Raw genomic sequence first — 72089 nt, forward strand, 5'->3', positions numbered from 1 at the left:
CAGTATAATTATAAAAGCATAAAAACTTAAAAACTGACATTATTGTTCATCAAATAGTACTGTCTAACATACATTTAATTGCATAATACCGTAAAAAATGATAAGGTAGTACACACTTCCAAAGTGAAAGACTTAAAACCTTTACTCAAACTATTCTCTGTGAAACTTTCAACCATTCTTTTACCAAGTCAATTATTACATTCTGAGATCATCCATGCAAAGTTTGGTAATAAGGAAACAAAAAACCCAACATTACCAATACTTGAAATTCAAAATGGCTGTAATTCCTGTTAAAGTAGAACGCGTCTCTGGGACAATCTTCAGACTCTCTCAGTTTTACAATTCATTTGTAATTTATCACTTTATGGGGTTCATTTTAAAGCTCTTGGGGTAAGAAAAGGTTTCACCCTCTTAGTTTTTTGAAAATCGAAAAATTCGTTTTCCCATTAGACTTAACACAGGGATGGTGGCCATTTTGAATTTCCAATATTGGGAAATCGTAATATATTTGTCCCTCCAGTACCAAATTTTGCATGGTGGCCCCTGATTTTTATTCTTGATTTGGTAACAGAATGGTCAAACGTTTCATGTAGGGAAGTTTGAGTTAATTTTTAAGTCTTTCACTTTTGAAGAGCTTACCGCCTAACTCGACGGGAAAAATAAATTTCCAATTTTCAAGAAACTGAGACTGTGAAAATTAGTCTTACTCCAAAAACTCTGAATATTTTCCTTGCTCTTGAATTCAAGTGTTTATATATTGATTGATCTGTTTTTGTGATCACTTTTTCTACAAATTTCAGTGTTTGTCCCAGACATGTATGCAGTATGACAAGAAAGTGGCAAGATATCATACAGTGTGGCAAGATGTGTTTATTCAACTTGACATGTGCCATTTATCACAGAAAACTTCCATGCCTGAACAGACATAACAATCTACCATCACCTTGTAGCTAATTGGATATTCAAACAGCAGCACTGTTAGCATTGTATTCTCAAACTCGCAAGTACAGAATAGTCTGCCGTAAAAATCACCCTCCAAAGTTAGCATTGTATTCTCAAACTCACAAGTACAGAATAGTCTGCCGTAAAAAATCACCCTCCAAAGTTAGCATTGTATTCTCAAACTCACAAGTACAGAATAGTCTGCCGTAAAAATCACCCTCCAAAGTTAGCATTGTATTCTCAAACTCACAAGTACAGAATAGTCTGCCGTAAAAATCACCCTCCAAAGTTAGCATTGTATTCTCAAACTCAAAATACAGAAATAGTCTGCCGTAAAAAATCACCCTCCAAAGTTAGCATTGTATTCTCAAACTCACAAGTACAGAATAGTCTGCCGTAAAAATCACCCTCCAAAGTTAGCATTGTATTCTCAAACTCACAAGTACAGAATAGTCTGCCGTAAAAAAATCACCCTCTAAAGATTGCACTGTTTTCTCAAACTCACCAGTACAGAATAGTCTGCCGTAAAAATCACCCTCCAAAGTTAGCATTGTATTCTCAAACTCACCAGTACAGAATAGTCTGCCGTAAAAATCACCCTCCAAAGTTAGCATTGTATTCTCAAACTCACAAGTACAGAATAGTCTGCCGTAAAAAATCACCCTCCAAAGTAATGATCGACAGTAGCCTACTATACAGATCCATACCATCAAAGATTACCCGCAGTTCCTCATTTCCTGATAAGATTACTCTAAAACCAGTAACGCATTTATGGTTTTCAAAATATGTACAAGTTTCAATGGTGTACAGTCATGGAGTTCAAAGCAAGAACCTACATGATCAACAGACCTTGCAACAGCACCGAGTACAATGCAGCAATTTCTACATTTTTTATGAAAATTCTCCATTAGAAGTGTATTATGAATGTACCTCATGCATGTACATTTTGTAATCAGTAAGTATGTATCTCATAGCATGACAATTATGTAGCTTACCATTGAATTTACAGGTATTGTGTATGCAGTGTATCATAATTTGATAATAGTTTGCCAGAGTTGAGTTTCAGCAAGGTTGGTTAACTTTCTCCTAACAACAAATGTTGCTTCTTTCTTGGCATAACTCTTATTTCATAGGTTCATTAATTTGCCTTTCTACTGTTAACACAGTGTAGCTGGCATCATTACACAGATGTCATTTATTTGAAACACATGTGATCTATGCATACTTGACAAATGAAAAGAAATAAAATTATTACTTAGTGAATTGTTTAAATATGAAAGTGTAGTTTTCTGTAGTAGTGCTATAGTGTTATTAATATCTATGGATGGTCAATGCCATTCCAATAAATACTACTGGTAGTATCAGAGCTGTCATTTATTGGAAAATTACTATCTATTACTGGTTAGCTCAACTGTCAACATGTTTTTTAAGATTCACATTCTTGGTTGCACCTTCATCCATCACTTTTTGAGGAGGGCATGAAAGTAGAAACATTTTTGAATCTCAGAAGACTGCATGCATCAGAGATTGAAAAGTAAAATTATGCAAATCTTACAGCAATTACTGGTAATATTCCTGTGTCAACATTGCTTTATTGATAAATGAAGCCACAGACAGTCTGACTCTAAGATTTCTACATTTCTTTTTTCATCTACCGTTTGTGAAATTGTCATCTATCTTTAAGTTAGTTTTTACAACATTGAAAAGTTCATTTTTTCCATAGAGTTAAGACGGATTTTACACAGGTTTTTTAAGCTTTTACTGCTGAGATGCATACTGCCTAAAGTCTTGCATTCCCATAATCATGACTAGAAATGTAAAACAGTGTGTAATAAATTGGTTTTGATTGTCTTCCATGAATTTTCGAAATGTATACTTTTACATGTTTTGCCATAAAAAAAGAATTAAAAATTGTTCATCTGAATCATTTCTTCAGATCTTTTCCTTTCTTTGAATTTCAATCTTTAATGATTTCTTCTGTTTTTGAAATGTTTTGTATTTATTAATTGGCTTTCTGTGATGGCGCTATTTAATCTGATAGGTGCATAACAATGTCTTTCTTCTGTGATGGCACGATGACATGTACGCTCCAGAAACTCCACCGAACTCAGCAAACACATTTGGACGCTAAAGGACAACAATATCACGCACACTATCTCATGGAAGGTCCTAGCCAAAGCCAAGCCATATGACAGTACTAACAAGCCGTGCAACATTTGTTTAACAGAGAAATTTATTATCATCCTCCATCCACAATTTTCCACGCTCAATAAAAGAAATGAACTTGTGTCATCATGCCGTCACAGAAGAAAGACATTGTTATGCAACAACTAGTAACTCCCAAATACATCCAACGAAGTAAATCAGTCCTCTCCGTAAACATGAATATTCATAGCAACAGTAATATATTGTAATATAACAACTGTCAATCTCAACCAAAATTCCACCACCTGCGGAACCAGCGATGTTCAGCCCATGAAGATTCACTCCAGTCTAGCCTCTTGAGGAGTGAGTCTCGTGACTCACGAAACGTTGTAGAGATGAAATTGTAACATCAATTCTCCAGCAACCCTTATATATCTCGCTGTACTTTTGTATTGAGCACTTTGTATCGGATAAGTTGAACCACATACTTCGTGTGTTATATATATATATATATATATATATATAGTATATATATATATATATAAATATATATATATATATATATATATTATATAATATATATATATATATAACAGCCTGTAGAGTGACAACAGTTGCTAGATTCTCAGTGTGTATATATATATATATATATATATATATATATATATATATATATATATATATAATATTATATATTATAAATATATAATATATATATATATTATATATATATATATATATATATATCGAGGTATACAGATGTCCTTGTGAGAAATTAGTGCTCGATGCTATTGCAGAGCGTTATAAATAATAACACAAAATTACTTCAAATACAGAGTAATGATATCTGTTACTTAAGTTTCATGCATCCTGCAATCATCAGACAGAAGAAGTAGTGAAAGGATTCTTAGCTCGACAGTCTTATATATGTATGATCGGGGCGTACCATTCTATTTGTAGGTGGTGTTAAAATTTGATAAATAATATTTGTTTTGGTGGCGACATTTGTTCAACAGCGTAGATTTGTCAGCACTGATGTGTAGATAATGTGTTCTGATATACAAAGATTACATCGCTTGCTTATGTTAGAGTAGCTTGATGCTTTGTCAATAATTGACCACGAAATGTCAAAGGCCTGGTTCTTTTGTTTGAGGGACCAGACGTACTTGGAGAGCTCAGAAAACTGCCGATATTTTTCATTACGGAACGATTGCATGTGAATTCCTTAAACTTCTTGACAAATACTTCCCAAAGGGGTCTAAGCTTCATAAGATCTTCAATAGAAACACAATTACAGTGAGTTACAGTTGTATGGAGAATGTGCTTTAATGAAATTGTTGTCGTCTACTTATGCGTACGCAGTATTCTCTTGTTTTTGCCTGCAGTGAGGTAACAGCAACAGAATACTGCGTACCCATATTAGACGTCGCTCTACTCTGATTTTAATCAGATTGTAAGAAAAATGTGATTGTGAAATATTAGTGCACCTTGCTTTCTAATGCTGAATTCTCATAGAGAAAACAGAAAAGTATCAGGAACTTGTAATGCTTTTCATATGCACCACAGATTTCATAACTATTAGTACACTTTGCGAAACAGCCTTTCAATTTACAGCAAGATATTTCTAACATATATCTCTGATTTATTAAAGTACCGCTCCCAAAGGGTGCGCAGACAAATATTCAACATCCAGATATCTCTGATATATGTGTCTCATATATTAAAGAGTCTCACTTGAAGGGGGCTCTGAAAAATATGTCTTATTATTCAATTTACGCGCCTAAAGAGTGTGCCAAAAAATACAACTGAATGATGAAATTTGTGGCTCGCACAATGCATTTTAGGCAAGTATGAGCCGATGTCGAAAATTCAAAAACACACTGACCCCCCCCCCCACCCTGCCTTGCATTTCAAAAACATGGTGACCTCAACCACCAGTCCTAAACATATACTTCAGCAGAAGAATCACTGAATATATAACAGTATAATTATTATGTAAAATATCAAACGTGCACAGATTAATCAGATGAGAAAAAAGAGCACATTAAAACATAACTGCTGGTACATGTTGGAGCATTATTAATCATGTTGATGGAGATTTCAAGAACACTTCAGGCAGGCAATTATTTTGTGGATAAATAGTAAGGATTACATTTTAGTTTTAAAACGTCACTGTATTTTTGTCGACTGAATGAGTATCACATCAAAAAAACGTATCTTTGGCTTTGCCAGATTCTTTTTTGAGCGGACCTTTGCTTCCTGTCGTCTGCAACTCTGCTGTGGTGAATTGGGATGAGAACTTGTTGCTAATTGGCCCTAATACGTCACCTAATAGTCTTGTCAGTAGTAAATGTCATGATTGGTGGTCTCGGGATTTTTATTGACAGCCGTACTTCACATTCAGGGGGAGGAGTATATTCAACAAACACGTTGTCTGCGTGCAAAGCAGAGACTTCCACAATCAGAATGAGCAGTCAGTAATCAATTGAAGTTGGTTTGCGACAATTTCTTTAGACCATTTGTCAGAAATTACAAAAAAACTTAGGACATTTTGCAAAAAATGGGCCATTTGTCGAAGGCCAGTGAGTAACCCTGACACCCACTTTCATTAATTTACAGGAAATTGCCTTGGGATTAAAAGAAGAAATTCATTCCCTGAAAAATCACCTGTAGTTCACCGATTGCCGATGGTTTAGATAAAGAACGGCTTGGACAATTGATCACTCCTGTATACCTACTCAAGGTGAAAAATTGCTCAGCTTGCTTTATCACCAATACCACAATCCCTCCATCATACCAATATTTTTTGCCCAAATCATCTAAATATTTCCTTTTAATTTCATCCACCAATGTTAGACTTTTCTGGTCTTGAGGAAAAATGACCAAAGCAACTTTTCTCTTACTAATGGGCAACGTTCCACAAGTGGTAAAGTCCCACATTGGCAGCAACACATCTGCCTCAGACAAAACATGAAGGCTTTGTAATGGTGTCATATGCAGCAGTTTGTTGATGTACCAATTCTTGAATGTTGGCCATCTGATGGAAATTGCAAATCGTTTGTACCATCCTAACCTTTTCTGAATAACATCCCTATACTGTAACACATCAGCTAGCTAAGTTTCAGTAGCATATTTTGACATTTCTTGAACATCTGAATTAATAACACTCTCAACTATTTCATCAACAGGTCTATAGTGCTCCCATTCAAATGCTTGAAAATCTTAGAACCTGCATGAATGATTATCATTCAAACAATGTTGGGTTAGTTACAACAGAAAATAAAACTGGTCATCTATTTAAATTGTGCTTCAGAAGAAACAGCCCTTCTATAATGGACAGAGTAAGCCCAAACACAAGTCCATATTTTTGTCAAACTTTTATTAGCTTTGAACAGTAAAACAGTGCACCAATGTGAGAAAGGTCAAAACTAAATGTGGGCTGACTGTTATATGTCTGCCTCAGACAATGCTGTATGAAGACTTTCAGAACAATGGCTGGCTTTCATGCTGAACTGAATTATGTTTTTGATCTATAAGCTTTGACACCTTGGGTGGCTATCCATGAATCCTGGTGAATTTGCAGATATTTCTTGTACCATTGAAATACCAGATTACAGCTCCTAGCAGTGATAACTTGTAAGTTGTCCATGATTTCTGATTTATTATCAGCATTTTGGCAAACTACTATCTACCATGGATAATGTTTCAAGACAGAAAATGTACAGTGTTGTTAAATTGCACATGACTCGTGTTGGTAGACAACACTTTACACTATTGAGACTTGCATTTTGGATGTAACTCACTTGGTGCACAATGTAACAAGAACACATGAAAATAGAACTCTACAATGCATATATAATAGATTCTCTCTTTAAAGTCTATAGATTTTATCAACTCTCATGTAAATTTGTTCTTTGTGAACACTTTGTCTATCATAAGAAACTTGATTGGTTTTATCATGATTAGAAAATTCTCAGATTTTTAAACTTGACAGATTACACTGATGATTTTGGTGTAAATGTGTATCTCTAATGGAGTTCTCAACAAATAGAATGTAAACAATACTTTTATGTAGTACATTAGTGTGTGGCTGTGAAAGATTTTGGTAAAAACATGATTTAAAATTAACATAACAACTGTGGCTGTTTTCAGCCAAAGTTCAAAATGAGGTAAAGTATTCCAAACACTTATCAAAACTTGTGCAACACTAAACAGTAACGTCTATGACACTGAGTTCCTATATGACTTGCATTTTCCTTGACCCAAACTGCAAGTTTTATGATCATTTGCACAAGGCTGATGGGGAGGGGTGTTTCAATCCATAAAAATATGTACATTATACAATCTTGGTAATCTTCACCGTATTTGCACTTTTTTTCAAGCTTGCCTATTTGCTAGGTACTAGATGAACATGTTCAACTGAAGAATACTCCATCTTCAACATATGATGAGTCTTACATCATACACGAATATGAAAAATGACGTGGTTCTGGTTGTCACAAGGACGTACATGCAGACATACGCAACCTCGACCAGACCAACAGCTAGCTTTCCTATCTAAAATGTAACTATAACAAATGTAACTGAAAACTTGAAACTATGGATGCAAAGAAACAGAGCTTGCTGTATTGGCAGTATAAAAAACATAACATTGCAGAAACAATCATGACAACCAGAGGGTATAGGTCAAGGGTCAGAGTTCAACATAATGGTGCCGTTTAACAGAGTTAGTCAAGGATTACGACAGGATGCTTGGACTCATCAGTGTCATGTTGTTTTGATGCATCAAAGGTATAATATTCCTTGAGAGGGGCAAGTAGATGTTTTACCATGCGTAGACTCCAACATTCACAAAGTAAGCGTTCTTTTTTACTCTGACGTAAGTCTTGGACATCGGTGTAGTGCTTTGGGAAACCTAGCAACCTGTCAATCCACAGAAAAACAGATCTAAGAACAGAGAATCATGACTAACTCAGTTTAGAAGATAAACACAGTAGATCATAATTGCAGTTGCTCAGAATAAAATTCCCAATTTCTGTGTGTCCAGTTTGAGAAGTTCAAATTTGTCGAGAGGAGAATCAACTGTACATCTGATGATCATCATCAGCTTGACAACATTTACAAAACACAACAAACTGCCATGTTGTGTTGGGAAGCAAAGACTAGATGGGATGTTTCAATAATATCACTGGAACAACACAGTATTCATATTAACATTGTATTCATATGGCATAGATCTGCTCAGGATTGCGTTAACCACCTGTTAACTCTACCAGAAATTGGTTTCCCTGGCTCTCACTTTTCCAGTTGCAAGGGTCTATATTGAACGGATCCTTATGTGGCATGGAAACTCTTTGTTACGGCAGCAAGGTCGGCAGCAAGGTGAACGCATGGATTACTTTTTACCGATACAGTTCAGCAAACACCTTCACATTCTCTGTCAACACATTGACATGTCATATGGAACATACCATTCAGTATGAAGTACTTACCCTTCTATTTCTCCAGTCCACAACTCATCATATGTATCTCCAATCTTTACCGGCAAGTCCTTTTCTTGATGTTTTGCAGTTCTAGACTTCGGTATGATTGTCTCAATCTGAGATACTGTTACGTGCAGAGAAAACGAACAAAAGGGTGAACTCAGCAGTTAACGTTTAAAAAAAATTTATTACGAAAATAAAACTAATTGCTAAGTTAGGGATAGATACAAGCTTTAAAGTGTACAGACTACTTATCTCAGCTGGGACGGCAAAGCTCCAGTCTCAGAGTTGTAACAGTCAGTCGGATGAATGAACAGTCCTTTGGCTTGCAGGCTTGAATTTGCACAAAGTCCACAGTATAAATCCAGCGTTGGCAGTGAAGGTCTTGAAAAGTCTTGAGAATGACTACTGCTGGAGTTTAGTAACACACAAGAGACACGATCCCAAAAGTCTGACTGCAAGCCTGCTGTCCCAGTATTTATACTCATGTGTTTACATAAGCATACAAGAACAATCTAGAACTTTTATTGACATGCTAATTACTGTTCTAAAATTATCTCCCTTACACAACTAATCAACTTTCCAGAACATTCCAAACATGACTAATTGAATTCAAGGTTGTGAGGTCATCAAGGGCAGTGACCTTGAGAATGTTCTAGACTAATTGAACTCAGGTCATGATGAGTGTGGGGGAAATGACCTACATAACACACCCCCTCTTCAAAAAAGAAAATTTTTCAATGAAAAATCTTTCTTTTACAAATGTAATCTTAAAAGTGTGAACAACAATAAGTTCTAAATACGAGAGAGACAGTCTGCAATTAAATTGTCTCTGCCTTTGATATGTCTAATGTCAAGATTAAACTCCTGTAACATTAAACTCCATCTTAGCAATCTCTGATTTTTGCCTTTGAATTTCTGCAGAAAAACAAGAGGGTTGTGATCAATATAAACCACTATTGGCTGATTTGAAGAAGTAACATAAACTTCAAAATGCTGTAAAGCTAATATCAAAGATAAACACTCTTTTTCAATTGTAGAGTAGTTTCTCTGGGATTTGTTAAATTTGCGTGAAAAATAGCAAACAGGATGATCTACACCATGACTATCCTCTTGCAATAAAACAGCACCAGCAGCCGTATCACTAGCATCTACAGCTAATTTGAATGGCAAAGTGAAATCTGGTGCAGACAACACTGGGGCACTTTGCAGTATGGCTTTAAGTGTATCAAATGCCTGTTGGCATTGCTCTGACCAAACAAACTTTACTTTCTTTTTAAGTAAGTTAGTCAAAGGCTCAGTAATTGTGGAGAAATTTGGACAAAATTTTCTGTAGTAACCAGCCATACCGAGAAAGCGCATCGGTTGTCGTTTGCAGTTTGGTATGAGAAAACTTGAAATGGCACTGATTTTGGCATCAACCAGGTTTTACCTCACCCTGTCTTACAGTATGTCCGAGGTAAGTCACCCTCGCCCAACCAAACTCAGATTTGGCAAGGTTGACAGTCAACATTGCTTTGCTCAGTCTCTCAAAGAACTTCCGCATGAGCTTGATGTGTTCCTCCCAGGTGTCACTATACAGGACGACGTCGTCAACGTAGGCTGCACACCCGTCTAGCCCGGATATGACGTCGTTGATCATCCGTTGGAACGTTGCCGGAGAGTTCTTCATTCCGAATGGCATCACCTTGTACTGGAACAATCCGTCTGGTGTAACAAAGGCGGATATTTCACGAGCACGATCCGTCAGAGGGACTTGCCAAAATCCCTTCAGTAGGTCAAATTTCGTCACATACTTGGCTTTTCCCACTCGGTCGATGCAGTCATCAATCCTCGGATTGGGAAAGTGTCTGTCTTTGTTAAAGTGTTGACCTTCCTAAAGTCCGTGCACATACGATAACTGTGATCTGATTTGGGAACAAGTATGCACGGCGAACTCCAGTTACTTTTACTGGGTTCAATAAAGTCATTGTCCAGCAGGTATTTGACTTCTTCCTGGAGATATTTTGCTTTTGTTGGATTCAGTCTGTATGGATGTTGTTTTACAGGCTTACTGTCCCCAACATCAACGTCGTGATAGATGACGTTTGTCCTCGTTGGAACATCTTGAAACAGGTGTTTATATTCATGGAGCAGTTCTTTCACCTGTTGTTGTTGTTCTGGCTGGAGGTGTGCCAACTTTGTAGACTCCAGCTTCTCCAGGATTTCTGAGTTCTGAAGCTTGACCGAGCCCAGCTTTGAGTTTAGAGTATTTTCACTCAAGTCAGTTTCAGTATCACTATCTTCATAATGGCCAGAACTGACGGTACTGACAGGCTGAGTTATAGTAGGATTATCCCTATCCAAATATGGCTTAAGCATATTTATGTGACATAGCTGTTTTTGTTTTTCGCCTGTCAGGTGTTATTATGATGTAATTTAAATCACTCAATTTCTTATCAATTAGATATGGCCCAAAGTAACGAGCATGGAGTGGTTTGCCAGGAACCGAAGTAGAACAAGAACTTTTTGACCTGGTTCAAACTTCCGTTTTGAGGTGTTTTTATCATATTTGGTTTTCATTGACTGCTGAGATGACTCAAGATTTTCTCTGGCTAATTCACATGCTTTAGAGAGTTTTGTACGAAAATCTGACACATATTGCAAAATATTCAGACAATCATCATCGTCTGATAGGAATTTCTCTTTAACGAGCTTAAGTGGGCCACGGACTGTATGTCCAAATACAAGCTCAAATGGGCTAAAACCAAGAGACTCTTGAATTGACTCTCTAACAGCAAAGAGCAGATAATGAATTCCTTCATCCCACTGCTTCTCTGTGTCAAAACAGTAGGTCCTAATCATGTTTTTCAAAGTTTGATGAAAATCGCTCAAGAGCACCCTGACTTTCTGGATGATAGGCGGATGACCTATACTGTTTAATGCCTAGCTGATCCATTACTTGTTGAAAAATACCAGACATAAAGTTGGAGCCTTGATCGGACTGGACACATTTAGGGAGGCCAAATAAAGTGAAAAATTTGACTAAAGCTTTCACTATAGTCTTTGTCTTTATATTTCTCAGTGGTATGGCTTCTGGGAACCGAGTTGATGTACACATTATTGTCAGCATGTACTCATTTCCTGATCTTGTTTTTGGTAGGGGCCCAACACAGTCTATTAGTATCCTACTAAATGGTTCTTGAAATGCAGGAATTGGCTGTAAAGGGGCCTTTGGAATGGTCTGATTTGGCTTTCCTACCATTTGACATGTGTGACAAGTTTTACAGAAATGTGCTACATCCTGCCTGAGATTAGGCCAATAAAAGTGACTGAGAATTTTATGATAAGTTTTCCTGACTCCTAAGTGACCAGCCCAGGGCGTTTCATGGGCCAGGCGCAATATTTCAGCACGATAGGGCTTTGGAACCACAATTTGATGTTTTATAGCCCAATCGTCATCAACCAAAACATCTGGAGGTCTCCATTTACGCATGAGAATACCAGATTTTGTATAATAGGAAACAGAGCTATCTGAAGTTTTTACCTTCATCATCTACCCTGTCAAACAAAGACAAAATATCTGGGTCTTTGTGTTGTTCTGCAATGAGATTTGATCTAGAAAATGTCTGACTTTGGTCAGCAGAAGTTTTACTGGAAGTTTCAAATCCACGAGGGATAACGGAATGATCCGTGTCAAACACCTGACTGAGAAAGGTGTCATTTAAGTCAACATCTGTGACATTATTTTTGAGAGTATTTTGATTCTCGAAGTTTTCTTTGACATGGCTCGAGTAATGGCACATGAAGGAAATAAATCGGGTATCTCTTGTTCAATTGGCTCTGGATCCTGATCTAAACTAGGATTATCAGTCACAAGTGGATTAGTAATGACCTTGTCCCCAGCAAGGTCGTTTCCAAGAAGAAGGTGAATCCCTTCAAAGGCAAAAAAGGCCTAATACCTAAAGTCACAGGTCCAGAAACAAAGTCCGAAGACAAATAGACATTATGGAGAGGAACAGGAATGTAGTCATTACAATCTACCCCCTTAATAAGAACTTTAGAACCTGAAAATGACTTTTCAGAAAACGGCAGGGTATCTGCCAACAAAAGAGACTGGGAAGCCCCGGTATCTCTTAAAATTTTGACAGGGGTAGCAGAAGAAAATCACTAGAAAGTGATATAAAACCATCATGAATAAATGGCTCGAAATACCCATAATGCTATCTTGAGAAGAATTGACCTTGACCTCATTAATTGGGGATGAGAGGGGTTTAACCTCAGAAAATGTGTTGCACACATTATTAGACTCTAATTGAGTTGATGAAGAAATAAAGCCGGTGGGCTTAGATCCACTTTGACACTTTGACCTTCACGTTTTCTTTTCAATTTGAAACACTCTGACATTAAATGGCCGTCTTTCTTACAATAATTACAAGAAAGTGTACCAAACTGTTTGTCAGAAGGAGATTGAGACTTGGGATCTGATGATGTGGGAGTGTTACTTGAATTTTGTGAACTGTTGTCATTTGATTTTCTACTCTCCTTTGAGAAATTCTTGGATGAAAAGGAGGAGTTAAATTTACCTGCATTGTTTCTGTATGAAAAGGACTGGGATGGTTTGCTGAGAATGAAGATTTGTGAGTCAATGAATAATCATCGGCCAAACGTGCAGCAACCTCCAATGTATCTGCCTTTTGTTCATTGATAAACGTCTTGATGTCACTCCGGATGCACCTTTTAAATTCCTCAATCAAAACAAGTTGTCGTAATTTGTCATAATTCTGACTGACCTTTTCAGAAGAACACCAACGATCAAACAGTTGTTCTTTTGTTCGAGCAAATTCAACATAAGTTTGATCTTTCACCTTCTCACAATCCCTAAATTTCTGACGGTAAGCTTCAGGCACCAACTCATAACCCTTGAGAATTAATTCCTTCACAGAATCATAATCTGAAGCCTGCTCTACTGACAACTGAATGTAAATTTCTCTGGCTTTACCCACCAAAGCACTCTGCAAAAGCATAGACCAGGACTCCTTAGGCCAATTTAGACTCTGAGCAATTTTCTCATCCTTTTTTGTAAATGGAGAAAATATTTATCAACATCCTTTTCTTGGAAAGGGGGAACTAACCTGAAATGCTTAGTGATGTCAAACTTGTCCGAAGGGAAGAATTTTCCTGACTGTCCAAGCTCTAAACGTTTTATTTCTACCTGTAATCGCTGTTCTTCTAATCGCAATTCTTTTTCTCTCTGTCTTTCTTCCATTTCTAATCTTTCCTGCCTTTCTTTTTCTTTCTGTCTTTCTTCCATTTGCAATTCTTTTTCTTTCATTTCCTTTTCTAATTCCAATTTCTTAAGCTCCAAATCTGCCTGTCTCTCTTTTTTCCATTTGTAATTCTTTTCTCTCATTTGTAATTCTAGTTTCTTGATCTCCAAATTTGTCTGCATTTCTAATTCTAATTTTCTGAGTTCAGAGGTAGACTTGGGCTCATAATCTTTCAGGGTGGATTCCTCAAAATGGCCTAAATCAACTAGATGTTTGGCAATACGGTACTGTATTTCCCTCTTGCGCATAGATCTTTTAACTTCTACTTTAAGGAAATTTGCCAGTGCTATGAGGTTGTCTTTTCTGAGGGAATTAAATGTGTCCTGATCAAGGTCATCCATAAATTCGTCTGGCTTAAATTCCGCCATGATTGAATTTCGCTGAGTTCACAGTATACAGTAGTTTTGAAAAGGCTGTCAAAATGTTGTCAAACGGCTCAAAATATTCGTATCCCGGACAAGCCCCCAATTTTGTTACGTGCAGAGAAAACGAACAAAAGGGTGAACTCAGCAGTTAACGTTTAAACAAAATTTATTACGAAAATAAAACTAATTGCTAAGTTAGGGATAGAGTACAAGCTTTAAAGTGTACAGACTACTTATCTCAGCTGGGACGGCAAAGCTCCAGTCTCAGAGTTGTAACAGTCAGTCGGATGAATGAACAGTCCTTTGGCTTGCAGGCTTGAAGTTGCACAAAGTCCACAGTATAAATCCAGCGTTGGCAGTGAAGGTCTTGAAAAGTCTTGAGAATGACTACTGCTGGAGTTTAGTAACACACAAGAGACACGATCCCAAAAGTCTGACTGCAAGCCTGCTGTCCCGATTTATACTCATGTGTTTACATAAGCATATAAGAACAATCTAGAACTTTATTGACATGCTAATTACTGTTCTAAAATTATCTCCCTTACACAACTAATCAACTTTCCAGAACATTCCAAACATGACTAATTGAATTCAAGGTTGTGAGGTCATCAAGGGCAGTGACCTTGAGAATGTTCTAGACTAATTGAACTCAGGTCATGATGAGTGTGGGGGAAATGACCTACATAACAATACTGACAAGATATAAAAGAGGCATTAAAGTTTACAAACAGAAGAAATATTTCCACTTATATAATCATGTAATTAAAAGAAATCACCGACATTTGTTAGTTACATATACAGGCAAAATTTTCATTTCCTCCGTGAACAGCATGTGGATGTTTCAAAGATAAAAAATCTATCATTTAGCTACAGCAAATGCTTTAGATACTAACAGCATAAAGCCAGACTAAAGGTTACATTCAGTGCTAACCTGACCCTCCAACATTCTTTGCATTGAAAATAGAAAAAAGTGGACAACAGTGTAATGCAGGTGGATCTGATCATTTTGGAAGACTATAATGTGAAAATTTAATTTAACAATGACATCATTTTTTTGTGCAACAACTCATTTGACCAACCAACGTAATGAACAAGTGGAACACTGGCATTTGAAAATCTTTCAAGTTGACTGGGAGCTGAATTTGCTGCTGAACATTTACAAGTAAAACTGCAATGAAATCAACTACCCAAGTTACACTTACATCCACACACAACTTTGAAATAAAATTGGCCATGGCAGAGAAACAGTGTTGTCATAATGTTCATTGCACAAACCCTGCCTAGATAGATATATTTATATTTGAAAAGTGATGACCATTATTCTCCTGGCAACACAGTAACAGTTAAAAATAAATCATGTACCTGATAATTTACCAAAGCAAATTAATTTATTACCTCACACATACAGGAGTCTTGTTCATGAAATACACTGTGTACTGTACCTGAGCTTGCCGGGGGCAGCTACTGGATAGTAGGAAATCCTGCACTGTATACTCATAATTCTTCTTCCAAAACCCTGGTCTGCAGAGAGTACATAACTGTTTTTAAAACCTTAACTTTTGATTTACTTTTCGAAAGATTTTTCACCTCACAATAGATATGAATTGAATTGCGTAGTTCGAGTTCCGGTTTGAGTCTGGAATATTTCTAATACTTATCATCATACACAGGCAATAAATAACAAACTTGGAATATACATAAACAGGGTCCATAAAAGTCACTTAAAATTCAATTACCTTTTCAGGAATTTTCAATGACTCTGTTAGGTCAAAAATTACACAGCTTTCCAGATATCAGTTTTTTATGGATTATTTTACAGATAATTTTTACAACATTACAATTGATTATTGTGTCATTTTTGACAATTGTGGGTAGATTATCAATTTTTCAAGATTTTCCAGGACTCATCGTTTTCATGGACTTTCCAGGAGGCTTTAAAATGCAAGGAATTTCCATGAGTGTATGGACCCTGATAAATGCCGTAAAATTTCCCGAGAGGATTGTATTTATATTGTGACATTGCATTTAGTAAAAATGTCTAATTCCCTGTTTAGCTGTGATAAGAATGCAATAACAGTCAAACGAAATACCCCTATTTACATAGTTATCAAAGGCATTTATCTATTTTCATGATATGGATCATTTTTTTTATACTTACCTGTTCATTCCAGGCAAGTTTCCCCAAAAGTATCTTAAGCCTTTGACAGCAGATACATACATTGAATCAAAAATCATACTCTCAGTCTAGTATTTGGAAAATAAATAAATAAATAAATAAATAAATAAATAAAATTCTTCATTTGTAATCCAGTAAATTGGTTTCATTACATTCTATGTACCCTCTCACTGAGTGTTACCTCAAGAACATTTGCATGGTATATATTTCAAGCAAAACATCTGCAGAATACAGCAACTGACTCATAGAATGATGAAAAGATAATAAAACAGAAATTGTCAAAGTCTATGTAGGAATGATACAAATGAATAAGCATCAGCAATAACCTTCATCAACTATTCGCTCCCAATCCCCTGTCAAAATGTTCAGATCATCATCGATAAAATTATGTTTTGGCCAAACCATAGTGTTGAAAGTGTTCATGTTTTATGATTTAGAAGTGAGTTTGGAGAAAGTATTTCACTGTCGTGGTGGATATCAGACAAATTGTTAATATTTGTTTATGGACAACTCTTTATAAATAATAATCTATATTGGTTTGTGATACATATAGCACATTGGATCAGTGTATCACTACAATGATCACAACAGCAACAGGCATGCTAGAAGATAATCTCTGACAATATAATTGAGACACAAAAGTACTTTTGAAATTTGCACTTCAGTGGTAATGGAGTCCCGCCTGAAATCATAATTGCACATTAAAATTGAAATCTAAAATGTACTTTCTTTGAGAACTAAATGATTGTCAAGGTTAACCTTCAGTAATCTTGAAATTGACAATTCCTCTTTTTCATTGATTCCACTTTCGCTTTCAAACAGCCAAAAGAATGGTGTGCTGCTCTCTCTGTTTCTGGTCAGAATTTCAAAGATACGATGAAATTCAACGGCTCGTTCGGTACTGGGATCTGGAAAGTGGAAACACCAAATACACTTTTACGTTGATTTCATACACAGATAGACAGAAATATCGTTATCTTTGTTTCAGTGATGGGCCCTGTGCTCTGTCAATTGACAGCCGTATACGGCTAATTAAATGACTGCATCTATGACAGATCATATACTTCAGTTTCAAGGTACATTGCAATCAACTTCTTTCATTAAGTTTACTTGCAATCTTATCAAATGAGTAACTTATAAATAATCAACAAAATAATTGTAAATATGCACAACAACAAATATGCAAGACTGGATGTAACTAAACTTTTACTTCACTGTTTATGAAGAAAATCACGTCACAACTAATAAGGTCACTTAATTTACAGATATTTTTCTAAATAAAGTAAATTAAATTTTATTGAAATTTTGTGCTCTTAACAAAATAACTTGAACCAAACCCCTTTCCCAGCATTCAGGACTGAAGTCAGTAAAATCGGAATACTCTTTGTCAAACACTCACACTGGGCAAACCTATCCGGGTCACAATCCTTTGATTTGGCCTTTGTAGCTTTCAGATTACTGATACGACTGCCAGCTACCAGTAAGTCAAACTCACCCCACTCTGCTAGCTATTATAACAAACATACACACAAACAAAAAGAAAACTGTATGCTATTACTATGCATATGAAAGTCGCACAACACAAATAATTTGATTGGCTGCCAACTGAAATCGTATAGCTGTCAGATGAATGTAATAGCTAAGAAGACCAGATATTTCTATGTAGATCATGTTAAAGACAAACTCCTACAATTGATTCATTTTATTTCAGTTCATAGTTACCAACAGTTGAGAAACTTTCACAAAACGATTTGCTTTCTGTGCAGTACAGTCTATTACATATACACACCAATTTACAGGTTTATTGTCAACTTCTAGCACATTTCAAGAGGCCACGCAGATGAACATATAGCATTGATTTATTGTGACATAATATCTTAAAATGACACATTTGAACCCATTCAGGAGTACCGGTGGGAGGGCAACTTTGCATTTTGCAGATGTGACTGCTAAGTCAAGGAACTAGCAAAGACAGAATCATTACAGAAACGTCTTCCCACGGAATTTGGATTGTTAATTACCTTGTATGGTCAACTTTGAAATCTATCAAACATTGCGAATAGTTCTTTAGTTAAATTTTCTGACAAATACCAAACAAATAGTAAATGATACATGTTTGTTTACTAGTAAACTTGGCACAGTGATTCACCATACATGATTCATACATTGTACATTCATTTGCATTACAGATACATTTCAGTGTCTGTAAAAATGCTAGGGATGTACCTTTTCCTCTGTGATCTCTCTGACACACGGAACATAAAGGATATTTTTGTGATAGTGTCCTGCACCAGAAATAATGGTAGCATTTTTCTCAGGTTCTGAGGCATAGAAGCAGTCCACTTCAATGCCTAACTGTTCCAAGATTACAGCAACTATAAAGAAAAGAAGAATTGTCAATCCAACATACAGTGCAGTCCATTTTCAGAAAACTGAGCGCTGGATATTTTAGCAGATGTCAGGATTTTAAAAAGGAAAGGAAGTTCATATCAAAAGTAAATTTACTGAAAAAAAGTAAAGTTCAAGCTGCTGCACTTGATAACTTGGATTCTTTTAACAACAATGACATATAGCAATGTTGTAGCTGATCCTTGGTTCTTGGTTTTCTTTTTGTCAACGACACATCTCTATTGAAAATTTTCCTTTTGGAAGAGGTAATAATTGTATTGTAATTACCTGGAGAGATACCATCAAACAGGGAGAGAACTCTGATTGGTCTTTTGTCCTTGTTCAGTGGTAGTGGAAATGTGATTCTGGTTGGAGACTTTGAAAAGTCAATATCAGTTGTCATCATCTCGTGTAGCTTACTTATCCAGTCTTCTCTGCGTCTCAATAATCCATGCTCAATCTCTGGTCTGCAAATGTAACACAACCAGTTCTCCATTTCTTGTTCCTTTAAAGGAAACTTAATTTTCAGTCATTTGATTCAACTCACAGTGTAGGAATTAAACTGTCTGCCCATCTGCTGGGGACAGCTAAATTTTTGGCTGAGCAAGTGAATAGTTTACAAAAATCTACCTGATAGACAGGTAAAATTGGTTTTTTTTTAGTTTGATGAGACGAGAGGTAAAGTCAAAGTTTTGCTGGATTTATACTGAGTAAAAATGACAGATTGAGTAATGTAGGAGTATACATTACCAAATCCAACACTATCCAAAAAGTGTACATTAACATGGTGACATCTGTCAGTGTAACAGTGTCAAACAAAACAATCAGGGCAGTATGTACTATTTTGTTTGGACAGGTAACATCTAATTCACATAAAACCAAAATTGACAAGGCTGACAAGTACTGGGTCCAAACTGATTGGTTTTATTAATCAGTAAAAACCTAGGGGGCCAGGTTGATTAGTCACAATAAGCAAGCCCCCCAGTGTTTTTCAGGTGTATGTCAAAGGAATTCTAAACAAGTCATCGTTGATGACACAGTCCCCACTTGTTAATGGGTACTTTGATTACATGTCCTCAGAGAGGATAGAGTCCTCTTCATTAATTAGGTCTGTGATAAAAATACTTTGATACAGATGGCGCTCAATGGCCAAGAATGAGTTCCATGGTGATGAAACATAAAACCAAAGTAGGCCACCATCCTAAAGTTCATAAAATGAGTCAACTAGGAATTAATCAACAGGATGTTGCAAAACATTTTTGCATACAATCCTAACACTTAACAGATTATCACTGGTACCATATTTCATAAAGTTTGATGCAGTATTTACAACACTATGAGATCAACATCTGTATCAAGTTTCATCAAATTTGACGTTGTATTAATTTGTGGCTATATCACTCTAATCAGGAAAGTTAATTACATATGCAATTACAAATTAATTAAAATGACACTGATAAATGTCTTTTCAATGTTAAAGCAATGTGAGCTTAACATCTGTACAAAGTTTCATGAATTTGATGCAGTATTTCTTGACATATCAGCCTACTTACGAAACTTCAATAATTGACATGTTACTGCTACATGACGTGAAACAAATTGACGAGCATATGTATGAAATAGGTCAATGTCCTTGTACCAACTTTGAATGATACTGGTGGAAATATGTCTGAGTTATGGCTCTGTACATTAGAAAATTGTAACAAAATCACCGCCATGCAGCGATATTTGATCTTACTGTTTAAAAAATCAACACGTATATGTATGACATAAGTCAATGTACATGTACCAACTTTGAATAAGATCAGTTGAGACTTGCCAGAGTTATGGCTCTCGACATGAAACAACCATAACAAAATTGCTACCATGTGGCCATATTGACCATCTCGTGAAACCAATCGACATACATATGTATAAATAAGTCAATGTCCTTGTACCAACTTTGAATAAATTTGCTTGATACATGTCTGAGTTATGGTTCCGGACATGAAAAATCGGAAAAAATGGCCACACGGCGGCCATATTGGATTGTATCACAAAACAAATCAATGTGCATATGTATGACATAGGTCAATGTCCTTGTACTAAGTTTGAATAAAATCAGTGAATAAAATCTGTTGAGACCGCCAAGTTTTGGCTAAGGACACAAAAAATTGTAACCAATATGGCTGCCATGCAGCCATGAAACAAATTGACATACATATGTATGACATAAGTCAATGTCCTTGTACCAACTTGAATAAAATCGGTTGAGATATGCCTTATGGCTCTGTACATGAAAAAATCGTTACAAAATGGCCGCCTGGCGGCCATTTTGATGTATCACAAAACAAATTGACGTGCATATCTATGACATTGGTCAATGTCCTTGTACCAACTTTGAATAAAATCGGTTGAAACGTGTCTGAGTTATGGCTCTGTACATGAAAAAATCGTTAGAAAAATGGCCGCCTGGCGGCCATATTGGATCGTATCACAAAACAAATTGACGTGCATATCTATGACATGGTCAATGTCCTTGTACCAACTTTGAATAAAATCGTTGACATATACCTGAGTTATGGCTCTGTACATGAAAAAATCGTAATAAAATGGCCGCCTGGCGGCCATATTGGATCGTATCACAAAACAAATTGACATGCATCTCTATGACATTGGTCAATGTCCTTGTACCAACTTTGAATAAAATCGGTTGAAACATGTCTGAGTTATGGCTCTGTACATGAAAAAATCGTTATAAAATGGCCGCCTGGCGGCCATATTGGATCGTATCACAAAACAAATTGACATGCATCTGTATGACATTGGTCAATGTCCTTGTACCAACTTTGAATAAAATCGGTTGAAACATGTCTGAGTTATGGCTCTGTACATGAAAAAATCGTAATAAAATGGCCGCCTGGCAGCCATATTGGATCGTATCACAAAACAAATTGACGTGCATCTGTATGACATATGAAATAATTCTTGTACCAAGTTTGAATGAAATCGCTCCTTGCATCTCTGAGATATCTGCGTGAACGGACAGACGCACGCACAGACGCACACACGCACGCACGCACGGACACGACCAAACCTATAAGTTCCCCCGGACGGTCCGTGGGGGACTAATAATCTAAAAGAATAGTAAATTCATCTGTTCAGTACACATACTTCAACAGGGTCAATACAGTTGAAATCACATAAAATTCAAAGACTTTATCAGCATTATTCAAGGATATTTCACAGTTCAAAAAAAAACGCTTTCAGATTTAATTTTCATAGTATTGTCATTTTCTTGTATCATTTTACTATTTATTTTTACAACATCCTAACTCATTACTAATCTTTATCTTGTCATTTGTGAAAATTGTTATCAATTTCTCACTAACGAGCCTATATCATTTTCCAGGACATACAAGAAGGCTTTTAAATTCAATTATGTTAATTTTCCAAGTGTGTATGGACTTTGTTAAGTATATCCTTTTCCAATAACATACTTGTTCAAATGTACCAGGACCAATCAGCTATGTGATGGTGTAGTATGTGATGGTGTATAGACACACAGATTGGTGCTGGTACTTTTGAACAGGTATGTGACGGTGTATGGTGAGTGTCTATACACCATCACATACCTGTTCACAAGTACAAGGACCAATCAGTGTACCCATACCTTTTCAAAAGTACCATGACCAATCAGTGTGTCTATACACCATCATATACCTGTTCAAAAGTACCAGGACCAATCAGTGTGTCTTTACACCATCACATACCTGTTCAAATGTACCAGGACCAATCAGTGTGTCTATACACGATCATATACCTGTTCAAAAGTACCAGGACCAATCAGTGTATCCATGCATACCTTTTCAAAAGTACCAGGACCAATCAGTGTGTCTATACACCATCACATACCTGTTCAAAAGTACAAGGACCAATCAGTGTGTCTATACACCATCACATACCTGTTCAAAAGTACAAGGACCAATCAGTGTGCCTATACACCATCACAAACTGTTTAAATGCACGAGGAATAATCAGTGTATCCTATAATATCCACCATCACATACGTGTTCAAATGTACCAGGACAACTCAGTGTATCCAAACACCATCACACACCTGTTCAAAAGTACCAGGACCAATCAGTGTATATACATATACACCATCACATACCTGTTCAAAAATACCAGGACCAATCACTGTATCTATACCTATTCAAAAGTACAAGGACCAATCTGTGTGCCCACCATCATATACCTGTTCAAATGTACCAGGACCAATCAGTGTGCCTATACACCATCATATACCTGTTCAAATGTACCAGAACCAATCAGTGTATTCATACACTATCACATACCTGTTCAAATGCACCAGGACCAATCAGTGTGTCTTTACACCATCACATGCCTGTTCAAATGTAACAGGACCAATCAGTGTATCCTTACACCATACAGCAGGACCAATCAGTGTGTCTCTACACCATCAAATGCCTGTTCAAAAGTACCAGGACCAATCAGTGTGTCTCTAAACCATCACATGCCTGTTCAAAAGTATCAGGACCAATCAGTGTGTCTCTACACCATCACATACCTGTTCAAAAGTATCAGGACCAATCAGTGTGTCTCTACACCATCACATGCCTGTTCAAAAGTATCAGGACCAATCTATAGACCTGTCTATAGATCATCACATATCTGTTCAAAAGTACCAGGACCAATCAGTGTGTCTATGCACTATCACATACCTGTTCAAATGTACCAGGACCAATCAGTGTGTCTATATACACCATCACATACCTGTTCAAAAGTACCAGGACCAATCAGTGTGTCTAATAGATCATCACATATCTGTTCAAAAGTACCAGGAGCAATCAGTGTGTCTATAGATCATCAAAAATATCTGTTCAAAAGTACCAGGACCACTCAGTGTGTCTATACATCGTCACATACCTGTTCAAATGTACAAGGACCAATCAGTGTGTCTATCACATATCTGTTCAAATGTACCAGGACCAATCAGTGTGTCTATGCACTATCACATACCTGTTCAAATGTACCAGGACCAATCAGTTTGTCTATATACACAATCACATACCTGTTCAAAAGTACCAGGACCACTCAGTGTGTCTATACATCGTCACATACCTGTTCAAAAGTACAAGGACCAATCAGTGTGTCTATCACATATCTGTTCAAAAGTACCAGGACCAATCAATGTGTCTTTACACCATCACATACCTGTTCAAATGTACCAGGACCAATCAGTGTGTCTATATACACCATCACATACCTGTTCAAAAGTACCAGGACCAATCAGTGTATCCATACACAATGAACAGACGACTTTGGAACAGCTTGGATGATTACACAGCAAGACTTCATTCCCCTCGGAACAAATTGAACAAAAGGACTGCAAAAGATGATGAAATTGTTGATTAGGAGCAATAAAAGATCATATCTGTACACATACACAGAGATCCATGGGAATGTCCATCAGTACATATTCATAGTTCTTTCCACTTATCTTGTCTAATAGAATAGTAAATCTCTGAATACATACAGCGTTATCTAACATTTGCATTTAATTGCCCCTTCTTGTCTAAAGTGACACTGAATTAACAAAATAACTTTTCGCATGTGCACATCTTAGCAATGAGAATCCATAAAAGTGACAAAATCTCACCTGATACCCATCTTCATCATACAGAAAATAACTCTGCAGGAAATCCACCTGAAATGAGCAAGTGATATGTGCAAATACCTTGCAGATCTCGAGCACATAAAATAGGAATGTTGCTATTTCCAGCACTGTTCTAAGGCTTTTAGTTTACACATATTAACTATTTAATATGATGGTAACAGCATATGGTTGTTGCCAAAGGGCAAAATAAGTCAAAATCTGTCTATATCCTGAGGCTGAAGGCCAAGGGAAACAGACTTTTGAGTAACTCTCACGCTCATTGTTTCTATACCTGCCTCAAAACTGTTTGGCTGACACAATACAAAAACCTTACCTTACAGGTCTCACAAAGTCTTCCTTCAAACAGAGGATGCTCTGTCACCACATACTCATCTCCACAAAGGAAACACACATCTGCAAAATGGAGAATATGCCCACAAAGTAAAGGCTTTGTCCATCCTTGCAAGATTGAAGTCTCAATGCTTTGCCCATGATGAATACTGTAATAGATAATCATAATCCAAGGGGGGTCAAGTTGCATTATAAAGCTAGCATGGCCCACTAAGAAGCTGATTGTTTTCATAATAACAATTTTGTTAACCTGTTCTTTGAGGTTGGCCTACATCCTGGACAGGTGATCTTTGCACAGTAAGTAGAATTTTCAAGATCTTGTTTAATTCTTAAAGAGCACTGTTTGTGCTAATCCTAAGGAAGTGTTCTCACTGTTAAACAGTTTGTTTATAGTACAACTTGGATACTTTGCTATTCCTTTTAAAGTGCATACTCAGTTTTGGAATTTGTCATATTTTGGAATGTGCCATACCACTCTCTCTTCTAGTGAGAGCTGAGTATAATAAGGATTGATTGAATTAGACACTGCAGGGCTCGAAAATTTTTTTTAAAACTCACTTGCCATAGGGCAAGTGAATTTTCAATTTCACTTGTCTGGAAGAAAAATTCACTTGCCCTGAATTTCAGATGATTTTAAGAGTAAATATGTATGGTTTTATTAATGTCATTGTAAAGAAACAATAGATGTAACTTACTGATAAATTTGTGTCCTTATTCTGTGTATCAAAAATAATATCTTATGTAACGTACACATACACAGTGTTTCAGCCAGCTTTTGCTAGCATGGGGACACAGTGACCCATAGTAGGTCTTAATGGGTGACCAATTAAATTTTTGGGGGACATGTAATGCATTTCAATAAAACAACACCGGTACATTGTCATTGTGTGTCATCATGACCTGGTACCTGGTTTTAATAGGCAAGTCAGGTAGGTGCACTAAGGGTAAGTATATAATGGGCCAGCGGTGTTGTGTCAAATTGTGCCCACATGAAACTTTCAGTATCATTTAGTTTACTGCTACCACGTGGTATGTGCATAAACTGCAGGTTCCCTAAGTCACCAAAATGATTAGCCAACTCTTTAGCCAAATAAAAAATCTTGTAGCCATTTTGAGCAACTCTTAAACATTTTATGATCTAAAGTGTAGCAATAGCTTTCTCGGCATTCAGGAGTTCCTAATTTTACAAATCAAGATGTTTTGTATGTTGTTCATGATAGTTTTTACATTAAAGAAATATTTGTTTAGTTTTTATTACATTAATTATCTGTGTTTTTTATGACATTGAAGGGATCGAAATACTTTTTCATTTCTGATGGTAAACTTTTGCCACAAGAAATAATTAGGTGGCAATTCTAAAAATCAGGTAGCAATGTGAAGTGTATTACCACAGATACAGAATACTTCTGCAGCATTGAGTTAGTGTTCACAGTATGACAACTTATCATACAATGTATATATACACTACAAGCTCTACTACCTTATGTGGCACATTTATGCACTCTTTAAGTCATGATGTAAATTTTGTTAGCCACACAAATACAAATTTTCCATGCAGAAGAAAGCATTCGGTAGCATAGTGATAGTGTATACAAGTATTGTGGTGTTGTGTCATAGTTGTGATCAAGCAGGCTCAATAGCATCTTCAGCATAAGTATCCTTTAAAACAAGACACAATGATATTGTTCAATTCATTTCCCAATGTTTTAAAGAGTTATAATAGTTTTAATGATAATGATAACATTGTAGCCCAGGAACATTTCATTTGATATTTTGATATCACCAAGAAATGTCCAGTGATGTTCACTATTACATCATTAAACTGGAGGACTCTGCAGAAATATTAATGTGATGATTTGAAATGGATATGCTTACTGCAACTACTGTTGACAATTTCCCTTTGCCATAACTGTTAATAAAATTTAATTTAAAACTGACAGTCAAGCTAAATGCCATTAAATTGGAAAGCACCAAGAAATTACCTTTTATCATAAGATTGTACCTATTGGACCTCCCTAGGTGGTTTCTTTTGAACCATAATTGTGTACTTAAAGGGTCTTCATTCATGACATCACATAAGATGACCCAGATTTGACCTTTCAGAAAACCTCAAATTTTTCTCCTTTTCCCTTGTATTCTGACTCTGTTTGTGAAAGTTTCCTTTGAAATAATGGTTTTTACTATCAAACTGAGTAATTGCAGGCCAAATTTTGATTCAAGCAAAGTAGATAAAACTTGGACTAAAAAGGACGACCGGTACGCGGGACTCACGGCAAAGCCAACCCTCAGTGTATTCATCATTCCTCCATGATGTTTTGTAGCACGGTCCGTCTATGAGGGACTGAGGGACCGCGATTGCAGAATCAAACAGCAACAATGTTTGCTTCACGTACCAGGGAATTTGTAACTTTGTAGAAAGGAGAGTAAAGTGTTTCAATACATTGCAACTTTGTAGGAAGGAGGGTAAATTGTTTCAACACCTTACAACATTTTATTGTAAGCTGCAGTTTTCTGTTGAGGAGGCATCGTGACATGATTTCATCAGAAGAAAAAAACATCGTGCAAAGACGTCAATATTTTGCTATTTTGTAACCAAGTAGAACAGAGCTATTTTATCGGCCGGCCATATCTAAAGCGGTACACTCAAAGAACTAGAGAGTGGCAGCGCATACGTACAGTGGCCTCATTGAAATTCACTTGTCCGTCGGGCAGGGAGAATGTTGTTTTCACTTGCCCGGACTCAAAATTCACTTGTCACGGGCGTCGGGCGGCGAGAATTTTCAGAGCCCTGAGTACATGAGAAAATTGGAACAAAATCGCCGCCACAACAGCGATATTTGATCTTACTGTTTAAAAGTACCGCAATTATACGGTGTTGCTCACATTTGATCGGAATTGGTACTTACTTGTATTGGTACCATAGATCAACAATGAATGAAGTTTCTATCTGTTCAGTGCAGCAAAACTTTATGTTCATGTTATGATAATTTCTACAGAGTACAACCATAAAAACAAGAATGACTAAAAGCAAATAAGGTCGTCAACTTAGATACTGGAGGTCAACTTTAGAAACACGCATATCAACTTCTATAGTAATGGGACAAGCAGATCCTACATACATTAGCAAATGTCAATTAAAAAAAATCAGCCAGAGGAAAAAAATAATGTACAAAGGATCAGGTAAAAACAATTTTAATGCTACCTCATCAATCTTCTACTCCCCACTACCCTAGGATATCAAATTTTCCACCCATTGTTATTGACTGTGTTTATATAAAGAGCTACAATGGCCAGATAGCAGGAAATGTAAAGTAAGTGAGCAATTTACAACCTTGAGGATTTTTTAAATGCTATCAGTGCTGTCATTCGAATGTAAACAGCACTTAAGTTAGTTACAGGTGGTGAAATGCCTTGCACTGTGGGGGTGATTATGACATCTGAAATTATCCTGGATCCAAATTTCTCCTCAGTTCTTGTGTGTTTTACATGGAAAAGTTGCAAAAATTGGTCCGCAATGAAAACATTAACCTCAGCTTTGTTTTCTGGATCAACTTTCACAACAAAACGATACCTAATATGACAAAGTTATGTTCACAGTCTCGCAGACTTAACCACAATCTGACAACATATCCTGGGTTGGCATAGGTCATTTAAGGTTATGGACTGAGAAAATTACCTAAATTATGTTGATTTGGGGTTTCCCAACACTTTGAGCAGAAGAGTAATCTAACTAATAACATCCTTCAGGACTTCTATACCAAATTACAAAACTATCAGACATGCATTTTTTGAGAACAAGTTTTCTTGACTGAAAATGAAAATGAAAAATACAAATTTGCATTTTTCGGGACAATTTCCACGTATCAAACTATTGTCATCCCTGGGCATCTGTAAACCAAATATAAAAGCCATCTGTCCAGCAGTTTTTAAGAAAACATATTTTTTATGATTTTCGGACCAAAAAAAATGACAAAAAATTGCCCCAAAATGGTAAGTTTGCCAATTTGGTCGTAATGACAACAAATCAAAAGGGTAACACCATTGCAAATATCCAACCCAAATTTGAAAGCTATTGGGCCGGCGGTTTCAGAGAATAATTTTTACTTAAAATGAGAATATAACAAAAAATTCAAGCAAAATACAAATTAAAGATATCTTCACAATACATATAAACTGGATTAGGTCCACCTAAGGTACGTGCACACTAATTTTCAAAGCAATCAAAATAGCAGTTCTTGAGTTATTAATTTTTAACCATTTTCACTTGTTTTCTAGGCTTAGTTGCATAATTTGGGCAAGGCAAACTTCATTTGGACGAATTCCCATCTGTAGCCCAGGATGCATCCACATACCAAATACTAAGCTAAAAAGTGCAGCTTGTTTTTGAGGTTGATGGACATACTATACATACATACGTATGTACATGTGCATAGATACATGCATACTTACGCCACCAACTTCACCTTATTCGACAACCTCACATTGGTATACCAAATATGAGCTAATAAAATGAAATTAATCGATTTTCTTTATGATACCAATTGCATATCAACTTTGGAAATGGACAAACGCGAAATACTGAATGAATACCATAGAGTGATTGACCCCTCACCTTCCAGTCGTTTCTTATCCTCTCTGACTTCTGCCATTGTTGTTATTCTAACACTTTTCATTCTGCACACTGCACATACACAAATGATAAATCCATCAGAACTTTCCAGTTTACACTTTCCCAAAGAAAAACAACACGTCCAGGAAAAGTTACTGAAGGTTTTTAATGAATTGCTGAGCCAGGAGGGTACCTACACATAAAGTCAAAAGATCTGATGAACTCTGTTATTTGGGCGAAGAGGGTTCCTCAATTGCATTGCTTCATTTTTTCAAACAAATGTCACTGCATTATACATTTCTCAGAGAAACTATGATTTCCTTCACTCATCAAATTATCCTTACCCTTTGCTCTCAGTTCTTCCATTTCATCGTCACTTTCATCATCCAAGTGAAAAGAGTTCTGGGCTTGCAGTTTGTCATCTACAAATGAAAAGTCACCATAAAATTGTGAAATAGTTCTCTGCCATGATTGCATACATTTACAGCAAAACCTAAATTAGTTTTAGCTGCACAGCTATTTCAACCAAAAACTACTCAAAGTAACTGACATGATTTTCAATTTTGATATGTTAATAATTACTGGTTTTATCACACCTCCAGTTTGTTTCAATACCCTTGCTATTTCTGTTCCTGCATTTAGATCTCCCAGATCAAGTGTGTGCACTGAACAAGGACAAGTGATTTGTTTGAAACATGTCTTTCAGCGTTTTGTTTGTAACCCGTCTATTTCTTCCCATGTGAAATACGAGAATTCGTATAATTTAGTCATACTGTAAGTCATACTGCTTCCATGCATTTTATACACAGAGTTATATGATTTTCAATGTTTCAGTTAATTTTCTCATGAAGAAACAAATATTCTGAGACTCTGACACAACTTTTTTGGCATTGTGAATTAATGCAAATTAACAAAATCTACAATGAAAAATATTGACAAATGGACATTCCATTTTTCTTGCGAGCAAAAATTTTCTGTAGTGTGCATGTCAACTCACATACTATTAGATAAAATTGAAAAAAAACAAACAGATCCCACATATTGTAATATCATGGCAAATTACTGAATTGATGCAGATCTCACCATTTGATGGTTCAATAGAGTCAGGACCACCTGGTTGAAAATTGTTAAATGCCCATCTGATCAGTTCCACACAGTCTCTCTCTTCTCTATTGACAATTTCTTTGCCATCATTTGACTTTGCATCCCGTCCATTAGGACCTGCTAGATAAGCTCTGTCTGCGGCTACCTGAATGTAATAAAGATGAGATAAGATTGCCTTTTTGATGTTTATCAAGAATGGTCAGTTGTTAGTGTTTAAAGTGTCAGAAAACTTGGCATGAAAATAAGTTTTTATACAAGTAATGTACTGTCAACCAAACCTGTGTCCATTTAGCACAAATGAAAACTTTTTTAATTTCGAGTGTAAGCTGTCTGAACTTAATACTTTTAAGAGTATTTTGTGGACATTACAGACCAAGAGAATACAGTCAGCACTGAAACATGGAACCTAGAAAATAGATTCAACCTAATAAATTAAAACTTTTCGGGTTTTTTTCAGCATTTTTATTGTTAGTCCACCATTTTGTGATCTGCTCCCCAATTTATGTGGAAATATGCAGCATTCAACCAATGAACAATTTTCACTGACATTTGTTGAGTGAATTGTGCCTCTTTAATATCGGAATTCCCGTCTGGACATGACTTATAATTTTTCACGGTAAACACATCTGGAACATATGCTGTGTTTACTTATGAGCTGAGTGATAGACTTTCCATTCTGCTTCTGAGAGAAATCTGCACGGAACCAAATATTTGATATGTGGAAAGGTCTCTGTCAAATACAGAAGGTTTTCAAGTTTATAGTAACTTGCATTGAGTGGAAGAAACAACTGCAACACTAAACATCTGGTTTAATGACTGATGAATACTGGTACATCTGTGAATTAGCAGACGATAATCTTGTCTGTTCAGGATCTATGGTTTTTCATTTGTTTTTTCCAAGCAAGAAAGTCACTTTATCGTTGTCACTTTAAGTGGTGGTTGAGTGATGAGAATTCTATATTAAGGTAGTATGTGCCTCGAAAGTGAAAGACTTAAACTTTTCCTCAAACTTTCCTCAAGGAATCTTTCAACTGTACTGTTTCACTAAGCAAACTTTCATGCTAGAGAATCAATTACCGATATTCTAAATTCAAAATGGATGCCTTGTGTTAACTTTATAGAGAAAAATAAAATTTTCCATTTTCAAAAAACTAAGATGGTAAATACGGTATTTTTCTTACACCAAAAGCATTAAAATGAGCCCCCACAAGTGGTAGATCAGAAAAGAATTGTTAAAGTTTTGAGAGTGCAAATATTTGTCCCCGAGGCACATTGTACCTTAAGTAAATCTCCAGTAGCAGAAGTTCTGAAGAAACTCAACCTGCACAAGTTGTACCGGCAGGTTCCAGCCTTGTGACTATATCAAATCCTTGGTGAAAACAAAAGATTCTAACACCATAGCTACATGACATGAGATTTCAAATAAAAAAAAAGCTTCTTAGGCTACAAAAAATACATGACATGAGATTTTGACACCCAGGCTACAATAAAGATACACATGAGATTCTAACACAATGGCTACAAAAAAGATACACGACATGAGATTCTAACACAATGGTTACATAAAAGATACATGACATGAGATTCTAACACAATGGCTACATAAAAGATACATGACATGAGATTCTAACACAATGGCTACAAAAAAGATACATGACATGAGATTCTAACACGATGGCTACACAAAAGATACATAACATGAGATTCTAACACAATGGCTACATAAAAGATACATGACATGAGATTCTAACACAATGGCTACACAAAAGATACATAACATGAGATTCTACCACAATGGCTACAAAAAGATACATGAGATTCTAACACAATGGCTACAAAAAAAAACATGACACGAGATTCTAACACAATGGCTATAAAAAAGATACATGACATCATGACAGAGATTGAAAAAGTCACCTTTAAGGCTTCACAAACAGCAGTATTATAAGTCTTCAACCGATGGAAGATAGCTGCACTGTAATAATCTTCAAAGTGTTTGAAATGCTTCAAATTGATTTCATCTACCTGCAATGAGGGAAATCAAATTCACTTATGACACAGGCAGCCCACAATACAAAAAGGTAACAAAAATCTTTGAAGATAATTTACAGATTTCATGAGGTGTTCAAATAAAGAATTCATGGGCACATGACATTTTCAGTACAATAACCAGACTCTAAAATTTTCAAATAAAAAAAAATAACAAATGAAATATAATATCATAGAACTACAAGCTACCTAAAAGCAATGAAAATATCTTCAGGTCAATTATCAACATCTGCAATTTCTATATTTCACAATCTGTCACAGCCACTTACCAAAGAAATCTTGGAATCTCCATACCAGTTTACCCATTTTTGATTAACTCCTGCTTCTTTACATTCAGCATTTGGTGGAGCAATTACCCTGCCCGGCCACCATGGATAACCTCTCAGTTTACCCCAGACAAGCTGTCCAAATCTAAACTCCGGATCCAGCTGATGCAATTGAGAAAAGACCACGGAATTGTCAACTCCAGCAAAGGTTGTCACAATACAACTTACACATAATGCAAGATTTTGGTCATTCAATATCCTCCTTTGAATAAGACTCATTTTTGGCTTGATTTGCATATTCAAACTATACCAATCATTATGCCTTGCACAATATGCATTCATTAATTTAGGAAATTAAACATTAGGTGACAATTTGTGGCATATGCATCACTATGCTGTTATGAATGGAGCTCAAGATGATGATAGAATAAAATTCACCGTCACAGAACATGAACACCACACCAATTACACAATACATAGGGAGGTTTACACTGATACATGAACCAGTAGGTATAATTCTTTGATTCTGACAAGTATTAAATAAACAAACATAAAGGACAACAAACAAACACACAAAACAGAAACATACAAATACACACACCAAGTCCTATTACATTTAGGGGAAATGCAAGCTGTCTGTGTGGTACAGAACAAGTAGTGTTGTGACATTGCTATACAGGCCAGCCTGAGGTTACTATTTTGTAAGTTACTATATTAAAGAGCAATTCTTATTACATTGCTTCATCTCAAAATACAGGTTACTGTTGTGAGAATTCAACCATTTGAAGCTTACCTCCACCACTATTGGCGCCTTGGACTTTTCTCTGTCAGTTCCAACCTTTCGCTTAGCTGGCTTATCAGCTTTGATTACACAGTTTGCTCTCATCAGTTTCTTTGTATTCTGTAGGAAAAGAAATAAGATGAAGCATCTCATTAAAAGTATACTTACATACAGAGTGCCCGCTAAGCCAATTTGACGCGTCATGACGCAGGGCAAACCAGCCTGACGCATTTGAAATTACAAGTAATCTTATGCGTCACTGACGAAGCTGCAAAAAGCCTACCAATGACTAGAAATGCTTAGCAGATTCATAATTTACACAGAAAACATGTTTTCCTATAGTTTTGGGTCAAAAAAATATCTGAAAACGCCATTTCTGTAAGGTCTCTGCATTGATACTAGGTACAGATAGTAAACTTATCTTGCCGATCGATCGATGGGCAAGGAGGCAGCCATTGCACCTCTTCTCACTAACTCACGCAAGAGTATTAGGAATCGAGAAAGATATACGACCATAGAGGGCACTGTACTTCTTGCTGCTGAGTTTTTAGTTATAACCTGTTCATGCATGCAATGACACACAGCATGTCAACTTTTCTTCAATTTGACTCAAAAAATTTTTTTTCCACCTGCCCTTAGAGGGCACACTGCTTATATATATATATATATATATATATATATATATATATATATATATATATATATATATATATATATCTGTTGAGGTACTCTCATATTAAAGGTATACTGTAACCTGTTCCAATTTTGCCATAGTTACCATGGAAAGAGAAAATCTAACCAATCAGAGATTTTAAGCGGGTGGCTGCTTTTAAAAAACAGCACCCTCACATGGGCATTTTGAATACCAAGGAACGCCCCTTTGACCATATATGGGCATATTTAGATTACAGGTGACTGTATACCTTTAACCCTTTTCCTGCCAAGTCCATATTTCATCATCAGGGCAAGATGGTTTAAATGCATATTTAGTGAAACAAAACATATTCCATATGGTGTATTTTAACATTATATTGACTTTGAAGACTGTTGAAAACATAAATACTGTGACTTGATTTTTATGGACTAAAGATGCTGTAACAGACCAAGCCAAGTGGGTGAAAATACATCATGTTTTGGCTCAATACCGCTTTCTACTGTATTGGCTAATGGGGAAGTGATACTGTCTGGCAGGAAAAGGGTTAAAATGGTCTGCAGTATTTTTGTTGCCAGTCATATTCTAGTTTTCCTTGATTTTCCAATTTTTAAATCTTTGCATGTTAGTTTGTAAAGATTTATTTTGATGACAATACTTCAACATTTTTTACCTATTTTAATAAACAAAACATCTTACCTGAACTGTATAGCGAATTTGAAAGAATTTTTTCAAAATGACAGGCAAGAAAATCTTTTGGCAAGGGACTATAAATTTCTTTCTAATAGAAGTTAGGCTGTAATTGGTCATTTGAATATATATGGAAATGGTATTTTGTACTGAATATTCAAGTGGTAAAATTTTTACCTGTTTCTGCTGTCCTGTTTTTCCGCCAGCTTGCAGTTTGTCCACTTTTTTCAAAGACACTCTAGGACGCAGCAATGTGCCATTTGATTCTCTTAGTTGTGCTTGGCGCTGTGAAGAAATAAAACACAGAAGTTATTTGTAAACCTCCATATGAAAGTAAGAATGTTCATATCACTTGACATATTGTTTTTGAAGCATTCTTCTTTCTTAATTATTGATACCGACAGTCAAAAGATGGGGACTGAAATGTACAGCAGAAGCTCTGTGATCAAATTTCTCAGGTTTTTGTTAAAAGAGAGTTGCAATCTTCTAAACAGAACACATATTTTTATATCATGTAACTCATGAAAGAATGCTGTCATTTCCTGCGATGCCAGCAGACAAAAAACTTTTCCTATGTTGTATATATATATGCTCACTTTTGTTGTGTCAGCACTTGAAGTATCGTACAAAAAATGTTAGTAATTGTTTTTAGTAAAAAACCCCACACATACTTGATGTCGCAGACAAAGTTTTGGTAGGCATTCACCATCTTGTTTATCTTTTCTATTGACTACAATCTGGTTTCCTGCTTTATATTTGTCTTGTGTTTCCTTTCCATCAATGTCTGCTTTCTCTTCTGCATTGTTTGCTGTTGCTAGGCAATGACCTATTTTCCATTTATTCCACACTGCAGATTCAGTCATGTCATCATCATTCTCAACCAAAATCACATCAAGATTTGGTTGATCTTGTCCACTACTGGAAGTACCAGTGACAGTAGGGGTGGCATCCCCTCCAGGGACTCTACAGCTTTTATTCTTCACCTCTGCAACATCACACAGTTGTCTCATCTGAGATCTCCTACAAAGTACACCATATTTGTTATTTTTCAGCATTGCAACATAACAGGGATGGTTGATCTGAGATCTCCTTCCAAGTACTTCATATGTGTTATTTTTCCTCTTGGCAACACCATGGAGTTGTTGTTTACGAGATCTCTTACTCAGTTGACTTGGTCTTCCAAGCTCCAATTTGCTAAATTGCTCTCTTGTCTGCTGGAGATCACTTTGTTTCTTTGATGCCTTTTTTTTCACTGCCACACACTCATTTCCAAAGAAGAGTATATTTCTTTTCTGCCCTCTCCTAGCTTTGCTAACACTATTGCTACTTGTTCCTCCATCATCCTTCCCAGCATTATTGTTACTTGTCTTTCCATCATCCTTCCTACTTGTCCCTCCATTGTCCTTCATAGCAGTATTGCTACTTGTCCCTCCATTGTCCTTCCAAGCAGTATTGCTACTTGTCCCTCCATTGTCCTTCCAAGCAGTATTGCTACTTGTCCCTCCATTGTCCTTTGTATCGTCCTTCCTAGCAGTGATCTTGCTCTGAATTCTCATGCCTTTCATGTCAAGAAAAAAGATGAGCCCACATTACATGCATGTTTGAAGCTACATCATATTGTTCTCTTTTTTCGTGTTCAGTATACTGTACAGAATCACCGTCATTTCTTACTGTGTGAAAAATGCAGGATTATCATATGACAACATATCATTGCCAACAAAGAACAAAAGATAACCCTTTTCAGGAGAACATCGTACCCAAAAATCCTACATTATCAACTTCCTAGACAGATTACTTGAAACACTGAGTGGTCTGGTTTTTGGTATCTTTGTGCCATAAATGTCCAGGTAATATCAGCCCTCATATATGACAGTACAACTCATACATAAACGTATAGCTTTATTTCTCAGAAAACATGCACTTACCTGAGTTGTTGGCAGAGACAACTATTTCTGATCTTTGTCGCCTTCTCCAAGACCTTTGAACCTTTACATGCTGTGAACATGAATTATAAGAATTCATTAAGTATTAAGAATGAAGACACGTACTTGATAATAGTCAAATGAGAAATGATTCCGAAGAGAATAGAAGTTGTTTACCCAAACTATACAAACTTGGAAGGGTAAACTGTTCAGATGTTTGCCTTATCAATTATTAAATGCAAGGGTGGCTTTGCAGAGCAAGGACTTGATCAAACTTCATTAGTCATTTATATTCTACAATAAATCATATTGTCATTAATAAAGTAGATGGCATGCCAGGGTCACAAATCACCCGCCAAGAGTGATCAGCGGTTTTAGGCTGCTTATGTAGCCTCTGTCTTATGAAGTTTGACAAATTTTGACTACTGACATGATCCATATGTTCAGCAGAAGATCATGGCTACCAACGAGTCCGATAAGTGAAAAAATAGTCAAATTATTTATCATTAATTTCTACCGCCAGTTTGTTGATTTCGTTCAAGTACCGAGAATTATCTTGTAGATGTTTGTGAACTCTATTAGAAATACTGATACAAGGTTATTTGTGTAGGTACATGTATTGACATCATACTTTGCTAGAAGTAAGAGCCATGTCAAAGCTTTGTATTGTTGTATGCAGATAAGAATGGACAGTGAAATTGATCTATATGTTATACACTTGAGTAGTTGATTTGTAAAGTTGTTTCTAAAATTTACTACTAGGATTCATAATTTTAGTTGATTTGCGGCAAACAGCAGACAGATGATAGTGTTTCTTCACAATAGGCTTCTAACTGCTGATATAAAGCAATAAAGTAGGAACTGATTAGTGTCCAGGGTTCCCCTACCTATTCGCCAATTAGCCAAACGCTACAGAAAGTTAAAAATGGCTACAGAAATTCCAGTTTGCCCAATGTGGTGGCTACTGAATTCTTACATCTCCTCAACAGAAAACTGCACAGCTATAAACAATAAAATGTTGTAAGATGTTGAAATAGTTTACTCTCTTTCTACAAAGTTACAAATTCCCTGGTATGTAAAACAAACACTCTTGCTATTTGATACTTACTGGTTACAATACACCATGGACCTAAGGGGCCCTTGGATAATTAATATATGCACACGGCAAACGTTGTAACTTCCGCATTTAGGGGAGGGGGTTTGGGTGTATTTCGATTACTGTGCACAAAAATTGCACTACATGTTTTCATATCAACATCTCGCTCATGTTTTACTGTATCACAAAATATCACACTATATTGTTTCGGCGTGTACCAGTAGTGGATTTGGTCAAGTATTTCTGTCTGTTGGTTCTCCACTAGGTGACTGAGTGCTTTATGTTGTGGGTTCGAACCCGACTGAAAACACTGTATATTCTTAACCACATAATTACCGATTGCATAAAGGTATGATACAGAATGAGGCTGGGTTGGATTTTCGCGCTTCCAAACTTTCGTTTAGGAGGGGGGGGGAGGGGGTTTGAGGCCAAGCGCACTTAGTTTTGTTTACTGTGCGCATGCTTTAATTATCCATGGCCCCTAACATCCATGAATGCACTGAGGTTTGGCTTTGCCTCTGTGAGTCTGGTTCATCCTTGAGTCTATCAAAAGTTTTACCTACTTTGCTAGAATCAAAATTTGGCCTGCAACTTCACTACTCAGTTTGACAGTAAAAACCATAATTTTATTTTTAAAGGAAACTTTCACAAACAGACTCACAAAACAAAGGAAAAGGAGAAAACTGAGGTTTTCTGAAAGGTGAAGTCCAGGTCATCTCATCATGTAATGTATTGCATGAAGACCCCTTAAGTACACAATTATAGTTCAAAAGAAATGTGATCCAATAGGTCAAAGGTGATTTTGGTGCCTTGCAATTTAAATGGCATTCAGCTTGACAGTCATTTTTAAATTAAATTTCATTAAGAGTCATGGCAAAGGGAAATTGTCAACAGTAGTTGCAGTACGCATATCCATTTTCAAATCATAAAGTTTGTGAATTGCAATTTTGCATGTTAACATTAAAGCAACAATTCAAAAGTAGGAGAACCCTCATTTGGCAGCAAGTTTGCAGCAAGTTTGCTGCAAATATGCAGTAAGCATATAGCTTGCAGAAAGGAGTTGCAGAAGTTTGCAGCTAGCTGTGGCCCTGTGGCAAACCCTTAAATCAATTTGCAGCAAATTTGACAGTTCTTTGGTTACTTGCCAATGTAATACAAACTCGGATCAATCAGCTGTTGACCTACTACGTGAACACCAGAACACCAATGAAGACAGTGCAGATTAAAGTGACAAGGAGAATGAAGAAGGAGAAAATGAACCCAAGATTGCCAGCCTATCATCAGCTTCAGATGCAGTGGACGACCTTAAGCAGTTTGCACTTCACCATGGCCATGAAGATCTCCTCAACCAACTACTTAACATCAACAATTTGCTGAACCAGAAAAAGAGTCAAGCTGCTGGATTTGCCAAACAGTCAAAGATCAGTGACATTTTCAAATGAGGAACACTATTTACTCTTTGTAAACAATAATGCTAATTTCTTGTTTGCGATGCAGTTTTCAAATAAAACCGCATGTGATATGTTGAATAATAAAATGTATCTGGTTGTAATGAAATATGATATTTTGATGTATAAATAAAGTATACATTTCTTGATTGATGGCCAATGTTTCCTTGATGTCTGTGTGTATGTATGTTGCATGTGTTTATGAACTATAAGTGTGATTGTGTAGCTGCAAATTGCCTACCCCTAATAAATATTCATGAATAATTGAATACGTTAGTAAACCTCCATATAAAGACCACCTGTCCATAAAGACCATACAGCCCCAGTCCATTGACCGGTCTTTATACACAGGTTTGACTGTATAAATATACCAAACATGAGCTAAAAGTATGACTGATTTATCTATGCTGCAAGAAATTTTGTTATTGTGGCTTGATGAAGCAAATTAAAATTGGACAGAATTGAAATAAAATGGTTGTATGCCAGTAGCCATGTTTAATCAAATTGCATATCAACTGACAGAAATCAATATTAAGTAACCCATTTTCCTACCAAGTCCATATTTCACCATCAGGTAAAGATGGTTAAAATTAATGAAACACAACATATTCCATATGATGTATTTTAACATAGTACTGTACATTTGAAGGCTGTTGAAAACATAATACTGTAAAGTTGATTTATTTTGGACAAAAGCTGCTATAACATACCAAGCCAAGTGGGTGAAAATACATCATGTTTTGGCTCAATACCGCTTTTTATTGACTTGGCTGATGGGGAAGTGATACAGTTATTACTGTCTGGCAGGAAATGGGTTAAGATTGTAGTTAGAGACTAGAGTGACACTGTGAGGCCACACACTCAGCGAAGATTTGGCATAGCAACATGAATTGCCGGTTGAATCTACGATTGAAGGCACCATTAGGAATTGTGCAAATGCACAAATATGACATTGTTGCCAGAAGGAGAGATCTGCATGACAAATAAAAGTGCCGCCAACTGGTAAATTTCATCAATATCGCAAAATCATTACAAAACATGTTTTGAAGGCTGATATACTGATTTTACTTATTTTTCACCTTGACCTAAAATTCGGAGGGGAAAGTAGAGCTGTTCATAACTGCCCTTCCACTGGCATACATGGAAAATGTGCCATCCTACTGAATTTTGATGCCCACTGCCCTCCAGTATCTATGGTCTGCCCACTGCCCTCCCCCACGACTGAAATTCCCCGTTGCTCACTAGATTCCAACTGAACAGCATAGATAAACGCAAAAACCGTGCGAGCAGCTAGCAGCATACCTTGGAACATTGCTCCCCTCTAAGCTAGGCGCTTAATCTCCCCTCAAGTATTATCGGCCACGGCTTTCCCTCCCCTCTCCGTAAACTGTACGTATTTTCCGGTACCCGCTGTCAAAAACTTTCTCCCAGCCCACTGAAAAAAATGAAATTTCTTCCCCGCCCACTGTAAATGTCGATTTTTTTTCTCCCCGCCCGCTGATTAGTTTTGAAAATTGTCCGCCCGCTGAAAAACTACACAGGAACACCTTTCTGCCCGAACAGCTTAGTTTGCAGCACGTGCTGATAACTGAAAAATGTTTGATGTGGGGAAGAAATCTGACAAATCTCACCAGAGAGTCAGAGGCTTTCTGTTTTTGTTTCCTATCTGTTTCTCTACTGCTCGATTCCATGACTTCTTGTCTTCGTATCCCGTGTTTCTTTTTTCCAATGTTGCTACGCTTGCTGCAGTTGTATCTTGCAGGATCTTGCCGGATTTGCTCAATGAATTTGTTCATCCAGTCTCCTTTGGCTGTGGACGCCTTGCTTGCCGCCCTTTTCGTGCTTTTGCGAACAAACCCTGTCCTTGCCATGCCGGTTACTTTGCCAGGAGCGGTTCTGATGTACCGTCGCCGATTAGCTACCGTGTTACTGAGATAGGTAAATCTTGGACTTCGACCTTCCATTCTGCAAGATGGAAATACAACTCAACTCGTCAAGTGTATTTGCTACGATACGAAGGGTTGTGTGAACCATCCACTGTCGTGCGAAGGTATACGAGAGATGCGCAAATTTGGATTCCGAATGACAACAAGTTCACTGCCAGTGTTGTCTGCTAACATACCCATTGGCCAAGAAAAATAAAAAAACTGTTTCTCATCCTCACATACGTCAATTCAGACCCGCTGCGTCAACCTTTTTTTTCTGCTCATAAGGAAATAAAATTTAAAAAACCCGCAAAAATACGCGAAGATAGTGCATAACACTGTGCTGCATATAACAGAACTGTAAACAAAATAACTGACACTAACATTCCATTCAGAACTGCACAGATATGTAATTGTTATACTATATAAGCTGTGCATTGCTGCACTAAAAACACAGAAGTCTTGCTATTCAAAAATACTAAAGCAACACTACTTTGCATTTATCTCTGCGTGCATCCCTATGTTGTTTTCACTTTTTTGCGCGTTCTTGTTGGTTGAAGAATAAAAAAGAAGAAGAAAAAGAGCATGCAGTGTCACCGCATCATTTATGCAATATGTCTAGGATGAGAAACAAACTTTTTATTTTTCTTGGCCTTACCATGATCTACGAATGTTCGATTCCCGGCGTATGCCATCACGTATACCTCGACCCGCTGCCATGCCAGGACAGACAAGAAAGATAACTTTCCCACGTTCAGTTCACGAATTCATTTGTGAACAACTAAACGGTAGGCGCGTACGTGCCTTCGAGAGTACGCCCGAGGAGGTAGCAGAGAACAAAACCGTGCAGTCATTAAAAATGCAAAATACTTCTACCCCAACTATTAAACTGAATAGCATATGACAACACACTTCGAGGTTTGTGGAAAAGTATTGTACAAGAAATCAAATATTGACACACAAATCTGACGGGACTGCTGCTCCATGCTGAATTATTAGTAAATACACACACAGGTAACACTTCAACATTGCGCGCCTGCATCACTTCTCACAAACTAAACATGTACTGAAAATTGTCCGATGATATGGCAACCGTAATAAGCAGATCGACAGACCGTGCCAGTGCGAGCGGCACATTTTCAAAATATTGGCGCATCCACCGAAGCGATGAACTCCTCCAGACTCAAACTGCAGCAACAACACAACTTTACCTTCTTTGGTAATAACACAAATTGTCAAGGGTGCCTTCCGATTGCAAACTTCTTTTTCCTCTTTCACGGTTGAACATATTCCTATGATTCCCAGCTATTACTTCACAACTTCCAGCGCTGGGTCACTCTGAGTTTTACACTGATACGGTGATGCGATGTGACACACAGTTTCCTGTCCGTAGCATGCAGCCAATGAATCGTACTCCCTTGGAATACCTATACATTACGATAGTTCATGTTCACGACGAAAGCATTTCGAGAAGTCATGACTCGAATTGTGTACTCAATTGGAAGATGGTGACTAGAAAATCTACGTTCAAAGGCAAAATGAGAGATCTGAGTGGGCAAGTAAAATGTGTGTAATGTAAATTGCGGGTCACCACTCAATAGGCGGAAAAGCCAATATTTTTTAAAGGCCAAACTAATTAAATTCTTTGTTTTGCGTCCCCACCCGCTTAGGTTTTTAAGATTTTCATGAAAAACACACACAGTGTATTTTAATATGAAATTTTATAATTTTAGGACATAACAGCTTAGCTTTTCTGAACTAAAATTTTTAAACAATTTTTTATTTGCTGCAATCAAATTACCTTGTGTTAATTTTCTTGTGTGTGTTTTTCAGCCGCTTAGATGATATAGACGCGTACCTTTTCCCATTTTGAGTGGACGCAAAACAAAGAATTTAATAACTTTGGCCTAATTCGCATGGGTAAGAGCTCGAGATGCGGGAGTATGAAGCCAACTTATGCCACAGGCGGCCCAATCACTATTAATAAGCTTTTTAATTTGAGTTTTTCTCAGTTTTCTCTATCGGTTCTTCTCCTTTCCTTCATGCTCTGACTGATCGTAGTAAATAAAAATAAATGACTTTATAGCCTAACCTAGCCTCTTGACTCTTTATTTATTTTACACCCCATTACAAGGACGTTTATCTCTCATATACACACATCTTGTAATTGATAGTCAACAGGACTAATTATGCTAATCCGTGGACTTATCAGGGACTTTATGGGTTAGTCAACAACGCAAAAGATAGGAAAGGTTACTAATTCATTTACATCTCTATCTTTGCAATGTTGACCAACCCTTGATAAGTCCACGGATTAGCATAATTAGTTGTGTTGACAAGATGTGTATTTGAGAGATATTAAAGCATCCTTGTAATGGGGTGTAAAATAAATAAAGAGCCAAGAGGCTATAGGTTAGGCTATATTATATAAGTCATTTATTTTATTTACTACGACCAGTCAGAGCATGAAGAAAAGGAGAGGGACTGATAGTGACAGAGAAAACTGAGAAAAACTCAATAATAAGGTTATTAATAGTGATTGGGCCGCCAGTGCTTACGCTCGTCCGGCCAAGCACACAATCCACTTGTATCCGCCAATGAAAACGTGCGTACTACACCTGTCGGCCCTCATAAGCTCAGTTCGAAGTGACCGAAACAAACAGAGAAGCGATCGCGAGGTCAAGCTTCTCTGTACGATCTTGAGTTTTTTAAAGCGCACCAAGGAACAAGAGAAGAGTAATTACGTAGGTTTGAACTGTTTTCGAAGGTAATGGCCTGATTTTTTCTTACGAAAAAACTTCTCGATTTATTACAGTTTGAATTTTATAAGGCCGACGTGCGTTGCACTGCCATTGGCGTCAATGTGCACACTATAGCCCTGCGTACGATGCTGTGTGTTCCGCTACAGCTAATAGCCCCGCTCACGTGAGCGGGGCTATTAGCTGTAGCGGAACACACAGCATCGTACGCAGGGCTATGCACACTACAGCTGGAGGTATGATATATACTGCTTTTCATGTATTCATTCCATACATGAACAAAATTAAGTAAACATATTTTCGACTGATACAGCTATTGTTCATGTTCCCTTGAAAAATTATGTCCATATGGCTAAAAGGTATTTTGCAATGAAGTCGAGCATTTTTTTCGGTTTATTTATGTTCTCCACAACTGTGTTGTGTAGTGTGAACAGCGCCCCCAACTGCCTCTGTGGGTTGCTAGGGTGATCTCCGCATCGGAACACGCCTGATCGATTACTACCGCCATACTAACTACATCGTACAGCTACAAGCTCCGATATTATATATATATATACTCGCTCACTGAGAAGCCAGATACCTAGACTGTCTGAACAGACGTATTATTCCTGTTCTGGAGAGTACATCTTGCTTCACCACGGTGAGTACATATATTCACACCCGGCTATCACTTCACTGGCGCTGCGAGCAAAAGCTCCGAACCAGACGTGGGGTGCTAGCCACTTTTTCTAATTTTGCACGAGGCGATTCAGAGTTAGACTCGTCCATCGTGCCGCGGTCCACTGCCCTTGGGTTTAGGGAGTGATCGCTGCGAAATTTTTTAGTTTTTGACTTCCCCAGCTAGCCTTTTCTCTCCCAAGAAGGAGGAGGAGACGGAGGTTTTGGGGCAAGTCATATTTTTTGTACGGTGTGGTGCGATCACAGGGTACACGGGCTTGTTGTTTGTTTGTGTTTGTTTGTGTGTATGTTTGTGTTTGTTTATTTATTTTAATAAATAACAGCGAAAAGCTGTTTTGTTAATATTTGTCAATAAAGAGCAGTTTATTTGTTTATTTGTTTATTTATTTATTTATTTATTTGTTTGCTTGTTTGTTGATACGTATTTCCGATGGTTAGGGTTAGGGTTAGGCTTAAGTTAGGGTTAGGGTTAGGGTTAGGGTTAAGTTAGGGTTAGGGTTAGGGTTAGGGTTAGGCTTATTCACTCCCACTATATATGGAGACAAGGGGAGCAAGTGGGATTCCAACATCTGTATTTTCAAGTCAAGAAAAACACACCAAATAAATGCCGGACAATTGAAATATTGGGTTTGTGGCAGCATCATGTCCTGTACTTACCACACCTATCCTTTAATTCGATGGAAAGGGCAAAAATCGGCGATATTTAGCATCTTTCTCCTTTGATTCGTACAGTTTGTACGGCAAAACGTAAGTGTCACACTTTGGCGGGTTAGTACGTCAGTGAAATTCAAATCGGACCAATCAGATAGCTTGTTAGCCCTGCCTTGGCCCGAACTGGAGACGTTACCGTTGTGGGGCTCGAACCAGGATGATTTTACTTTGGCGCTTTTTGCCATGTTCATTTTCCCTTTACGAATCGTCGACAACTTTGTATGCCGCAACATTCACTTTGGTCTTATGAGAAGAAGGTTCCACTAGAGTACTTCAACTATACATCTGTGCGAAACGCACTCATTTCCAATCAGTTCGTGAGATATGCGAGCCTAGATGGACAAAAACATGAGCGTAAACCCGGAAGTAAACAAATACAGAGAGACCGTCGCCACGCCACGGTTGAATTTCCGCGGCTGGAAAAGTTGTTCTTGGTATTGGTTCAATTCTAATAGTTTTCTAGCTATCGACAGTAAACTACGGGCAGTAACCTTCCAACTACGAACAATACTGTACTCGTCCGAGTATACTATAAGCCCCTGGTTCGGCAACACTGAACAGTGAACGGTGGTAAAAACTGGAGGGGCTCGAGTATCCCATTTTTTTCTGCCACGCCACCACGGTCGCTTAACTTATGCTAATTTTATGCACGATTTTTTCAACTCCTCTGGATGTGTCTATCGCTTTCCAAATCAACTTTATCCAAAGGTATTGATTACACAATCTCTGAATACAGAAGTGAAATTTGGTAAAATTTCAGCGTCGAAAAAACCCCAAACTTGAAACAAAGACGTCATGTACATGTATGCTGCTGATCTGCTGATCTGAGTGAACTGGCATGGCATACTGCCCACACGGAAAGGCAACTCAATATTCCTGTATCAAACCGTATACATCTTGTGAAAACAACAACATAGCAGTGATTGTAATAGTGACCAGGAAAAAAAGCTTCACAAATGAAAGGATAATTAATTGCTTCAAACAAAAGCAACTGCATGTTCACATAAAAACAGACATCGTGGTCGTCAATGAAAATAAACCATGGCAGACGTGTGTGAGACTATTCTATTTAGACGACGGGGTGAGCAGGGTCAAAGAATCAGAAAGTACTGGAAAACGTGTCATTTTCCTTACGTTGCTGTCAAGGGAACTCGAGTTTCCCATTGTTTTTACACCTTTTAATGGTTAAAGTATGATCCGTTGTCATGAACAGTGAATCAACGACTTTTTTGTTGCATTCTCGATATCTGCGAACACGTATTAGTCACAGGCACGACTGCATCTTGCTGTGGTATAGTCGCTTGAGAACTGGCGTTCGCGTATACTGCTGTGAGTCTAACAAGCTGCCTGATTGGTCCGATTTGAATTTCTCTGACGTACTAACCCGCCAAAGTGTGACACTTACGTTTTGTCGTACAAACTGTACGAATCAAAGGAGAAAGATGCTAAATATCGCCGATTTTTGCCCTTTCCATCGAATTAAAGGATAGGTGTGGTAAGTACAGGACATGATGCTGCCACAAACCCAATATTTCAATTGTCCGGCATTTATTTGGTGTGTTCTTCTTGACTTGGAAATACAGATGTTGGAATCCCACTTGCTCCCCTTGTCTCCATATATAGTGGGAGTGAATAAGCCTAACCCTAACTCTAACCCTAACTTAAGCCTAACCCTAACCCTAACTTAAGCCTAACCCTAACCCTAACCCTAACCCTAACTTAAGCCTAACCCTAACCCTAACCATCGGAAATACGTATCAACAAACAAGCAAACAAATAAATAAATAAATAAATAAACAAATAAACTGCTCTTTATTGACAAATATTAACAAAACAGCTTTTCGCTGTTATTTTATTAAAATAACAAATAAACAAACACAAACATACACACAAACAAACAAACAAACAAACACAAATAAACAACAAGCCCGTGTACCCTGTGGTGCGATCGTACGGCTTTGATTTTTTCACGCAACCACGGGAAAGCCAGTCCGTAGTGACGCGGCTGCCCAAACACGCGTGATATCAAAGAACAGTTTTCAATCAGAGCAAGTGAGCTCTCACTGTTCCAAAATTAGAAGGGAGACGTAAGTCAGACCCTCTCACACTAGTTTTTGTCCATTTTGTGCAAGGATTTTTGTAGCAAATTGCCGTAGGGTGCGTTTTGGAAACGTTCGGCCCTTGCTCAAATTCTCTCACTGAATTTAACGCGCGCTGGGAAAATTCCGTCACGTGACTCAGGATTCGCGCCACAGGTTGGTTCGGCTGTCGCCTGACGGTGCCCCGTACAGCGTGATTGCATTTGATTCTTTTTGTTGACGTTTACCGTTCTTATTTTTGTGTGAAAACAAGGATCATTATTTATTTTCGAGTTTTATTTTCAATAAAGATTTTTGTTGTTTAAAATCTAAGCTGGTGTTGCTAACGTCAGCCAGCGGTGTGATAGGGAAGTGTCTGTGTGTGTGCTTGCAAGTATACCGGGCCCTCTCTATCAGGTACATACCATAAATTTCGCACTGGGTGGCGCCCCTCCTAGACCCTTTATAAGCAACTATTGTTTTGTAAGGGAGGTATAGGGTTGTATACCCAGTGCAATATTTTGACACAGATTTTGACAATTGTTGAGCTCAATAAATTTTTGGAAAACATCGTTGTCCATTGGGTTTTAAAGTGCAACCCCACTTTGTGACATTTTGAGCTCCAATACCAGACCAAGACAATTATTACCCAGAAGTCCTCAACTGCAAAAATTATTACCACCACAATGGAGTTTATAGAGGACAAGATAGACATAAATAATTGCAACCCAGACACACTGCTTGCTTTACCTGGGGTTGGCAGAAAAACAGCAAAAGAAATTATGAGACTTAGGGACCAACCTGGGGGGATCACCCCGAGGGGGCTAGAGAAAATCAGAAATTTCAGACCCCAAGCTGACTTTTTTGACATGATTGCCTATGGGCCGAAGACAACAGGTGCCCAACGTAGGGAATGTCACACCATCGACTATGACACCAGGGGAGGGGATGATTGGGCGACAAAAACAGCCCGGGACTGGGATGAAGAAGATTCCCTATCGCCAGTCCCCGTCCCTGAACTAGCCCAGAAAGTAGATAGGTTAAGCCAAAGCTATGACAACAGCATGAAAAAACGAGCCAACCAAAGGCTAGAAAACAACGACGTGGGTGACGAACAACCCCACAGGGAGGTAAGGATGGGACGAATGGTTAACCCCTCCCACTATCCATCCGGCTATGATTTCCTTTCTGACGGCGATGACTGGCACCCTCACCGCTCAAAGAGGGGAGAGGGGGAACACCGTCGCCACAGCGCACAGGCCCGCAGACCAGCGAATGCGGACTTTTCTTCAAGAAGAAAACTAGATGGGTTCTATAACGAACCTGACGACAACGATGGTGAGGAAATAATTTACCGTTCGGAGAGGCGAAGCCGGTGCATGGACCAACCTTACTCCCATGACTATAGCGCGTACCGCACTCCGCCGCCACCCTATCCCCTGAGTCAAAGGAGGGACTCCCCAGATAGGGAAACTCGCCAAAGACGTAGCAGGGCCAGGGAAAGCGTGAGGAGAGACCAGCCCCATCGGGCGATAGCATTGGGCCCTCCCACAGCTAGAGGGAGCCCGCGCTATGGCACAAAGGGGAAATGGTCCGGACTCGATTCTAATTCAGAGGACACTGATGAAGATGTCCCCCCACCTACCCACCGAGATAGAGAAGCTCCGCTCAAGCGGGTTACGCTACCGAAGACGCTGACTTTCTCGGGAGAAAAGGGAAGGAAGTGGGGCGTTTTCTATATGAAATTCACGAACTATTCAGACGCCCTAGACTGGTCGGATAATGAACGAAAACATTATCTGTGTCGGTGTTTGGGTGGAACAGCTCATGAAATGTACACTTCATTGATAGAACAGCAAGGAAATATCAGTTACCAGCAACTCATTAGCACATTAGCCAAGCACTTCAGTCAATCAGACATTGTCACCTCTACACCATTGGGGTCGCCCTATTGGCCAACTATAGATTTGATTGACAACTTGAAGGACCAGAATGAACGGCTTCAAAGAGAAATAGTGCAGTTAAAACAGCTGAACGAGTCTCAGATTGAAGATTTTGAAGAAATCACTGATTCCTTGCAGACGAAGTATGACCAGTCAGAGGAAGACAAAGACATCTTGATTTGGGAAAAGGAGGAAGTGACGTCAGAGCTTCAGAAACTTGGGAAAAACCTTGAAGAAAAGCAGAAACAGTGTTCTGTTGTCATCAACGAAAATAAGGAACTAAAAGTTCAAATAGAAAATCTGGAAACTGAACGTCAGGAAGTCTTTCATGCGGAACAGAGACTGGTCAAGATGAACAACATGCATAGAAGTGAAATGGAAATTCTTGAAAAGAAATTGGAACCGAGTGAGGAGAAGAACAGACAACATCAGGAGCTTCAGGCACGACTTAACAAGACCATTCTGGCAATGTCAAGCGTCAATAATGACACTGTAAAAGCATATGAGGGGAGACTTGAAAATATGGAAGAAGCAAGGAGCAACATGCAGAAACAAATTGACACATTGAAAGAACAGAATGATTTCCTTACTTCTGAAATGACTGCAAGTGAATTAGAGTACAAACATCAAGCCAAAGAATTTGAAGATACCATTCAACAAATGACGGACACATTGAAAGAAGAAGAAAAGTATATTTCAGCCCTCACAGATGAAAATGCTTGTCTTAAGAGACTTGTTGACAGCAAGCAAGAGAAAGCTTCACACTTTGAAGAGGTGACACAGGAGCTTGTTGCAGCAATGGCAGAGCTGGACTTCTATAAAAAGAAAGTCAAGAATTTGCAGGAAGAGTTGACACCATTGAAAGAAAAGAGTCGTCATATCCAACCCATATTATCCGAGACTTGCACTCTTGACATCATCACTGAGCTGACATCAGAAGTTAACAATCTTAAAAGGGAAGCAGAAATCCAAGAAGAGATTATAACATCCCAGAAGTTAGAAATTGAGAAATTGAATGACAGAGTGCAGAAGTCACAATTCATGGAGAAACCATTGGATAAGGATGTCCAGCTGCTAGAACAGTTGCTCAGCGATAAGGGTCAAGAAATTCCGGCTTTCCAGGAAAACAATCAGTTCTTGGTTTCCCAGACACAAGCAAACATCGCTCAAAATGAATGCAGTGATCAGACTGCAGGTGACACCAAAGTGGATAGTCGGGCAGCGACACAGAGTGCAACAAACTCTATTGCAGTAGTTCGCCCATCTGTCTCATCAATTACTGATAGTCCTCTTACCGGCAGCGATCACTTAACCGGACATTGGCAAAAAGGGAAGCAGCCTGTTCAAGACCATGCAGCTGCGCCCTCATTGTCAGAGCATTTAAACTCCAAGGGGTCATCCAAGAAGGCCTAGGCATGACCCAAGAGACCCCAAAAGGCCTACTGGACCAGACAGGAAACAGTCGAAGTAGATCTGTCGACCTCAAAACAACTGTGAGGAATGCTGTTACCCCAGATATGGGCATATCTACACAAACTGACCTTGAAGGAGAGTGGATAAAGCCACTGGGAGTTGATGGAGTAGATATGGTGAACAGCACCGGAGGTGGGAAGGCAGGCCACTCGCCTGGTTTCACCATTTGGAGTAAAATAACTTCTCATAAAGTAGAATACAGTAAATACTATAGAAGTTGTCTAGCGGTGGCAATAATCATAATGTTGTATTTGCTGACCCAAGGACTCTTCACTGATGGCCATGTGACCATCAAACTGTATCCTGCCATTACCCTGACTAGCCGTTGTGAAAGGAACATCAGTGTCTGCCCCGACTTTGACAAATGGAGAACGACCATGATAATTGTTTGCAGTCGATATACAGCAGTGATGCATTGCCTACATCACAAGTGGGAAAGACTGGCAATTGTAACTCTGCAAAGGCCATGGGACCCTGGCAAAGCATCATGGGATGGTGAATACAACCACACAGAGGACCCCATGGTGACGACAGTGTTTCATACTCATGCTGATATTGAGCACAGATGGTACAGCGAACATGCGACCTTGAAAGTCTACGTAGTGACCCGCAGCAGTGACAAATTTGACGGCACGGCAATTCCTATGGGCACCACAAATGACATCGAGGAAGCGCAACCGAACAACCCTGAGTTACAGTATGTGTACGAGTGGGCAGACAGCGGGACTGAACCCAGTGCGCAGAATGACTGGAATATCAACCTGCCCCAGATTGCAGCAGCCATGCGAGCATCCGTGAATCGCAGCACTGGATATACAGCCAACCCACTGATGCTTGGGAGGGAAGTAAACCTGCCCTCAGAGCTGATGTACAGCCAACCATCTGCCAGTTCAGCCGAAGACTTAGGGCTATATGTACAGAACTTGGAACAGACCCTGAAGACCACACACAACATTGCACGCAAGACTCTAAAGACCAACCAGGAGAGGATGAAGCGCGATTACGACCTTAGGATCAACACTAAAGCATATGACCTTGGAGCCACAATCAAGGGAAGATGCAGGAAGCTGAGTCCTCCTTGGAAGGGCCCCAGAATGGTTGTGGAGAAACTGACGTCGTACCTGTACCGAGTTAAAATCAAACGGCAGGAAACAGCGGTTCACCACGATAGGATGAAGCTGTGCAGGGACAGCGTTCTACCAGATTTGATCCAGAAATATCAGGAGACGGGTAGGAAGGGCCGCAGAGATCAGGTCGGTTCGGGAGAGAGAGTTTATTGCATGTGTGGTAAGCCGGATGACGGCAAATTGATGCTGCAATGCGATGCGTGTTTTGATTTGTTTCATGCGCAGTGCGTGAGGATAGACTCAGCTAAGGGAACGCATCGTGGAGAATTCATCTGTCCGCAATGCAGCAATTCTAAAGGTCACTTACATTGTTCTGGTTCTGTTTCCTTGCAGGGAGTTGACCCTAGTACCATGGCACAGCGAGGTCAACTGACCCTTGAGGAGGTTCGGGAGGCCATCCGCGCCCGACGACTACTCAAGCCTAGAGAGATAATGGGCGCCCTCAGCATCTTGGATATCCATGAAGCTCAGAAAACACTCATCACCCTCTACGACATCGGGAAAGCGAGAGGCAACTGGGGATGGGTGCGGCTCATGCAGGAGGAGGCCGACGTCATGGTTGATGTGCCCTGGATAGTCAAGAACATGCCACACATCAACCCCAAGATGAACGTTCGGCCACCAAAACCCAGGAAGCAGGCGCCGGTTGACAGCAACACCGACCCTTACGGTATGTGTCAGGACATACGTCTCCGGACTCGTTCTGACCTTACCGTATACAGGGAGGGCATGCCGGCATCGGGGGAGCCCACAGGGCGTACACCACAACCGGTTGGGGAGGCCCAGCCTACTCCCACTGTCCAAGTCAGAGAAGGCATCGATCTGTCCCGGACGGCCGCAACACCTTCGCCACGGGACCAGGGGAAGTCCACCACCACCATCTGGGCGGAAGCACCAGAGATCGAAGTCGCCGTTCCGGACTCTGACGACAGCCTCTTTTGCCTGACGTCGGAGGAAGACGCGGAAGGTCTTGGCAGGGAGCCGGTGGTATTGAAGAGGCCCAGAACTACCCACGGGGCGAGACTCCGATTCTCGGTGCTGCAGGGACTTATTTCCAGCAGTCTGCCCCCAGAACCGCAAGGGGAACAGGCCAGCACGTCCTCGGATGTGGCCAGCCACCCCAGCGGGGATCAGGGGAGAACTGAACGGGAGCCAGTGACTAGCGCAGAGGGAAGTCCCTCCCAGGGCACAGACCCCAGCCAGGTACGCACCACGGCAGCCAAGCGGAGGCAGAGACGCAAGCGGCAGCTTGAACGGTCAGTCACCCTGCAGAGCCACCCGGGTGACGAAGAGACTAACAACGGCAAGAGGTGCAGGGAGGAAGAGCCTCATCCCAGCTCATCCAAGCGAGCGGGGAGCTACTACGCCGGACGACCGTCCCCCTGCCCTTTCCCGGGATGCCGCTTTGAGTCGAAGGGGATCAAGGAGCACTGCTTCAGAAAACACCTTCCCCGATGCCTCCGCGAAGACCCAGGACGTGTCGACTACAACGCCATCGTTGACCTCCTGGAGTTCCTGACAAGGAAGCTGGTGGGGCCTAGTATGCCGATCTTGGCGCTCTACGACCACCTGAAGACCCGAGCCCACGCCAGGATACCCGAAGGCGCCAAAGTCACCGACACCTGCCGGAAGACTATGGAGGGGTTGTGCCACCGGATGAACTGGGACGTCCCAGAGAAGCCCCGCATCAACCCACCAAATACTCCGGCTGTCATGGTCCAATGGAGAGTCATGTCAGCTCTGGTACACGACCTTGACCCAGCGGACCGTGACCGGGTACGGCGTTGGACTGGCAAGGGAGCCCAGGAGCGCCCTCGCCCACCAGCAGCAGCCGCCGCCAAAGTGCCAGGGAGTCTAACAATGATCCCCGCAGGTTACCAGCGGGGAGCCAAGCCCACCAGGGAGACCTCACTTCCTCGCACGCAGGTGGCAGCAGCCAGTCAGGAAGCAGAACACCCGACGACGGCCCCAGCAAGGTACGGATGGGAAGCGGAACGTAGCCAGGAATCTCCACTTCCGAAAGCCATGGACTCGCATTTTCACCTGGATCGGACAGTGAAACAACTCAGGAAAGGCAGCCGAGTGACAACGTCAGCTCAACTAGTCTCGGCCTGCCCAAGCGTCCGACCCGAAGTGCCAGTCCAAGTGGTTGGAGGAGTGGAGGTATACTGTGACCCGGAAACCTTCCCCGAAGACCTGACGCGGGAACCAGGGTGGAAGATTGCCATCGGCCTCCACCCCAAAGCCGCCGTCGGAGCAGACAACCAGATACTGCAGAAAATCCGACGCCTGGTTGCATCCCCACACGTCGCCGCTCTAGGGGAAATCGGACTCGACAGAACCGTGGGCAGCGACAAGTGGACGAAACAAGAGGACGTCTTCAGGGAACTCCTGAGCATGGCCGACCCCGCCAAACCAGTCATCTTACACCTCAGAGGCGCGGCGGGGGATAAGTACGCCTGCGATACTCACGCCCTGGCCTTGGTAACCGTCAAGGAGATGTGCGACTCGACCCAGCTCATCCATATCCATAACTTCGCAGGAGAGCTGCGCACCCTTCGTAGATGGCGCCAGGCGTTCCGCCACTGCTATTTCAGTTTCTCGGCAATGGTGGCGGACTTCGACGACAGGCAAGTTGAGGCCTTGAGAGACGTCCCCCTGGACCGGATCCTCCTGGAGACGGATTCGCCGTATCTTATGCCATGGCCCGACCAGCGATACAACACCCCCGCATACATCGGTGACGTGGCGCAGGAGGTAGTACGACATCGCGGTGGAGACATCAAGCGCCTCCTGCATACGGCGATGAGCAACACCCGCCGTCTCTATGGGGACTAGGGAGGTCCAGGAAACCTGGATTGGAGCGGGACTCGTGCCCGGGAGGGGACTTCACAGACCCCAGAGGGTGCGCGCCCTGAAGACCAAACCAATACAACCACCCATCCAAGGAGGGAGCTACTCTGGTGACACCCTTGGTGACGGGAGCAGCACCGGTGTGAAATATTCTCACTTGGAAGCCTTAGGAGCAAATAGCCGCTATCCCTTTCTCTCAGTCTTTTTCGTTTGTTTGTTTTGTTTCCTTCCAAGCGGTAGATGCGGTTCCCACCTGTTTGATAAAACGGGGGGGAGTGTAGTGTGAACAGCGCCCCCAACTGCCTCTGTGGGTTGCTAGGGGATACTGCCGACCCCCCGCAGAGTCAGCGTCCTGGGACCATGTGATCTCCGCATCGGAACACGCCTGATCGATTATTACCGCCATACTAACTACATCGTACAGCTACAAGCTCCGATATTATATATATATATACTCGCTCACTGAGAAGCCAGATACCTAGACTGTCTGAACAGACGTATTATTCCTGTTCTGGAGAGTACATCTTGCTTCACCACGGTGAGTACATATATTCACACCCGGCTATCACTTCAGTTGTATACAACACACAAGGATTCTAGCCCTGCGTACTACAGGTCTGTGTGTTCCTGGCGTTATACGGCCAAGCTAGGAAGGATTTGTTACGTGCAGAGAAAACGAACAAAAGGGTGAACTCAGCAGTTAACGTTTAAACAAAATTTATTACGAAAATAAAACTAATTGCTAAGTCAGGGATAGAGTACAAACAGATTCTAGAAACGGTTTTTTGACTGTCATTTAACTGTCATGTAACTATCATGAAAGCTGTCATAAAATGTCATTTACCCGCCATTAGATTGCCATTTTGCTGTCATTGAACAGTCATTTCCACTGTCATTTAACTGTCAATAAACTGTCACTATGATTATTATGTCTATGTCTTTTCCTGCAGCAGCTGCAGGTAAAGACATAGACAACAATGTTTTATGCAATGTTTAGTTTTGTTCTTGCTATACTGCACTTTCCGAAGTGTGTTGTTATGCAATAAAGTGTTTATTATAATAGGCCAACTTCTGAAAAGGCCAACTTCTCAATAAATCACATCTACTTACTACTGTAATGTAATGTAATAGTGCCACAAACAAGAAAAATTACAGTATCTGTGAAAAAAATGTACATTGTAAGAAAGTACTGGTCACTCACAAAGTTTTGCTTGCACTTCTATTCAAATTGCAGGTTCAATATGAAAGGTGGTTGCTAAACATTCTTGAATGTCTCTTTTTGATTGATAATATTGGGACAGAGAGACAACAAAGTGAACCTAAACAAAACAAAACTGATTCATTACTTTTGGATTCTGAAAAAAATTAAATGAACTGTTGTGAACTTGTAGATTTGTATTTCTAGGTAGCCTCAACCCTAGTCATTGATACCTTGTTTGTCAAATTCCTTCAAGTGCTTGAGGTTTGATGTGGTGGATCATACTTCTGAGTTTTTCTTATCATACTGCAGTATTACAGAAAATTTACAGAAAAATAAACATTGTATGAGATAAAAGTTTGACAAAGATTTGTAATAGTTAAAAAATGAAATGCTTAAAGTGTTTCATCCAACAAAAATTGAACTCACAAAATCATTATTTCATCTCTGTAATTGAACAGGAACAATTTAAATTTGAAGATAAAACTGTCTTGATTTATTTATTGCCACTAGGTCAACTTTTACATCAGCAATATTTTGAAAATATTTTTAGCTATGAATCTATCAACAAAGAGAAAAATAATTTGTTTATACATTTCACAACTTTAAACAGCCACTTGTTGAAAGTTGTAATGAATATTGTACCATGTACCCTGAGTGCTGTAGTGAGATCAAGATTCTTGTTTTATTTGATACCCATAGCAAGCCTCCTAACAAGTCAGCAGTGGCGTAGATGTCAATTTTATTGGTTGAGGTTAAGTCTTCAGGGAATTAACAACAGCAATCTTTACTGGGATGCTCATCAATGCCAAACAAGGTGCAGCCTATTAAGGCCAAAGAAAGTAAATTCTTTGTTTTGCGTCCCAACCCGCTTAGGTTTTTAAGGTTTTCATGAAAAACACACAGTGCATTTGAATAGGAAAATTTAGGATGTAACCGCTTAGCTTTTCTGAACTAAAAATTTTGTTACAATTTTTTATTTGCTGCAATCAAATTACATTGTCTTTATTTTCTTTTGTGTGTTTTTCAGCCGCTTAGATGCCTAACTTTTCCCATTTTGAGTGGACGCAAAACAAAGAATTTAATTACTTTGGCCTAAGTGTATTCACCAGGCTCCTTGTAACTGCGGACATGTCACATTGATCGATCACTGCATTTCTGTCAATCGACTAGCAGTAGTCTTGAAGAAATTCATAATATAGAGCTTTGCAAATCTGTGATGCTGCCGATGCAAATGGCTGAAATCAAGAGTCTGTTTGGCATTCCCTGATGCAAGTCGCACATGTAATGAGGCCATCATTCTGAACATGGTTTATGACATCATTTATTGATCACCCATTGCTATACTTTAATCTCAAAATCACATCACAGCAACCGATACTAAAGTTAATACCTTGCAATAACAGCCTCAACTCTGAATTCTGAGTGTTACTTTTGTGCTTCTGTCTTGGAATGCACCTATGTAAATTTTATTAGATAATGTTGGCAGCTATAACTGCCAGTCTGTGAGATTTTTTTATGCTGCTGCAGTCAAAGCATTAGATTTTGCTGTTATAAATTCAAATAGCAAAAATTGCACCTCTTTTCAAACATCATGAGATCCAATACATTCTGGGAAAGTAAATTCTTTTTCAATGCCACAGAATTCCGAATTCAAATGACATTTTGTAATAGAGTGCCTTCATGTTGTTTAGCAGAAATATTGTATACTTAATTCATGGTAACCATGATATCAAAGTTTCATGACATTTTATCTCGCTGTCAGTCAGGATATTTTCAACTTGACAACAGCTATTGTGAAGGTCAGTGTTTTTTGGTGTCTTAAAATAGTATCATATCACAGCAAGATTCAAGAACTGAAGTTTAAATTTCCAAAAGATAACTGCACTTAACTTAAAAATTCACACAAATGGATATTTTTTTGATCAAAACAGATACTGTGTAATTAAAGGGCCAGTAGCTGTAACTTTTGATGATATATTTTCTCTATTTTCATTTTGGATTAATTGTAAGTTCTGTCAAATTTGGTTTCAGCATGCCACCCCTCCTGTGCAGAATGCAGTGGTCCAGCGAAACTTGAGTGACACCATGCAAAAATGGCCATTTCTTACTGAATAGGAATGTGCCTCTGAGACTCTAATGATATGGTTTCTTTAGTGATTCTGGAATCTGTGTCGGTAAGGTCCCCAAAAAAAGAAATGTTTCTGGTCAACGCGCGCGTCACTTGAACAACAGCACACCACCCTTTCCAAAAAGGAAAAACCCTGCAAATTGCTAAAACTCTGTAACCATTGGTCAGATTGGGTTGAAACTTGGTGTGCAGGTTCCTTTAGGTATTCTAAAGCAGATGTGTAAAATTTAGGATGAAATTAATTGTTGAAATTACGACAAAATTGGAAATATTACTGTTTTGGGGCAATTTTTGTTATTTTCTTTTCCTGTTTTGTGGCCGGCGGCCGCGGCAAACTACGTACTTATTGCTATGACACCAAACCAAAACGGCTGAAGAGAAAGAAACAATTCTTTGGGGCGCATGATCAGTGACTACATGAACAGTATATATGTGACTATATTGATAAAACTATAAAACTGACCCTCCTCCCTCCCTTGAGGGGAAATAAATAAAAAAATTCACCACACCATTTTTTAAAGAAAGGCCTGACCAGAAACATAAAATATCCAAATAACAGCATTTTTTTCACAAAAAAATTCAATATTGGACTTGCTCAACTTTAGATGTACAGTGAAACTTCTCAGTTGTCAAAACAATAACCATCTTGAACAATTTTCTTATCTCAAGTCAGAAGCAAGATGACCAATAAAATGCATCCAATTAATATTTAGCACTGGAATTCATTGAATGTCAGACAACTTGAGGAACCTTGAAACTTGAAAATCAATCTAGTATATTGTCCAGCTTTTCAACTGAGATAAGTTTCAATAATAAGATTATATCCTTTCACTTCAAGACGTGTAATACTTTTCTCTATGTGACAGCTTGTCATCTCTACTGTCATACTTGCATCGGTCAAAATGATGATGACTGTCTGTCCTGTCGTGATGGCACCCATGTTGTACAGTCAAGATCTCATTACTCCAGTACATCTCATGGACAGTGTGTAGCACAGTGTCAGCAGGGACATTTTTCAAATGAACATGGACTTTGCCTTGGTGAGTCATTTAAGATTAAAGAATGCTGGCTTTGTGGTAAGCCATTTTGCAAATCAACATTACACAAAAGACTATGACCACATTCAACTATTATCATATAGCTTTGTCAATACCAGTGACATTTTTACATCATTTTCCATGATTATTATTGGTAATATATCTGATAATCCAGCATTGTGGCTCCCGATGTTTTCTCCATCTACAAATTCACTGGACTCATAATGGACTCAAGTAAACTTTGCACTTCATAATGTACTTGACCTTTGCCGTGTATGATGCCAGATAACAAAGGAAGTTATGCTAATTAGCATAACTTGTGACTCCTTCCCTTCCCACCTCCAGGGTTTGACACAAAAGAAATTACAGAAGTATAACAAGTTATTGTTTGCTGTCATACATTCCAGCCTGTCATGCTACCTGTAAAAGATGCATCGACTCTACAAATAGTGGATGTGTGTCTTGCTCATCACCTCTGATGCTCAGTGATGGACACTGCATCCGGCGGTGTAGACAAAACCAGTATGAAGACAGGGGTGTTTGCCATGGTAAGTGCAAAGGGGTGTCTTTGTAATTTATTCATCTATTTATATTTGAGTTTGAAGTGATATCAAGGAAAGTGTACCTCAACGTAAATCTTTGCATGATGTCATAGATTAGGGGTCAAAGTTCAATGTTCTAAACACATGATTATCGGTATGCATATCATGAATGTTCTGTTCATTAGATAGCAATTTGAACATACAGGCAAAACCTATCAAATACTTAATAGATTTTTAGTCCCCACGGACGAAGTCCGGGGAGGGACTTATAGATTGGATCATGTCCGTCCGTCCGTCCGTCCGTGCAGATATCTCGGACATGCCCTGGTCAATTTCTTTCAAACGTTGCACAAGGATAATACCCTACCCTATACAGATGCACGTCAATTTGTTTTACAATGCAATCAAATTTGGCCATGTTAGAGGACTTTTTAGTTAACACCTCCATAGACTTCCATGTATAAGGCAGTTCTCCATAGACTCCCATGTATAAGTCAGTTCTCTATAGACTCCCATGTATAAGGCCAAGAAAAATAAAAATTTAGTTTCTCATCGTATTCATATTGCAAAAAGGATGCAGTGACACAGTTTTTAGTCTGGACTTATAGATTGGGTCATGTCCATCCGGGGTAAGTGACCACAAAGCTAGCACATATGTAAAAATCATCCTTGGTGAACTTCCCCTTTAAGGACCAAAATTTACCAAAAGGGATGCAGAAAACAAAACTAAGTTCTTCTGACATCCTCTTGGCATATTAGTCTTAACACTTATTCCGGGACTTTTTTCCTCTGAAAAACAAGAGTTTTTTTCCCGGATCATTTCTTGACAGCTAATATGCAGTTTCGTTTGGATTTTCTTAAATAAGCTGCCATTTGAAACGTTCAGGCCCCAAAACACAATGCTAAAATTACACCAGAATATCACATACTATGTCACAGACTCCATAGAATCAGTACTCAAAAAGAATGGTGAATGCTATGGTTAATGCATGAGCACAGTAATGGCGCCACTACACAATAGTATTTAATTGCACCCACATGCACAATAGTCCAAGGCACTAAGATTGCATTTCAACATTCTTATTGAGTCTGACACTTGCCAAGTCTACTTGACAATAGTATACAATTTGGCTGATGGTTATATGAAGTCAAGCTGAGTTTTGGTTCCAAATTGTGAAAGTTTGGCATTTATATTGACATTTTTGTTCAATGATGTATGTTGTCAGCTTGATTAGGGGAAAATGGAATGGTGTTTACGCCAGAGAGGGTTCGAATCCCTTACTTCCCAGTTTTGACAACATTCATTCATTGGAAATGTTAATATCTGACAAACCACCATGGCTACAATTGGAGACCGTATAAATCATATTATACCATGCATTCTGACAGAAAATGATACTGCCACAAATTGTGGCTATACTTAATAATTTTGATATTTTTTAAACCACCATGACTACAATTGGAGACAGTATAAATCAAATTCTGACAAGAAATGAAACAGCCACAAATCTTGGCTATACTAAATAATTTTGGTATCAAACTGTATTTGAAAGATTCATAGAACGGCCAAGTCTTTCTATCTCTCATGATATTCAACAGCTCAGCTGTTGACTCTACTCTCCTATATGCCTTCTCTGTCTCCCTAGGCTTTCTTTTCTTTTGCAGTTTTTCATCTCTTGATAAACTTGGAGATTGTGCCTTGTAATCTGTCTTGTTAATATCCAAACCTCTGGCACATGTAGTTGCTGAGATATATAAAAGTGGCTCAAAGGTCATCCAAGGTCATCCCAAGTTTTTGAGGAAAATATTGGTGCAATTTTGGTTTGGCTGTCACACTGCTAACTGTGTGCCATTACGCTTGTACTCTTGGTCACCAGTACATCAGATTGTTATCATTTCATCAAAAATACTATTATTATATTTCAAAAAGCTGAAACATTTTTCCGGTATATTCTTTGACTACTAGAGAATTAACCTTTTTTAGCACTTTCTATGGAATGCAAAGACAGCATAAGGTGAATTAAGTGTTGATAGACACAAAAATATCTCTGATTCATATTTGATAATAAAAATGATAAAAAAATAAAGCTGCAAGACAGGGCCAAAGCACCTGCATACATGAATTAAATGTACCAGAATGATATTTCATATCCTTGTAGAGTCTGATGTACACTGGCAAAAAACTTAGCTCAATTACTCCTCACTCTGCCAAAAATTCTGACCTTTTGCTCTATTGGTCAGCGCAGAATTATTTATATGCATAATTAATAAGGTGCAGGAAGTTGCGCCATTAGGTACTTCATGTTGCTAAATATCAAGGCAGTAGCAAATATGGTTACCAATTAATAGGCATATTTATTAAATTAAGGTCAAAGGTCATGCTTGTCATGTGACATTTCGGCAAAACACTTTGCTTCCATACTTATCTTTGTCCACAAAAACCAACCCTGTAGCTCTGTTCACTATCCAAGTATTAGATATGCATATAACCAATGAGGTACAGCATGTAGGGCCATCAGGTTCTTCATTCAATCATATATGAAGGGCGTACCGCTTGTTTGCTCCCATACTTATCTTTGTCCACAAAAATCAACCATGTAGCTCTGTTAACTAGCCAAGTATAACTAATGAGGTATACAGCATGTGGGGCCATCAGGTTCTTCATTTCAGCAAGTGTACCACTTGTAGTTACCGGTTTATTTAATGTATTCACAAAAATTACTGAATTATAGCATGTTTGTTAAATTGAGGTCAAAGGTCATCCTGGTCACGTGATATTTTGTCAGAAAACATTGCTATCCTACTTACCCTTATCCATAAAAAAATCAATCTAGCCCTATTGGCTAGCTGATGATTAATGAGCATGATAAATGAGTTACAGGATGTGGCCCAATGAGGTGCCTCCTCCAAACAAATATGCAAATAAAAGCACTCATAATTTTTTTTTATTTATAGGCATATTCTTGCATTAAGGTCAAAGGGTCAACCTGGTCATGTAACATTTTGGCAGACAACTTTGCTGTCATAATTATCCTTGCCCACCAAAAATCAGACCTCCAGCTCCATTGGCTAGCCCAAATTAGATTTGTGCTTAATAAATGAGATATGATACTTGGGTCAAAGGTCAGGGCAACCCCCAAATTATGGTGTGCAATTTGGTCTCATACTGGTCATTGTTCAATGGATAGCCCTCTTGTACTCTTATACAAGCCACAACTCATGGCCTAAAATTAGTTACAGAGTTATAGGGTAGGTCAAAGGTCATAGAAAATTCTCCGAATCTACAGGGCCAGTGACCTTGAAAATGTGCCTTGTAGGAACCTGGTCCTACTGTTTTCGAAGAGTGTATGGATTGTTGATTGATAAATTAGCACTGATTAAACGTGCCATTAAAACCATTTTAAGTTGGTTGAAATACCCCACGTTTTGGTTGAGTATACTACCATTTTTCTGACACGGCAGATGGGGATAATGATACAGCCTGGCAGGATTACGGTTGTTGTATCGAATTCACATTTATACATTTGAAGTTGTTATGTTACCAATTCAAGTTGCCATAACGCAATAAAGGCAAGCATGTCAGTGTATGAAAATTTAATACAGAGACAGTTCAAAGCCAGATGTTGGAGGGGTTCTTTCCCTTCCGGTACTGACATTGTGTAAATGTGACGTAAAAATAATACCATTTGATAACACTTCTCATAATTATCTCACATGAACATTTTTGCATAGCTTACTCCTGTTGTAGTCTTCCATGGGACTTATAGATTGGGCTCCATCTGTCAGTCAGTCCGTCTGTCCATCAACGCCGATATCTCAGACATGTGTGGCCAAAATTCTTTGAAACTTGGAACAAGTATTATGCAATGTAGCATATATATGCACTTTGATATTTTTTGTGATAAGAGCCAATATTGGCCATTTTCTTGTGATATTTTTAATGTCCAGAGCCATTAAGACATACACACATTCTTTGACAGATTTCTTTGAAATTTTGCACAACGGCGACTCACTATCACTTACCAGACACATATCAAATGCCTCAACCATGCAATCCAATATGGCCACCGAGTGGCCATTTTCTTTCGTCCTTTTATGTACAGGGCCATTACTAAAATATATCTTGACTGATGCCTTTAAAACTTGGCACAAGGACTATACAATATGACTTACATGTATTACATTACATTTTACATGTATATTTACATATGTAAATGAGCTCATTTTCAGAATGATGTGCTTATCAAAGTGTCAGCAAATATGTCCAGTAAGTAGGAGAGATCAGGTTGAAACCAGTCTTAGTGCATTCAGTATTGATATATGGCCACATTTAATATCATTAAATATGTTAATGAGAAAATAATCAGTATATTACACTTATCAAACTCAGCATATCTGAACACATATATGACCAATATAATTCAGTGGTGTGATGAAATTCAGTGCACTGAACATTTATGTACAGCTAAATATACAATAGTACATTAAAGATATAATACTATTTATTTCTTTAAAAATCAGTGTTCATGTCAAATGATATTTCAAGGCAATGACTAATCACTTACACAATTGTGGGAAAAGAAATGAGTACAGTTAAAGGTATACAGTCACCTTTATTCTAAATATGCCCATATATGGTCAAAGGGGCCTTTCTTGGTATTCAAAATGCCCGTGTGAGGGCACTTTTTTAAAAAGAAGCCACCCGCTTTAAATCTGTGATTGGTTAGATTTTCTCTTTCCATGGTAACTGTGACAAAATTGGAACAGGTGACAGTATACCTTTAAACTCATATTAAAAACTTTCTTAAAAAGGTGCATTTTTACTCGAGATTTAAAAGCAATGAGAAACGATGAAAATTCCAGATTTCTGGTGGAAGCCTATTCCAGAAATGTTTGGTACAAAATACAAACGATATGCGTCACACTCATCACATATACTTGCTGCCAACTTTGCCAGCTTTTGAATCAAACTATAAATGACAAAAATTAAAGAAAAAATTCACTAAAAATAGAAAACAACCAATATTGGCATCAGAGTAAGGACTAAATCAGTGTCCCCTTAGGTACTCATAAACCAAGTATGACAATGATCAGATGCGTAGTTCCCGAGTTCTTGATTTCTGATATTTTCACCTTTATTCTACCTCATTTGCATATTTATGAGGCTGACCGGTGCATTTCAACAACAGCACATCTACATCATATTTGGTATCACTACACTAAATATCAGCTTAACACATGCAGCGATTCGCAAGTTTTTGATATGGACTGTCAGACAGACATACATACTGTACATAGGGACGATTCAGAATTTACTTCCAGGGGGAGGGTGGAGGATTTTCTATTTTCTCGGTGATTTTTTTTCCATGGCCCCCCCCCCTAGTAAATTATAGAAAAAATCTATGGCCCCCCCTCATCTTTCCTGTTTTTTTTCCATGGCCCCCCCTAATAAATACATGCATGCTTATACATTATAGACATATCCAGTCTAACAAGTTGCAGGAACTGTAGTGGACATTTTATCGATGATATAACAAATCATTTCAGGGTTATGTGACTATAAAAAGAATCAGGGACTGCAAGTGGCACACTTTTGGAAAGGATAGCAATAAACATATCTGGTTGTAAATTTCTGAAGAAAAGTTAATTACTAAATATGAATACTTTTTTTGTTATGTCTCACTGATACATATGATGCACACAAAGACAAGCAAAGATGTCAGTTAGAAATGGTGAACAGAAAATCAGAGGAGCAGATAATTGGCAAAGTGATATATACAATGTATCTTGAAGTTTAATGGTACATCATTTGCAGATATCCAGATATTTCTGGAAAGTGAGATGTACATGTACATGCACACGTTCAGCATACATTTTCATTTGATGATGCTGAATATTTGCAGACTCACGGTGAAAGTTTTAAACAGTAGGAATTAAAATTGGTGAAAGCCAACTTGTTTTTAATTTTCTCTTTTTTTCTAATTCGGTTGTCATAAAACCAAGTAGCTGCCACTGAAAGCAACAATGCTGAGGAATATTTTAGAACATTTCTTGAACAAAACACCTTATCCAACATGAATTCACATGTTATTCTGCTCATTCCATTCACAATCCAATGTTCATATTTAAATGCAGTTAACCCTGTGAAAGTCAAAATTCACATTTTGTCAGCAGTATTTTTTAAAATTGACAGAGCATTCATATTTCAAATTTTTTTAACAAACTTTAATTTTAAAATAGTCATGATGCGCATGTTTTCAGATGACACGAAACAATACATGTTAATTTGGTTTTTTGCCTTTTCTGCCAGTCGCCACTGTGAAATCTTTGATTATACATATCAGAATGAATGGGACACAAAAGTATTAGCATCAATACACAATGTGTAAGCCTATCCACATTTCTCCTGTAGCCTCATACACACTGAGATCACTTCTTGGACTACAGCAAATTTCTTGTGTACACAATATTTCAACAATCCGACACCATAGCATTGGTGCAGTGTAACATGATCTTCTGGATGCACATACAGGATTATTGGAAAATCAACCCTTTTGTAAATTTTTCACCATATATTTTTGACAGTAATACATAATATTTTTATTTTCAACATTAAAAAACTATTCGCTGAAAAGCACCTTGAAGATGAGATGGCCATAAATTTATTTTCAAAAAAGTTTATAGTAGATGTACGCACTGTAAAAAGTTATGTAGAACATTTAAAAACATTAGAAAGGGTAAGAGTAGCAGTAGCAGTAGTTTACTCAAAGGATGAAGTGGGTGTATATTTGGGGTAAAAAACCTCAATTTTTGTATTAATGATTAAAATTAATTTAAGTCAAAAACTAGACAGTATTTTCTGAAATGTAATATTTCACTTGAAAGGATAGTATTCATGTAGGAAAAATCAACTATTTTATTTGGCATTATCCATCTTTATTTTAAAATTGTAGGGGTTTAAAGACTGACAGTCTAATAATTGATTAAAATCATGATCAGCAAAATTAAAATGCCTCTTATTCAAAATGCCTCTTATTAAAAATGTAAGAGCTTTATTGCCAAACAAAACCAATTGATAGTTGTTGTGTTATATAGCATTTAAAAAACATAATGTGAAATTTCAGAAAATTTGACCCAGCCGGAGTGGAGTTAAATTCTTTGGAAATTTTGAAATTTGGAGGCAAAAGAAGCCAAGAAATCGGGTGATTTGCATACATTTGCATAAATTAACACTTCTTTATCATGCAACTTTCAACTGCTTTACAAGCTACAAGGTAAACCCAACCTTAAAAAGACATTTGCTGTAATTTTTAGCATTTGTTCAATGTTCATCTCTGTGTATCAGCATTTGTTTGTTATTCTATCACTACATAGAACACCCAATACTGTATTTAGCAACATACCAGTGTGAACATAAATGACCATTGTTATTGTTGATAAATAAATTCTAGTCTGGACTTGATCTGAGATCTCTTTTCAACAAAAAAAACCCTGACTGTTCACTGTATGGTTTGTATTGACATGCTAAATACTGGACATGTCATAACGCTTCAGGGAGGAGAACAAGATACTGCAGTAGATGCATAAAACAAACCACTCTGAATATTACTGAATTTGGCAGCTAAAGGAGTTTAACTAAACATGTTGAGTTTATCTGTAATTCAGGTAGCGTCTATGGTTCTCTTTTGTAGAGTTTTGTAGAGATCAGAAATTCTGGGCAAATATTGAATTGATGTTTTTTTTCCTTGGCCCCCCCTAAAAGATTGTGGTATTTTTGTCTGGGCCCCCCTAAATTTTCTTGGGAAAAATGGGTGGCCCCCCCCCCTGAAAATCCTCCACCCCCCAACCCCCCCCCCCCCCGAAGTAAATTCTGAATCGTCCCATACATACATACATACATTCATACAGACAGACATATTACATACAGACATTTATACACCATACATACATATATACATACATACATACATACATTCATACAGACAGACATATTACATACAGACATTTATACACCATACATACATATATACATACATACCCGGTATGTGCATAAAGACAGACAGACGTTACATACCAAAATTTTTACACCATATTTTACACTCTAAATTGCCATATAGGTTTGGCAAAGGGAGCTGAAAATAGCTCACTATGGCTTCTGAGGAGATGCAATTGGATGACTGGCAACAGTGTAATAACCCACTGACATTTCTATTGTTCTCTCTTTGATATTTTTGATTAACATGCATTCATGTACAACAGTTCTGGGACATCTTGTTATGCAAGTGTGAAATACATTCACAGCTCATTCAAAATACTGTATTCAAACTTTAAAGGTATACAGTCACCTTAATCTAAATATGCCCATATGTGGTCAAAGGGGCGTTCCTTGGTATTCAAAATTTCCATTTGAGGGCGCTGTTTAAAAGCGGCCACTTGCTTAAAATCTGTATTGGTTAGGTTTTCTCTTTCCATGGTAACTGTGGCAAAATTGGAACAGGTGACAGTGTACCTTTGATATTGAAACTTTGACACCTGACACACAACTGTCATGTCAACAATTTCACAAAAACACGAAATGACAGAATGTTATATATATATATATATATATATATATATATATATATATATATATATATATATATATATATAACTGTGATGTTTCATGTGCCATTGTAAAGGATTAGCATAATGTTTAAAATCCATCAATATATCAGATTCATTTGATGAAGGTGACCTTGACAATGGTTATGCATGTATCCAATATACAAATACAATACTATCACACTGGCATGATAGTGTCTTCTAGCTGTTTAATTAATACTTTGAATCTCAACATGTTATGACTCAGCATTAAGTGATTCATGTGGATCAAATTTCACTGATAGATTCAAGAACCAAAGTGGTAAAGACATTGAGTTTGCCATGAATTTTTGTCAAGTTGAACTACTGCTATTAAGGACTGTTATGGAAAAGATGAGAAATACATGGACTGTCATGGATAAAAGGTTTCTGTATCAAATACACAGAGAAAATATACAACATTCTTGCATAAATTTTGACATATTTAAACAGCATCACAGATAAATAGAGCTGAAATTACAGTTAATGAGCTTGAAAAGACTTCTTAAAGAACTGATGTGACAACAAAATTTCAATGTACATCACAGTTATCTGGCCACAATGCAATTCCGAATGATCTACCGATATGACAGTGAACACAGCGCATCTTCAAACAATTCTTTGAAAAACAAATATTATCATGATATCATGATCAAGTTATATAAATTCATATATATTTTAATCACAAGATTGTGGTAGTTTCATACTAGTTTGGTTCATGCTGGTCTGAATGACTTGGTTCCCTTCTCCCAGCATCTTGTACTGTAGTAATGACTGATGATTTGAGTGTCAAAGTCATAATTTGTATCGATGGAATTGTCCTGTTGGTGGAATGTAAAAGAAGATTGTCTCTGAAAATGCAGAGTCCAAATTTGTTCCATTCATTTAGTTTAGCTGCAGGATCAATCTTGAAAGGGAAGATGTAATGTCACTCTGTGTTGTTACTTCCAATAGTGTTACATGTGGTACATGTCAATACATGGTAGTGTGGGATCAACATGACAAAGTCATCATCCTTTACTGATCACATCTGTTAATGTTTGGTGAAATTACATAATGTCAAACTGTTAACTGACCATTTAGCACACTGTCAAGCACAGGTTAGGCATCTCATAAGGGTCTTCTCTTTTACAGTTTCCTCTAAGGTATCATACATATAAACTCTATGTATTGAATTGTCAATAGGTAACGACAGAAGTGCTGTGTTGACAAAATGTGTAGATTTGCAATGGCTTCCACCAGACTCTGCTGACTCCACACAATGCATGGATTTTGTAAATGCCGTACTGTAATATCCTAGTTTCTCCTCGTCAACAAATTCATTCTATGTTACCAAGGTGACTTATTTCTGACAAAATCACCAGCCACAGCCATTTGTGAGTGTTCGTCTGGTCTGTAAATACCAACATACATTGTCTGCTGTGATGAGCTGTCATATGACCAACCACCTGTTGATGGTGTTATGGGACTTGAATATTGCCTGATGGATGAATATACTTTCTCAAGATGGCCTCCATCATGCACAGATACACAATTGGGACAAGTTATGTCACCAGTACCTGAGAAGCAACAAAACAATTGTGGTTAGATATACTGCATCATCAAATATGTCATGCTATTGCTTTACATACAGTGGCCTTATTATATTTATAGCATTTCCAAACTCTTCATTATGCGATATCATTATTACTGTGAGATGACACCTGTTCCCATGCCTACGTATACGAAAAAAGGTTTGATTTGCATTCATAATTCACAAAATGTCATTCAGAGTTGTGCTATTAAGGTAGAACGCGCCTCAGGGACAGGTAGTTGGACTCTCAAAGTTCTACAATTCTTTTCTGATCTACCACTTGTGGGGTCATTTTAAAGCTCTTGGAGAAAGAAAAACTTTCATTGTCATAGTTTTTCGAAAATCTTATTTTTCCCTTAGAGTTAACACAAGAATGGCAGCCATTTTGAATTTTCAAATATTGAAAATATCGAGTAGTTTGCTTTGCTAGTTCCAAACTTTGCATGGTGACACACACACCCCCCTTCCTCCCCCCCCCCCCCCCAGGAAAGTTTGTGCAAAAGTCACTTTTGAGGTGCATGCTACCTTAAATTAAAGCAATATTAGACTACTCTCTGGTCAAACACCTGATTTTTCATGAATTTTTCATGTGTCACATCTCAGAGACGATGGCGGAAGGGACTATGTATCTGTACCTTACCACCTTCAATCATTTTGAGGTCAGCGACATTGGCAAGTCTCTAACAACATACAGAAAGAGTTGAAAAATGTCTGCTTTTGTTAACCACTCTTTGTGCTTTTACAGAAGTCAAACAATATGTCAGACTACTAAAATACACATATTATGAAATTTTAATTTAATATTCAAAGACAGAAACTTTGGTACTTTTGTAGTGTTGATTTCTCCACATTACATGTACATATGACATATTCACTCAAATCAATTACATTGAAAAACTGTACCTTTTCTGTTCTTCTATTGGCTGCTTCAACAGCATCAACTGAAAGATATGATAATCATCTTTATTACATAACTGATACATGATGAGTCTTTCACTCTCTCTATTCCACCTAACTGGTTGTAATAATTTTCAAGTCAAGATAGAGGTTTCACAATTTAACGTAGACTATATTGTACAAAAGTTGAATTCAGTATAGTGCGCAGGACTTCATATCAAAACTACTCTATGAAAATTTTTTCTGAAATATCAAGGGGTAGATTTTGTAGCATAATCTCTATACAGATTAATTAACTCACTGTATTCAAATCTAAACCCAATTTTAAGTTTGTGTGGGAGATATGATAGAGAGTATGTACGGTATATGTGAGTGTTTCATGAAATTAACAAGACATGGAGGGGTCACATTCAATGAAATTGCAAAAAGTAGGCTTGCATGGTTATTGAATCCCCTTGTCATAGATGGAGATTAGCCAAGCTGTTTTCACTATTGATGTCATCATTGCTAGCTGAGTAAGTGATGGCAACCATAGAATTTTTAAAGAAGACTGAAGGATTTGGAATGAGGGACTTACATCACGTAAATAGTCCATGTAAACAGACTCTACAGCAGAACCTTGGATTGAGAATCATCAACACAATCTTCAATACATACAAAATGATATCAGTCTCTATACATTGCACATTGTATGTGCTGTTTTACAACATGACATCTTACTGTGATGAAATAGATAATTACTTGTGGGACCAAATGCTGTAACCTTGGCAACAACCTATTTGACTGATTTGAAAGAAAACATGCTGACATTGATCTAAAATGAGAAAACAGCAAGCAAAATTCAGTAAATTTTATGTAAATACGACTTTTTCTTTCAAATTCACTTTCTCTTTGCCTCTCTGGAATTGTCCCACCAATGGTCTGATGAGTAATTTCCCAGGGTTCATTGGGAGAGCTTCAAATTAGCTCAGGGTTAATGATAGGTAATTACCACATATAGCTGTAACCTTTGAACCTAAAGAAATTTGCCCTGCTGCAACTTGTATGTATCAAAGATTGCCTTTATATTTCAGAATACTTTCAAGAGTGAATGTACACCTTGCTTTGAGT

At 38.2% G+C, this 72089-nt stretch overlaps 1 protein-coding gene and 1 long non-coding RNA gene across 3 annotated transcripts in view; both read right to left on the bottom strand.

The window, feature by feature from the left end:
* Window positions 1-15125: 15125 nt before the first annotated feature.
* LOC139151658 (uncharacterized) lies at window positions 15126-42676 on the bottom strand. Of its 2 annotated transcripts, XM_070724594.1 has the most exons (20): window positions 42572-42676; window positions 41067-41400; window positions 36895-36964; window positions 35641-36527; window positions 35147-35254; window positions 33640-33747; window positions 32850-33008; window positions 32449-32556; window positions 30511-30676; window positions 29772-29849; window positions 29431-29499; window positions 24802-24881; window positions 24471-24518; window positions 24078-24197; window positions 19097-19313; window positions 18647-18795; window positions 17820-17928; window positions 17180-17328; window positions 16403-16488; window positions 15126-15765 (listed from the first exon to the last, which is right to left on the bottom strand). In XM_070724594.1, exons 1-20 carry the CDS (start codon window positions 42646-42648, stop codon window positions 15636-15638), a joined length of 3252 nt encoding a protein of 1083 aa, XP_070580695.1. In that variant the 5' UTR covers window positions 42649-42676; the 3' UTR covers window positions 15126-15635. The 2 variants fall into 2 exon arrangements, 1 of the variants encoding a protein (XP_070580695.1); XR_011556469.1 differs by lacking the exons at window positions 15126-15765; window positions 17820-17928.
* Window positions 42677-68680: 26004 nt separating this feature from the next.
* The window catches only part of LOC139151666 (uncharacterized), a 15977-nt gene continuing 12568 nt past the window's right edge, over window positions 68681-72089 (bottom strand). Inside the window, exons 4-5 of the long non-coding RNA XR_011556470.1 lie at window positions 70986-71023; window positions 68681-70068 (exon numbers count right to left, since the gene is read on the bottom strand). This is a non-coding gene — a long non-coding RNA (uncharacterized lncRNA). The remainder of the gene's footprint in view (window positions 70069-70985; window positions 71024-72089) is intronic.

This window comes from Ptychodera flava, chromosome 2 (assembly GCF_041260155.1).
Source record: "Ptychodera flava strain L36383 chromosome 2, AS_Pfla_20210202, whole genome shotgun sequence".
NCBI classification, from domain to species: Eukaryota; Metazoa; Hemichordata; class Enteropneusta; family Ptychoderidae; genus Ptychodera; species Ptychodera flava.

What these genes read in the sequence shown, in the direction of transcription:
- LOC139151658 (XM_070724594.1), bottom strand. Translation starts at nt 42,648, where the DNA reads ATGTTCAACCGTGAAAGAGGAAAAAGAAGTTTGCAATCGGAAGGCACC. An exon ending in GGATAAGAAACGACTGGAAG is followed by an intron (nt 24,882 to 29,430) that starts GTGAGGGGTCAA and finishes TCCATTTTGCAG; the next exon opens with ATGTGTGTTTCCTTTGTGGA. An exon ending in AACTTGCCTGGAATGAACAG is followed by an intron (nt 15,766 to 16,402) that starts GTAAGTATAAAA and finishes TACTCTCTGCAG; the next exon opens with ACCAGGGTTTTGGAAGAAGA.